The following is a 70,894-nucleotide window of genomic DNA, read 5'->3' on the forward strand; positions in this document are numbered from 1 at the left end:
TGTGTGTTTTATTTCCAAACTGACAGCCTTTATGACACTAATTTTGCAGCACCTAGTTTAAAAAATAAATCCTATTACCTTATGCTTGACTCTTCCAGGAAGGTGTGTATATTTATGGGCTGTACATCGATGGAGCAGCCTGGGACAGACGGAATGGGAAGCTCACGGAATCCACCCCCAAGGTACTCTTCGCGCAGTTACCCGTGCTCCACATCTTTGCCATTAACTCCACGGCACCCAAGGACCCCAAGCTGTATGTGTGTCCTGTTTACAAGAAACCCAGGCGAACTGATTTGACCTTCATCACTGTGGTATATTTGCGAACAGTGTTGTCCCCGGATCACTGGATCCTGAGAGGAGTGGCCCTTTTGTGTGACATCAAGTAAGTTCATTTCCATCTGCTGAGGGCACCAGAAGCCACATAGGCAGCCTGTGCTATTGAGGGACTCAGTGATGTGCGTGTCTTTTCTCCCCAATAATTACTTAATTACTCTTCCTAAATTAAAAAGTTGATGTTTTCAAATTGCTGGTGTGTGTGTGTGTTTTCCTCACATATCAATATTCAAAAAGATCACTCTAAACGAATGTTTTTTATTCTGGGAAATCATATTTCATTTTAATTACTTTTCAAAGATAAAACCCTGTCTGGATGTTAGAACACTTTGGAAGCTCTGCATTTTAAAAATTTTGAAAGTGTTGATATATCCTAAAAAGAGCCTAGTAGTTGAAAACTTTTCCCTCAAGTAGGTACCAGTTTCCCTTGAATAAAATCTAGCCATGTCTGTGTTTGTGCTAACGTGTTATCTTTTGTTCTTTTGAGTTTGGTATTCTCTCTCTGCTTCCGAAATGGAAACTGAAGAGATCCAGCCAGTACTCCTTAGTAGTACAGCTGTTCAGTATGAAGTGTTTAAGACAGAAAATCCACTGGGATGGCCATTCTTGTGATGTATTTTAATTTTATTTTATGTTGTTTTATTTTAATTTTTACTGCTTTTGAGGCCCAGAGAACTTAGACTCTCCAGCTCTCCCTCCCAACTCCAATTCTGCAGGAGATAATGAAACACATTTCTAGGCAGCAAATGGAGAAGGGAAAAACAAACCCTATCAAATGAAATTAGGTTACATGCTGAATGTCTTAAAAAGCAAAGTCTTTAAAAAGTGAAGCTATTTCTTATTCCGTAGCTAGTCTAAAACTCAGTTTGAACCTTGATTTCCTGCTAAAGGAAATTGTCAATTTAACAAAACAGATGGGGTCCTATACTGAATGCTCATGCGGCTTCAGGACAGTGAAGAAGTGTCTCTACCAGTCTTCTCATCTAGAATCCTTGTGCCTGTCCGCAGCTAAACGCACGAACTTCATTCCTTCTGTCTATTCTGAAGGAGGGAATGTTTCAAGTTGCCTTGTTTCCCTCTCATCCTTCTGCCACCTTGATCAGAGATGCTGTTGACAAACAAAGCCAGGCAACCAAGCAATAGCCCAGGTAAGCTTTACAGAAAATACCCCAGAGAAAACTCTGCCACAGTCTAGTGTACTTTCAAACAGTAGAAAACACATTATGAAATGCAAATTGAAGCAGTGGCCTCTGGTATTTTCCTGATATTGATTCAATGTCAAAACCATAGAACTGTAAAAAAAGTAAATGCAGTTTTAAAAATAAAGTAGCCAAGCCCCTGGCCCCAGTGTTTCAGCACTTTCCTTGACCAATACATACACTAAAGTAAGGATGGCATTCTCGAGAAAGAATGTCCTCCTGAACTGAGGCTAGAATTTGGAAGCACCTTTCAGTCTGGGTAGAAAGTTAAGCACCATGACATTATAGCAAACCAAGCTGCATGTTCCTAAATCAGACACACATGTTTTATTGATAGCCCTGTCCTGCTGCTAAAACAACTGAAGGCAGATGCATAGTCAAAATGCCTGAATATCATGATAGGTTTTCCAAGAATAACAGTTATGTTCAGTGTTCTCTAGTGACTTGAAAGCTCATGGAAAACTGGGAAAAGAGGTGAAGAAGATGTAAATCTGGCAAAGATCATTGATCAGACCAGTTAAAGTCACACATGTGCTATTTCCTGGGAACTCTCTGCTGTTGCTGGTTACTTTGCACTATGTCAACATAGAAGAGAGAGATGAGCATTAAGGTCCAGCAAGGATGGGCACCAGGCACCCGGGCAGAGCCTCAAAATGGTCTTCTTTCTGGTCAATGTTTCTCAGCTATCCCTAGTTCTGCCAGGGTCTAGTTCTGCTTTCTTTCTCTAGGCCCAGTAAATGGTTTCCTTGGACATTTTAATTGACATTAATTGAAATTCCATAAGCACATAACCATTTTCTCTGCAAAATTGTTGTTCTTTCACTAATTACATAATTTGCCCCACTTGAGTCAGGGAGACCTGGTGCGCATAAAAGAGCAAAGGATAGAGGACGAAATGATTAAGCCAATGAAGCTGGGAGAGAAGCAAAGTAATTGTTCTTCTTCCTTGGAATCAGTCCACATCTTCTCATTTTGCTCTTGGCAAAATGAGCAATGAGATTTATACCTTCCTTGATTCAAAATGTTCCTTTACTTTGGACTTTGCATAAAAATAAGACCAAAAGAAACGTGTAGAGAGATACATCTTCCTAAAGGGATTGGTTTTGTGGATGATGTTGCATGAACGAGCCACCATCTCTGCCACCAGAGACCTCAGATGAATAGGGGACTCACCGTAATTGGAGGCACAAGGTGACTCAGGGCCATGGGTGAAGTTCGAAGGAATGGTGAAGGAAACTCAGGGTTGAGGATGAACTTGAAGACAAGGTAGCATTTCAATTGGGTCTTCAACTTTTCATAGATATTACCAACACAGTAGATGGGTATGTTCAAAGGAAGGGAGCAGCATGAGGGAGAGAATAGTCTAAAGGTGGGAAACCTCATGGAACGTCCAGAGACAGAAGATGGAGCCTTCGATGAGTTTCCATTGCCTGGAATGTACTCTCTAAATACCCAAGCCCTCTAGGAGCTGGCCTCAAACAAAATTTCTGCTTTATCACCCATCCCATCTCTCAACCTGCTCGATTGCTTCTGCTACTCTGACTCTCTGATGTTCTTGATGTTCTCTGAAACATTTTCACCATCCTTTGATCACCTTATCAAAGAAAACCCTCTTGTGTGGAACAACTGGAAGTTTCATACATGGCTGTGGAGGCACTGTCAAATGATACAACCATTTTGGAAAACAATGGTTGGATAGTTTCTTAAGAGTAAAACATATGGTTACCATATGACCCAGACATTTCACTCTCAGGTATTACCCTAGAGAAATGAAAGTGTATGTCCATACAAAGACATACATACATTCCAGTGCTCATAGAAGCTTTATTGGAATAATCAACAATTGGAAACAATACAAATGCCCATCAACAGATAAATGAATGAAAAAAATATGGTGTATACCTGCAATTGAATACTGCTCTGCAAGAAAAAGGAACAAACTATTGATGATGCACACTAAAGCTGGATGAATCTCAATTATGCTGAGTGAAAGAAGTCAGACCAGAAAAGGAGTACACAATGTATAATTTTGTTTATGTAAAATTCTAGAAAATGCAAATTAACCAACAGTGACAGAAAGCAGATTAGAGCTTGACTGGGAAGGAAGGGAGCAGGAGAAAGAGGTTACAAAGGGGCAGAAGAAAATGTTGGAAGGTGAGGGACAGATATGTTCATTTTCTTGATAGTGGTCATAGTTTCATGAGTGTCAAAACTTATCAACTTGTACACTTTAAATGTATGCAGTTTATTGTACTTCAATTGTACATCAATGAAGCTGTAAAGGAAAGCTCGTCCCATAGCACCTGATCCTTTCTTCACCTTCCTTGAGGATTTCCACGACCCCTCGCTCCTCTCCCAGGCAAGATGCATTGTGCTTTCTGCATTTTGGTTGCAACTGTGTTTAGTAATCTGGGTTGCAATCCTAGAATTTTAATGCAAGGAGTTAATTACGTGCGTCTACCTCCCCATTCTATCGTGAACTTTTGGAAAGCAGAATCTGACTTTTGAGCACCCTAGGAAGTGTTGACCAAATGACAGAATGAATGGACAGCAAGTAACCCCAATTTGACTGGTAAATGTAGGCAAATGATGGAGAAGGAGGGAACACCAGGTGCGAGCCATGTTGGGAGGGTCTAGAGTGCCACGAAGGACAGTAGGGAGTCACTGGTGGTTCTGGACTGCTAAAGGAATGGAAGTGAGTAGGTCAGCAAGAGGGCTTCTAGACCAAAATCGAGAAAATGAGTATTGGAACTACAGAGATGACAATTAGAATGGAAGCAAAGTAAGGCATTTGAAAGATGGTATGGAGGTAAAATTTGAGGACTCAGAAACTGAGCTGAGATGAAGAATAGTCAGAAAGGGTCTAAAGATAAGGCAGTTTACAGACTGGGGAGTCTAGCTGGATGTTTCCTGTATCATTAAAATTTGGGGAAAAGAGCTATTTTGCTAGCCCTGTGCTTATAAATAGCTGCCAGGGTCTCTGAAGAGAGACTTAAATATCTGTGTGCTCACCGTTGCTTCCAGTGAGGTCCGGGAGTTAGTAATAATGTAGTGTACCTGTTTGCCAGGCATTGGTCTAGGCACTTGATGGGAATTAATTTATGTAATCCTTGCACCAACCCCATGAAATTAATACTGATATTATTATCTCCGTTTCACAGATTAGGAAACTGAGGCACAGAGAAGCTAGACAACTTGCCCAAGTTTTCACAGCTAGTGAGTGACACAGCTGGGATGAACATAGGCTTAGGGCTTCTGATGTACTTTGTAAGACAATACTGGGTTTTTAAAAAGCCACAGTCCAAAGGCATGAACCACTAAAATTCATAATTGTGTATAGAAAATAATATTATCTATGTTTCTCTGACTAGTTAATTTGAACAGCTTTCATTACCTAAATGGACAGAAAAAATGTGCCTAGAAGAGAGATTATAGGCAAATATCAGCATTCGTGTGATATGCAAATAAATATATTTAAAATTCATGGATTTTGAAGAGAATTGGTTGGTTCATTTTAACATGCTTTTTCTGGGCTTTCTTGAAGATTCTATACCAGTAGCTCCATTGCATGGTAACCAGAAGGAGCATGGCTGGAGAATTTTGCCCTGAACTCCAAGTGAGAAGACATGGGGTTTAGTCCTGAGACACAGGGCCCGTGCAGGGCTGCTACCTTGTCCACATGAAAAAGAAGAAAAAATAACTAAAATGTTAATTTCAAGAACACAATTCAGCAAGGGATAAATGGGAGCAAAAGTGTAAAAAATAATTCACTATCCTAAATGAAGAAAAAAACTTAAGGAACTATGGAGATTGTTTCCACTTAAAATGCCCAAAAAAAAAAAAAAAAAAAAAAAATTCACAGTTAAAGTAACTCAGTGACTTAATCCAGGGTATCTAATAGAATCTCCAATGCTGTCTTTTTTTAAGGTTTTAGAAAAATAATCCTACTTTAGATATAAAAAGATACCACATGACAACACTCTAGGTCTAGTTGGGATATATAGCATAAATCCAGAAATATGCACTAATATTGAATGAATGAAGATACCAAGGGTTTTCCAGGGCTGTGACAAACACTTTGGCTTATATGCCTTTTCTGTATTTGACAAAAAATTATCTATTCATTAAAAACACTAAAAGCTTTGTCCCCTCCCTCCTCCCTCTCTGTCTTAGGTGAAGTTCTCTGGAAAAAGCCTCTGAGATGGAGATCTGTGTAGAAGAGGTTTCCTGGAAACGGTTTTTAGGAACATCACTCTCGGAGGAGTGAAGGAGGCAGGACAGGGCAGAGGGAGAGGTTGGGCTGCGATGCAATCACAGCAAAGGCCTCGGCCACCCCTGGAGTTATGGAGCAGGCATGTGCCCCATGGCGTGAGGGGGCACGGGGGCCGGGCCGAGGCGGCCAGGCAGCTGTGAGCCAGCACTTCCGGCAGCTGGGGAGGACAGCCTGGGACCTGAAGGCGTCCGTGTCCTGCCTTTCTTCCTCCACACTCTTCTCATCTTCTTTCCCCACCTCCTTTAATTTAAAAACAAATCATGAACATACTTTTCCTTGCTTCCTCTTTATGCTTTCCTCAGAGGATCTTAACAACTTAAATCAAGAGTGTTTTTGACACCTGCACACAGACTCCATATCCCTGAAATGTAGAGAGCTTTCCAGAATGTCTGAAATGGTGGACAAGACACCGGAGGGACATGTGGTTTCTGTCCTGTCTGAGAGGCTGGGAAAGAGGGGGTCCCTGGCTGAGGGAGTCCCCAGGCTGAGCACAGTGACCAGATATATTTTGAAGAGACCTCCAAGTGCAAAGACAACTGAAACCTGAAAGTCTCCTTTTACTTAACCGCCGTTTTTCTCAGAGTCATGAACTTCCTCACAACTTTTGAGGGATAGAGCTGTATTTTGCCTTTGAAAAATTACTTTTGTGTCTTGAGCAGGTGGAAGAAAAGCTAGTCAACTCTGTCGTTTCTATCTTCCAGCATCTGGCTTTGATGCAGATAGGAACCAAGGTTTTGAACACTCAAGTCTTGATTTACATCCAACCTTCTAAGATGAACATAAATACTTTGGAGTAATGCTTAAGATATGAAGCTGTTCTGTCTACCCTGAATCAATACCAATTCCTTACGGAAGCTGTTGGCTTATAGAAGATTACCCTAACCCATTCCATTCTCCCCAAAAACAAACTGGACAGGAGGAGCTCACAGTTGATTCCAGTCCTCCGGGGCTTGCAAGATCACCCTTCTTGGGAATGTGGGGTGTGACAGGGTGACAGTGTTACCGTTGTTTCTTTATAAGCTGCTTTGATTGAACAGGTGTCCTCAAGGAGGGTGGAAATTCCTCTTCACACATGTGCTGTGCCAGCAGCTCCCTGTTTCTCCTGACAGAGCCGCCTCTCATTCTCACCCAGGACGAGACCGGTTCATTAAAGCACCTCCTCTCTATTTCCAGGCAAAATCCCCACCTGACCTGGTGCAGGGATTTGATGCTTGAGCCTCTAATTCCCCCGCATCTTCACAGCTGCTTCAAGATGGGGGGCTATGAATGTGAGGGCTCTGCCCCCATCTCCTAGATGACAAATCCATGGGCGTTTCTGTCACTGGAACCTCAGCCTCCTCAGACATGTGAGTGGGGATGTCAACCTGTGTCTGGGGGATAAGGACACCCATCTGTCATTTGTGGTTTCCGTGTGGTCCTTCCTGATTATGCAAACCCTTTCCTTTCCATTGTTCCTCCTCTATTGTCCCCCTAAAGGACATCCGGTGTCCCTTCACGATAAGAACCTGAACGAGACAAATAGAAAATGCTCTTCCCCCTCCTCCTCCCTCTCCCCCTCTCCCTCTGTCTCTGTGTGTCTCCTGTGTGAGTGTGTGTGTCTGTCCCTCTCTCCCCAACCCCACTCCCTTCAGAGCTGATAACTAGCTCTTTGGCTTTTAGCTAGACTACGTCAGAAGCTTTGTCTATTATGTGTCATCCCCTCTCTTGGGGAAAGCAGTCACTTTTAGTTTTTTTCCATGTTTATGGAATTTTTTAGAGTAGACTTGCCCTTTCTGCCTGGTCTGCTTTCTCTGGAAGCCCACACAGCAGTCCTTGGCCACCAGCAGCCCACTGTGGAGTTCCCTGGTGGGCCCTGGATCCTGCATTCCCCTCAGGGCCCTCCTCTGCCCATGGAACACTTGGCTGTGGGACAGCTGGCCCAGAGGTTGACTTCTCGTCAGGCCCTGTCCCGCCCCTCATGCCCACCTTTCCACTCTGCCCTAGGGCTCCTGGGACTGATGCCTGCAGGAGGGAGGAGGGAGGTTGTGCTCACGCTTCATTTGCTCACATCACTCACTCTGGGAGCCATGCCAGGCGAGAGCAGGGGGGCCCCACCAGCCCCAGAGGGCACCTCTCTCAGGGCCAATCTGTGATGTTTCTCCATTCTCTTCCTCCTGTCCTGGAGGAGGGACGTGCTCACTGGGGGAAGCAGAGGGCACACGTGGGAAAGGGCCAGGGGGCTGCCATGCCTTTTTCTCATGACATCCTTCTAACAGCCCTGGAAAGGCAAGATGGCACCAGCCTTGCATGCCATACCACAGGTCCCCCTAAATGACGTGTGTGAGCGTTGCCCTTCTTCTCGAGGAATAGTCTGGGTTCTTCTAACACTCAGAGTTGCCTTTGCTTCCAACATCTTTTTGGGAAACTCTGACTTGACTGACACATAATGGGCAGCATCTGCCACAGCCAGCCACGCGGAGCTCAGCCCACTCCTCACTCCATTCTCATCAGGGCACCATTCGGTGGCGTATATGTCTCTGGTCAATTTATGTATTAATTTGCCACTTGGTGCATAATATTCAGCACTGAGATAAAAACGAATAAGCCACTCCTATGAGGAATTGATTTTCCCTTCCACATCTGTTCATGAAGATATAAATCTAAAGTTTTGGTACTTTAAAAGCCTCCAAATGCAAATATAATCTGAAATGACTAGGCTTCGAAATTGGGCCTCTATGTCAAAAAATGTTTCTAAACCCGGTGCCCGGAGCCTGACTGTTCATCTTCTGCCTCCAGGCCCCGAAGGCCTTGGTCACCTCTCAAGGTCCTTTCCGATTCATTGCAACAAAATGGAATGGTGCTGCGTGCCTCCTGTGCACTGTCAGCTCTGTACGCACCCTTAGGAGAGATGCAAGAACCACCACGGCATGGACCCTGCCCCCAGACAGGCAAGACAGCAGAGAACATAAACTACACATGAACAGCCATCATGTAAGGCAGAAGGTGGTCATTGCCCTAAAGACGAAGTGACATGGGAACCCAGAGGAGAGAGACTTGACTTTCTTTTGAAGGATCAAGGAAGGCCTTTGGAGAAAGTAGAATTCAGGTGGAGCCATGAAGGATGGATGGGATTTGACCAAAGGAAATAATGGAGCAGAGCATTCTAGGAGAGACAGCAGGAGCTGAGGCCAGAGGTGCGCAAAGGCAGGCAGAGCTTAAACCAGGAGAAAGTGTTTGGTGTGGCTGTAGCAAAGGACACATATCACCGTGGAGGTGCATGAATATTGTGGGCATGACCCTGATTTCCTTCTATCTAGATGGCATTTTGCAATTTCCTATGTTCTTTTATGCACATTATCACATTTGATTTTCACAACAATTGTGTAAGTAGGCACTAGAAGGGATGATCATACAGATGAGAAAACTGAGACTCAGAAAGTTAAGGTGCTCTGCCTTAGGGGACAAAGGAGAATAGCAGAAGACCAGGATGAGAACTCAGGTTTTCCAACACCCTGACCAGGGCCTTTCCCCTAAACCAGGCAGTGGCAGGGAGCCTGCGAGAGAGCCTACCCCACAGTTATTTCCCTTACTGTGTGTTTGTGGGTTTTTGTTTGTTGGCTTGCTTTCAGGTTTCTTCACTGATTGTTCCCATGGTCCCATAATGGCACCATGTGGTGGCCATTCCTGGATGCTATGATGTAGGTCATTGTATTCACAATAGGGAGACTTGGGGAACAGTCTCTTTCCCGAAGTTAGCTCTGTAAGTCTTGGATGTGGCATCAAAGGCACAGAGCTGGCAGCACTGTGTCACCATGCAGAGCACTGTGTGGGGTTTGCTGATCTTGTCCCCTGGTAGTCACCCTACACCAGGCTGATGGAGAGCATGGCAGGATGATGGTCCTGCAGACACAATGAGTAACTCCTTGGGCCGCTCAACTCCCAGACTGACATTATCGTTGTCACCTTATGGTGACAATCACTTTGAACCTGATCCACCGGCCAGCCTTGGGCTGCTTTTTCACAAACATGAGCTTCAGAACCTTGTCCTTGAGGGGCACCCCCAGGAGAAAGTCAGTGACCTCAAACTCCTTGATGGGCAGAGAGAAGAGATAGACCTTCAGGGATTTGATCTTCATGTCCTTGACCTGGCAAGGTGACTTGGTGATGGAGCCCCACTCCTTGTCCTAGACTTGCATCCACAAGATCTGGAGTCTCAGTCTTGATGTTGACCATAGCCAAGACCCCAGCCACAGCTGAGCTGCCAGAGTCTCCCCATTCCAGGGCCCCAAGGTTCTCTGGCATCATCAAAAAACTGTGCATTTTTGTATCACAAAGCTGCCATGCTTGGAATTAATTCTGTGAGCCCACTTCCCTTAGGAGCCCCCCTCAGAGTGCCTGAAAGGTGGGGGATTAGACATCTGAGCTATTAGGTACTGGGTAGGCTCATCAGCTTTGTTTGCTATCCCGTTTGGCAAATGAGCCAGAAACCAGAGCATCACCGAGTGCATTGGAGGCGAGGGCTTTCAAAACAGAGAAGGAAGTAACTCAAGCTGGTTTTGCAACTGGTTCCTTAGAAAATGACACCTGCTGGGCAAAGCTGCAAGTCCACCTGAGGCCAGGTCTAGAGGTCAGACCAGAACAACAGAGGGAAATTCCGAGCTTCCCTTAACCGTAGGCCAGTTTTAAATTCTGATGTGTTGCCACATCACAAGTCCGAGGGACTGAGAGAAATGACCTGGGGCGGGAATTAAATCTTTTGGGCTGTGAGCCTATGGAGGGGTAGGAGACATCTGCAGGCTCAGTCCTAGGTGGCTGCCCCTCCAGCTGGATCCTGGGTGTGACTCGTAAGGTCCAAGGTGGCTGGAGATGACCACTGAGCCCACACTCAGAAAACAAAGGCATGGCGGTGCTGGCTGTTAAGAGGAGTTGACCCAGACACATTCAGATTTTCCATTTTCTGTTTGTTTTCTTTTATTTGGGAGAGGGGAATGAGTGGGTTATCAAATTCCCTTTGTGTGGAACCAGGGGAGGTAATTTTGTCTAGCCTGAGTGTGGTGAGTGAAAGGGAGACCCAGAAGGCTCAGAGACAAGGGTGGGCCTGTTGCCTGGGAACCTGCCTGCCCTAGAGCTCCTCCTTCCTTGCCTGGGGGACTCTGAGGCAGCTTTACAGTGATCTTTACTCAGCGCTGGTGCTAATCCTTGTCCCTGAAAGCCAGCAGCAGCTTCCCCACTCCTGGCTCCAGGGCCATTCTTTTCAGAGAAAATTCGGGTGCCTGGCTGGCCTCTTTTCCTTCCTCCCCATGAAGGTCTGAGGGGGCAATGAGGGGAACAGCTGGGACAGTTTCTGAGAAGGAGGCTGCTTGGGCCAGTCAACATGTTAGTCTGAGGAAACCTTTTATTTCAGACAAGGGTTAACATTGGTTTCATTTCTCATTTTGGTCTCAGTGGGTTTCTCAGTCGTGCCGGAGGTGCTGAAAGGCGACAGTGAGAAGGCCTCGTGTGACACTTCTTTTTCATTTGATTTCCAAATGTGTGAAATTTGGTACTTTTCCTCCTTACCCACAAGAGCTTTAATTCTGTGAAGGGGCAGTGTGGGCTCTGTCATAACACCTCCTCCCCAGCTCCCCACCTTTCCTCCAGAGAAAAAGGCAGACAAGAGGGGGAAAGCTGGGGCCAGATGGACAAGAACAAATGAATCTACTCCCCTGGCCCAGAAGCCACGGCCGCATGGACCCAGAATCCTTTTTCTGACCCTGTGATCCATTGAGTAAGGTGAAGGGAGTAGGAAAGGAAGAGATGGGCCCAGAGTGAGGAACCTCATTTACTTAATTGCCCCTACATAGAGGGAACCTTCAGCAGCCCCTCTGCCTGGACTAACTGGCCCTGCCCCCAGATAAGCTCAGGGATACATGCCACTGGGCTTGTCTGGGTGGGCTGACTGCAATGACAAACAGCCCCAAACCTTGATGGCCTAACAAACTACAATCCAACATGAGTTGGCAGGAGGCTGTGCTCCACACAGTCATTCATGGATCCAGGCCCCTTCTGTCTTGAGGTTCCATCATCCCTTGGGACTTTGGCATTCTCCACTGACTATGTGTGTCCAACATGGTAGATGGAGGAAGAGAGGGTGTGAAAGGTCTTATGGGCCCAGCCTGGAGGTGGCCTGTGTCACTTTTCTCCACATTACCTTGACCACCCTAAACATCAAGGGAACCTGGGAATGTGGTCTTGATGTCTTATAGGTTGAGTTGTCACTCACCAGCAAAAGATATCTTGAAATCCTAATTTCCAGTACCTCAGAATATGACCTTATTTGGAAATATGGTCTTTACAGAACAATCAAGTTAAAATGAGATCGTTAGATGGTCCCTAATCTGACTTGCATTTTTATACAAAAGAGAAATGTGGGCACAGAGGGATGACCATGTGAAGACAGGGAGAAGGCCACCCACAAGTCCAGGAATGTCTGAGGCTATCAGAAGCAGGGAGAGAGGCAGGCAGAATCTCCCTCATGGTTCTCAGATGGAACCAACTTTGCCAACACTTTGATTCCAGACTTCTGGCCTTCAGAACGACGAGACAACAAATTTCTGTTGCTTAAGCCACGCAGTTTGTGAAACTTTGTTATGGTTGTCCCCAGGAAACTAAAATACACTGTATGCTAAGATTTGGGGAGCATCCAGCCAGCTGTGCTGTGCAATCTCCTTGTCTGAAAAAAAGAGAGCAGGTAGCTATTAGCACAATAGCTACCATCTTCGCTGATAGGTACTTTCTGGTTCTATGACTGTTGCCAAGCTTCTCCACCCATGACTCCCTCCCTCCCCTGGGTTTTCTCTCACCTTCTCCCCACTTCTGATACTAATCCTTCCCAGAAGAGAGCAAGGGAGCCCAGTCATTTCTGTCTAGAGTTCCCATGTGGAGAAGAGAGAGGAACTTTGCCATTCTCATCTCATTTTTTTTCTCTTCTTTGGTCCAGAGTTGTACAAACCCTTCCAGCACCTTCCTAAATGACCTTGAGTAAAACCCCGACTCTTGTGAGACTCAGTTTCCCTCCCAGTAAAGTAGGTGTGATCCCACTGAGTTCTTTTGCAACAGAAAAGTCAGTTATAAAAATGATGCTGTAACGCTTCAGAAAAACAGCGTGCTGCATCCACCCACAAGAGCAGTAATCACTGTAGCTCAAGAGGTTGTAAATTCTCCACAGCTGACTGTTGGGAGCTGGACAGGACCCAGCACCTGGTGACCTTGGCTGACTTGGTAAATGGGGGGCAATGATGGTGCACCACAGAGGAAGGGACCCTTTGCCCTGGCAGACCTCCTCCCCATCTAGACTTGCGGGGGGGATCTGACTGTAGCCACCTGAGCCAGGAAGTGATGTTCTGCACCAGAGCCCCTGGGCATTAGCAGCTGTACTTGCTGCCTGGATGAGACCTGGCACAGCTGGTGCACCACAGCAAGGAAGACAGAGGGCTGTGGGGAATAACAGTGGTGTTAACACTGCCATTTACTAGGACTTATTTGTGCCAGGTTCTGGGCAAGTGTTGCTTCTGATAGTCAAACTATCCTGCAAGGTGATAAATGTGGGATGTGGAGTTAGTGTGTGGGTCTGTGGGGGTTTGCATCCAGGCTCTCCTGGGCTGTCTGAAGCCATCTCATGCTAGTTACCTAAGTGCACTGGGGATCAGCTTCCTTATTTGTAAAATTGGGGTAAAAATGATCCAGGCGCAGTGGCTCACCCCTGTAATTCCAGCACTTTGGGAGGCTGAGGTAGGCGAATCACGAGGTCAGGAGTTCGAGACCAGCCTGGCCAACATGATGAAACCCCATCTCTACTAAAAACACAAAAATTATCCGGGCGTGGGGGCAGGCGCCTATAATCCCAGCTACTCGGGAGGCTGAGGCAGGAGAATCGCCTGAACCCAGGAGGTGGAGGTTGCAGTGAGCCGAGATCATGCCCTTGCACTTCGGCCTGGGCAACAAGAGCAAAACTCCATCAAAAAAAAAAAAAAAAAATCCCACTCTACAACTCAGGGTTGCTCCCAGGGCAGAGTCTGAGAAGAGAAGCAGGAGGTGGAGGGGTGGAGCCCTTACCTAAAGAGGCATCCTCTCATGACACCCTCCTTTGCCCCCAGGACTTGCTGGCAGCCAGGTTCTCCTGGCAGAAGGTGGATTCCTGGCCCACTGCTGAGTTCTCTGCCTTCTCTCAGCAGCAGATCTTCAGACTGTCTGGCAAGGGCCAGTCTGAGGGCGATGGTGAGCATTAAATGAAATAACACATATAACGCTCCTAAAACAGTGCCTGGCTCAAGGCAAGTGCTCGGTGAATATTGGTTCTTATTATTGGACCCATTTTATACCAAGGCTTAGTGCTACTAAGAATACACAGTAAGTGACTGAGATGGATTTGACTGTTAGACTCTAAAATCTGTGTTTAGGTATGTGTGTACATGTGTGTTTATATCAGGCTGAAAAAATGCTGGCTCTTTCCTCCTCTCATCACTCAGAAGATGAATGTGGTCTTGAACTTTGGGAAGTAAATGAGTTTCTTAGGGACATGGAGCTTGGAAAGAAACCTGAACTATGTGTGCAAGAGATGCCTGTCCTGGCAGGGCTCAGTGACTCATACCTGTAATCCCAGCACTTTGGGAGGCTGAGGTGGGCGGATCACTTGAGGCCAGGAGTTTGAGATCAGCCTGGCCAACATGGTGAAACCCTGTCTCTACTAAAAAATACAAACATTAGCTGGGCATGGTGGCATAATCTTGTAATTCCAGCTTGGGAAGCTGAGGCACGAAAATCGCTTGAACCCGGGAGGCGGAGGTTGCAATGAGCTGAGATTGCGCCACTGCACTCCAGACTGGGCGACAGAGCAAGACTGTGTCTAAAAAAAAAAAAAAAGAGAGAAGAGACACCTGTCTTTTCTAGCAATTCCCTCTCCTTCCCTGTCCTTCTCTCCACTCTATGACCTCCCTCTCTCTCTTTTCCTTCTCTCCCTCCTGTCTCCTCTCAAGTGAAAGATCTGTCCTGGGCCGGGCACGGTGGCTCACGCCTGTAATCCCAGCACTTTGGGAGGCCGAGGCGGGAGGATCACAAGGTCAGGAGTTCGAGACCAGCCTGGCCAACATGGCGAAATCTCATCTCTACTAAAAATACAAGAATTAGCCAGGCGTGGTGGCAGGTGCCTGTAATCCCAGCTATTCGGGGGGCTGAGGCAGGAGAATTGCTTGAACCTGGGAGGCGGAGGTTGCAGTGAGCCAAGATTGTGCCACTGCACTCCAGCCCCAGTGACAATGCGAGACTCTGTCTCAAAAAAAAAAAAAAAAAAAAAAAGGATCTGTCCTGCCTACTGGCCTGGTCTTCCTGCTAGGGACAAGGCTTTCCTGTTGAAGACAAAAGAGGGTCGGGTGGCCTGCTCTCAGGTCTGCCTCCTTGGTGAATGGGCCTTACAGCATCTTTTCCTTGGGAGCACACATCAGTTGCTCCCATTCCTATTTCTGAACACAATCTCAACACCATGTTTTCTTAGTGGAAGCTGAGGGCACCCCACGCTAGGGTCACTGGAGAAGCTTTGGGCCTAAGGGTAAGGAGCAGGACCCAGAGCTCTGGGTTGTAGAGGGAGGTGCTCCCGGACAGGCTGGCTGAGCTGCAGCCTGCATCCTCTGTGCTGCCACAAATTCAGCTGCCTATCGGCAGCTTTGGCACCAGCTCTGGGGGCAGGTGGACCTGGGATGAATGCCCTGTTTGCTCTTATGGGCAACTCACTTTTCATCCCTGAGCCTGGGTCTCCTCATCCATAAAATGGGCACAATAACACTTGTGCATAATACTGGATGAGATCAGGGTACACCAAGCATTCAGCAGCTCCTGGCTCAGTAAGTAGTAGCTATTATCTTTGTTTTCAAGGGTTTTCGTTTGTTTGTTTGTTTGATATGGAGTCTTGCTCTGTCACCCAGGCTGGAGAGCAGTGGCATGACCTCTGCTCACTGCAGCCTCTGCCTCCTGGGTTCAAGTGATTCTTCTGTCTCAGCCTCCCGAGTAGCTGGGATTACAGGTGCTGACAGTTTAGCAAACAGTATGCCATCCATTCAAATATCTGCTCTTACGGAGCTCATCCTTTCCTCTGCTCTAAGGAGCCTGAGTGAGAGGCCCTGGTAACAGCAAGGGGAAAGAAGGAAACTATTCCCGAGTCCATACTCTGTCCTAGCATCACAGCAAACTCTGAGGTTTTTGGACCCCCAGATGTTAAGAGGAGGGACTGGCCCTAAGCTTCCCAAATACCCTCATATGCCCAGTGTCTTCAGCTGGGCTCTCCCAGAAGCAGATCCTGAGATGAGGATTTAAGGACAAATCATTTATTTATTTTTTATTTATTTTATTTTTTGAGACGGAGTTTCACTCTTGTTGCCCAGGCTGGAGTGCAATGGCGCGATCTTGGCTCACTGCAACCTTCACCTCCTAGGTTCAAGTGATTCTCCTACCTCAGCCTCCCGAGTAGCTGGGATTACAGGCATGTGCCACCACGCCTGACTAATTTTGTATTTTTAGTAGAGACGGGGTTTCTCCGTGTTGGTCAGCCTGGTCTTGAACTCCTGACCTCAGGTGATCCACCCGCCTCAGCCTCCCAAAGTGCTGAGCTTACAGGCGGTGAGCCACCGCACCCAGCCAAATTGTTTATTTTTATGTGAAGTGTGACCCCAGAAGCACTGGCACCCTACTGTGGGAAAGTGGGACAAGTGAGGAAATGAAGCCAACACAGGGTGCATTCCTGAGCAGGTAACTGCTGTGGGAAGCTGGGCTCCATCACACAGGGGACCTCTGGGAGACTGTGGTACACACCTCTGGATGGGGTATTTATCCATCCACTCCTGTCCATCCATGGTTGACAGCTGCTCCTAGGGGTACCTACCCTGCACTGGCTGAATGCAAAAATGTTCCTGCACGTCAGAGAAAGCCCCCTGGCAGAGAAAACATGGCCTTATAAGTGCTGGGGGCATTTGCTTATCATTATAGTGCTTATCACAATTATAAATGACTCCAATAATTATTTGTTTAATGTTTCCCTCCTGTATTAGAATATAATCTCTCTGAAGATAGGGACGGCATCACCAGTTGTATCCCCAGGACCTAGAATGGTGTCTGGCACGTGGTAGGTTTTCAGTAGATACTTGCTGAATCAATGTAATCTGGAGGTTGATAAATTCATGATAAAGACCCCAGTTCTGTCTGAATAGCTTCTCTATCTCTTTCTTTCTCCTCTCTCCACCCCAAACCTGACATAGTAGTGCCTAAAACTCACTTCCAGTACCTTTTTTAAAATTTGACTTCTTCTAGAGTATAAAAGCCCAATATTTAACCTTGCCCGTGGTTGCCTGGAATAAAGGGTGCTTTTTCCAGCCTCCTTTGCAGCTAGGAGTGCCTACGTGACTAAGTTCTGACCAAGGGGTGTAGAATTGATGGCTGCCACTTTCAAGACATGTCTTTATGGGTGGAGGTGCACCCATCTCCTTCCCATTCCTCCTTCCTGCTGGTTGGAATTTGGATATCATGGCTGGAGTAGCCACCTTGGATCATTAGGTGGAAACCTTGGAGCAGAGGATGGTGGAAGTTAGAAGATCCAGGCACCCTGATGATCAGGGAGCCACCACTCCAACCTTGGGCTGAACCTCTGGCCTTGCTTTACATGAGAGAGCCCTTGGTTATGCCATTGTTATTTGGGGTGGGATTTTCTGTCACTCCCAGCTGAACAACCTAATCCTAAGTGATACGTAGAAGGTCCCTGCTAGACCGACCTCTTGGGAGGGGAGGGAATAAATGAGTCTCAGGTGGTGGAACCAGAGCTTGCTGGAGAGGAGGGTCTCTCCTGCTGAATGGAAGCCAGGGGCCGCTCCCACAGGCTGTCTCCCTCCCTGGGCTCAGACAGGTCCAGCCTTCCTCAGGACTTTGAGAAGTTCAGTTCTCTCCCCAGGACTAGCTATTCTCACAAACTTCCTGTCCCTTTAGTCGACATGCCCCACGGCAGGTCCAAGGCTGGGCACCACCACAACTCACCTTTCCTAAGAGTGGCATCAAGGTTCTTTGGTGGGGGATCCTCTTTTCCCATCCCCACTTCTCAAGAGCATTAGGGAAGATACAGTCAGTGCCCTCTTAGTGTTCTCTTTCCACTTGTTGGGTATAAGAAGGGAACCTGAGGGCCCTGCAGTGTTTAGGGGTGGGAGTGGAAACAGAGGCAGGAAAAATCCAGAGTCCCCAAAAAGCGAAGCAGGGAGACAGATAAAGAAGGCAGGAACAAGCATGGGCACACGTTATCACACATACACAGGTTACAAGAGCAGGAGGCTGGAGCGGCAAGAGGTGGCAGGGAAGCTTCCAGAAAGGCAGATTCCAGCCTCATACCCTGCCCTGCAATGCTGAAGTTCCCAGGTAGAGGGGAACCTGTAGACCCTTCCGACTGTCAGGGCTCTGTGGATCCATTTGTCCCCGTCTCCCCACCCCCAACCTTGACTATCCCGGGCCTGCCTTCAGGACAGAGCCTGGGAATGAGGAGAGGACCTGGGAAGGGGTAACCCTGGGGAAAAAAAGTTCTTATTAGTCACCCCTGGCTCTGGGAATACTTTCCAGGAGTGGCCTGCCAAGCCGTGTGACCTTGGACAAGTCCCGTCCACTCTTCGGGCCTCAGTTTCCTTTGACGGACCTTGAATGGGCGGGGGTTGCTGTGGCTTTCTTCAGCTGGGAGACCAGGGAGAAGGTCCGGGGTGCCAGGGTGGGAGGCGGGCCCGGCTTGTCGCTGAAAGCCGGCCAGGCGCACTGTCGGCGCTCAGAGCTGGTGGCCGCCTCCTGCGCTTTCTGATCCCCAGCCGCGCTCGCTTGGAGCGCAGTGCCCACTATCTCCTGGCCCGGGACCGGCCAAGGGGTGCGGCGGGGCGGGCCCAGGGGTCTCTGGCGGCCGGGACGGAAGAACCAGGACCCTACCAGGCCCCTCCCGCGGACAGGGCGGCCCCTCGCCGGCTCCTCCCCCGCCGCCCGCCACCCGCCCGGAATCAGTCGCCGCACGCGGTTCCGCAGGTGGCAGCGATGGCCCAGTCCTGAACTCCCCGCCATGGCCGGCACCCCCGGCCCGCTGCGCCTCGCGCTCCTGCTGCTCGGGGTGGTGGGCAGGGCCGGCCCCCGCCCCCAGGTGAGACCCAGGGACCCCGACGACACCGGGGGAGGGGGTGGCGCTGCGGGCTGCAGGCGCAGTGTCCTGGCGGGGGGCCCCGGGACTTGAATGAAACTCCGAGACCGCTGGCGGGGGCATCCGAAAGCCTCGGGGGGAGTAGGGACTGGAGAGTTTGTGCCCTTGGGCTGGAAGGCCCAGGTGAGGGCTTGGACCACAGAGGATTCCCCCAACCCCAGCGAGACGCCCTCTTCCTGGCCGCCAGGGTCCCTCTGCCAGGGCACCCGCTGCCCCGCGGCCGCCCTGCGCTGACTTCTGCCCCGCTTCCCCTTCCTCCCCGCCACTTTCCCAACTCCTTCTAAACCGTGTCAGCGGCCCTGGCACAGCCTGGCATCCTCCTAGACTCCCTCCGCCCCACAGTCTGCCCCAGACCCCTCTCCCGCAGTGCCTCCCCAGGCAATCCACCTGCTCAAAGACCCTGAGAAGGCCCTGTGAAGGCTGAGAGCGCCAGGGTGCGGAGACCGGGCGCCTCTCCCTTTCTCGTCAGCCCCCAGCACAGTCTTTGATTCATGGCCCCTGGGACCCTGCGGTGGCAGCTTGTCCTTCCCAGTGACCTCCCAGATGGAACCTACCCCCGTCCCCTTCCAGCCTCTGTAGCAAACAGGCAGAAGGCTCAGTGCCCCCTCTGGAAGCAGCTAACCCACCCCCCCACCCCACCCACTCTGCTGACCTCCCATTCTGACCCTACACTGATAACAGGCACCAAGAGAACGCATGCTGGGACACGCAGGAACACCTGGGCTCCTTGGTGCCACCAGAGAGCAGGCCACAGGTGGACATCTGTAGCCCCTCTCTCCTGTCTTTGCTGCCTTTCCTGCCCCAGGCTCCTGGGCTGGGGGCAGTGGTCAGCTGCTTTTGAAGAGGGGAGCTGTCCAAAGATGCTGGGACATGCTTGAACAGAGAGGAGACATAGACTTGGGTGGCCTGTCCTGGGTCAGGAAACAGGTTCTTCCCATCACCTCCCACTGCTACCGCCAGACCTAAAGAACTGAGATCCGTGGGGAGTGGACCTAGACGAACCTTGAAGTTTGTCCCAGAACCATTGCCTTGGTGAGGGCAGACTCCACCCCAGCTGAAACCCCAGATGTGGACAGAGGTGCCTCTCAGCTGAGGGGCCAGCACATTTTCAGCCCCCAGATTCTTTTCCAGATGCATCCTCTCCTTGCCCCTGTTCCCCAGCCCAGCTGCTGCCCTGAGCCCCAGGAGACACCCACTCCCTTCCAAGGCACCTTCCCCACAGCGCCCCCAGCCAGGCCTTGGTTTTCCTGGTGTGGTTGGGATCTTTCAGGGGCCAGGGCTGCAGACCCAAGACGTGGTTCTTGCCCATCGTTCCCTCCTCTTATGGACTGGGTTGGGGTAGGGGTGGAGGCTCTGCTTCCTGGTCCCATCCTGCTCTAGGCCAGGTTTACAGATCTGGTTTGAATGAAGGGAAGAAAGCATAGGGAAGAGGAAAGTTTCTGTGAGCTGTCTTCCCAGAGGCCTTATTCCCAGGCTCCTGAACCCGCACTTTCCTCTGATCCAATTTTACTCCTTAGCCCCAGGCCTAGGGCAAAAGCTGGGCATCCTGGGGGCATAACACGATTGGGGTGGTAGAGAAGAATAGGAGGGGACAGGTCCTAGCTGGGACGGGAGGCTTGAGGGGGTGCTCTTGTCATGGGAAACTGAGCTGCCACGGAGATCTGAGTTACAGGGGGTGTTAAGGATAGATGCAATAATTATGACACAACATCATGCATGCTTATAGGACTAAAAAATAGTGTATTTTGCATTTTGTTTTCTGTCTATGAAGTCAGCAGGGTTAGAGTTTCTCCCCTCGTGTTGCTGATGGGGGGATGAAAGCTCAGAAAAGAGGGTCCCTGTATAAAGTAGTCCAGCAGTTCAGGAGCAGGGAGGAGAAAGGGGTGAGGGGCTGGGCTCTTGATCTAACACCTCCTACTCAGATGGGACTGAAGGGAGAACTCGGAGAGTGAGCTGCTCACTGTCGGGTCTGCTGAGGCTGGAAGCAGCATCCCTGCAGGTAGGGGGATGTCTGAGTTGACTTCTGAAAAAGGTGCCCTAGGCCACTCTTTCATTGTTGCTGGGAAACCTCACTCCCCTACCCTGTCCAAGACCCTGGAGAGGGAGTGGGCCTACTGAGGAGACAGGCAAGCCTTTGGCACTCAAAGTTAAAATCAGAACTGGATTCAAATATAGAGACTGCTATTAGCTGGTGATCTTAAGTTGCATATTTGATTATCCCCAATCTGTGTCCTCATCTGTAAATAGGGATCATAAACTCTATCACACAGGGTTGTGGAGGGGATGGACACTGGCACCCTGAAATGGCAGCTTTAGTCACTTTAGTCAAATAGGGGAACTGACCCATTTGTCCTTGGGGATCTGGAAGTGTTTTCCAGGGCTGCAGGATAGGACTGAGAGGGGCTCTTGGAGACCCTGGGTCTCTGTACTCTAGTGAATGGTGGATGGAGTCCAGGGCTGAGCGTTGGTCAGAGTGGACATTGTTCTAATCTGGGCTTCCTTCTGGACAGAACCCAGGCTGGGGGCTGGGGCAGGAGCAACCAAGAAACCACATCCTGCCCTCGAATGCCCTGCACCAAGGCAAAACAGGCTTCCTCGGCGGCAGCCTGCCCCTAGGAAAATGCCTATGTATGTGTTGGTGGTGGTGGTGGTGGGGACAGAGATAGAGACAGGTAGACTGAGACAGATCAGGGGGAGAAGGGAGTGAGCTGTATGAGCCCCCATTTCCCAGGTATATGTGAGTGACCGTGTGTGTAACAGTCTGTGTGGGAATGAGTCCCTGTGTGCAACATCTCAGCATGCAGTTGTGCATCTGACAGTGTCTATGTGTTTGTGACCCTGCATGTCATACTGTGTCTGTGGGAGGGTCTGTGTGTGTGTGTGTGTGTGTGTGTGTGTCTGTGTGTGGCATCTTGGTGTGTGAATGGGTGTCAACTAGTGTGTGTCTATATGTGCAGGGGAGATAGTGTGCTTGCGAGAGTGTCTGTGCGTTCCTCTGTGTGTGTGTGTTGGGGACAGTGTCTCAGCATGTGAGTGTGTACCTGGCAGTCTGTGAGTGATGGTGTGTGGTGGGAGAGAATCTGTGTTAGTGTCTCAGCATTGGGAATGTGCATGGGGGCGTGTGTGATGATGCGTGTGACAGTGTCCACGTGGGGGTTTTTGTGACTGTGAGAACATGTGTGTAGTATTCCTTTTCCTGTCCTTTCGTTCAGATATCTAAAGCCCTTAGGGAAAAAAACGGATTGTAAGCTCTGAGCTTTAAAAAAAAAAGAAGAAGAAAGAAAGAAAAACAAGGGGCAGTCAAAGAGACAGGAGTCTGTTGATGGAAGGGATGATTTGACTTCTGGGAGGTAACATAGAGGAAGGAGGTTGGGGTCCTGGGAGGAGATGCCAGGGAACCTGAAGGGCTGGACCTGGTTGGGGGCCTCCAGAAATTTGAATTGGAATCCCTTCTTCCTCCTTCTGAGAGGCCCTCCTGCGCATCTCCCACCTCATGGCACAGAGAGGCCAAGATCTCTGTCCTCCTTCCCGTCAACCAAAATGGTCCCCAGAGAAGGAAAGAATCTGATACACTTACCCACACTGAGAAATAGGAGGCGCCTTTCAGGTTGGCAGCCAGTGTTGGGAGAGGGAGCCCCTCCCAGGGTGTTGGAAGGCCTGCCACCCCGGGGGCTTCCGCTCCACCTGCTTCCTTCTCTGCTATCTTTCCTTCCAACGCTGCCTGCTCATACAGGGCTTGAGAAGTCACAAAGATTTTCACCTGCTTTATCTTGTTGGATCTGTACAGTCTCTGAGAAGAATGATATGCCCATTTTACAGGTGGCGGAACTGGCAACTGATGAGTAAACTGAGGTCCAAAAAGATAAAGTGTGTCCCACCGTCCTGCATTAACAGAGCTGGGATTTAGACCAAGGACTTGTAAATCGCTGACCAGAGCTCCTTCCTGTAGATCACACCACTCCCTCCTGGTGTCCTCTCTCCTGTCTCCTGCTTCCTCCCGAAACTCCTGAATCTGAGGGATGCCTCTTCCTTCTTGTAACCTCCAACCAGGCGTCATCCCCATGTGCCTTCATCCACCTCAGAGAGATCCCATGAAGCCTGTCAAGCCTTGATTCTAGAAACTGCCATCCTGCCCTTACCATGGCCCCTTAGACCCCCACTGACCCCTGCCCTGCTCTCCTCGTCAGCTCTGCTGCCTTGTGAGGGACAGGGACATCGGGATTGCATCCTCCCCGCTCCCCAGCACCCACAGCCCCACCTTGTCAGGCTTGCGGCAGGGACTTATGTTGTGGGAGGATGAAATGGAGGAGTGGGGGACCCTGCTGGGCAAGGCCTTGCCCGTCCTCACAGGGCATGGGGTCCCAAGCCTCCTCCCTGCTTCACTTTGCCATTGGCTGTGGTTACTGCTGGAAGATCTCACAAATTAAGCAGAATGATTGGTCATTGGATGTGAAAATATATTAATTTCCTCTTTCTGGGAATGTGTTGATCCTAGAAGTGAGGAAGGGGTGGGGCCCCAGTCCCCAGGAAGCCTGGTCACTCCCTCCCACTCTGCCCTTTCCTCTAAACAGCAGAAATCATGGGGATTGCTGCCATTGACTGAGCCTTCTCCATGTGCCCACCATCCTAAGCATTAACTCAGTCCTCACAGCCGTCTCATGGGGGAGGGGCTGCTGTTCCCATTTGCACAAGTTTAAGCTGAGGCTAAAACATACAACTCTTGCACTCGGTTGCAAACCTAATGTCTGGGTGAGCCAGGTCCAGGCTCAGATCTGAGCCCGAGCCCAGGGTTGTTCAGCCTCCACTATGTTACCTGGGCATCCAGGCCCCGTGGCACTGGGTGACCCTAGCCTCATTTACCCAGCCTTTCCCCAGACCAGAACCTCCCATCTGTCCCAGGGCCTGCCACCACTCTCTCCCTGCCCCCCAAAATCCTCCTGATAACAGTCCACAGCTTTCCTCTGCTCTCCAGAGCACTGATGTCCCCACCTCTGTGACTTTTCCCTGCTGTGCCCTCCTGCTGAAATGCCTACCCTCCTCCTTGCTAGCCCAGTCTACCCCCAACCCCCTTCACCCCAGCCCCACCTCACAGTCCCCAGTCCCTCAGGCCTCTTGAGTCTACACTGAGCCCTGCCCCAACCACTCCCTGAACACTTTCACCCACTGGCTTCCCTGTTATGTCACTTGTCCTGTAAAGCATTGACCCTCACCCCCAAGTAGCCTGAGGACTCTCTCAGGCGGGACTCCTGCAGTCACCTTTATACTCCCTGCATTCCCCTCCACCCACAACCACCCAGAACCTGGCACCGTCACGGTTTCTGTAAATACGAGGTGTGGGAGAGGCCAGAAGTCTGGGTAGTTCGTACTGTGTGTGTGCCTGCAGGGTTGGGATGAAGGCTCCAGGGTGTTTAGAAACCCTGAACTGGTGCAGGGAGAGGACAAGATATTCCTACTGTCAGGAATCCCTTACCTAAGGGGGAGCCACAGCCCCGTCCTCAGGGAGCCCCAGTCTGAGGAGACACAGCCCCGTCCTCAGGGAGCCCCAGTCTGAGGGAGACGCAGCCCCGTCCTCAGGGAGCCCCAGTCTGAGGGGAGACGCAGCCCCGTCCTCAGGGAGCCCCAGTCTGAGGGAGACACAGCCCGTCCTCAGGGAGCCCCAGTCTGAGGAGACACAGCCCCGTCCTCAGGGAGCCCCAGTCTGAAGATAGTTTTATGTCCACAGCTCTGCTCAGAGTAGGTGACAGCGCTGCCCTGGGGTGCCTGAGGCCAGATTGGCCTCCATGGCGTGGTCGTTAACCCCTCCCCCGCCTCTGGGGAGAACTGGCTTCCACAGCCTCTCTGCCTGCCCCAGACACACCTTCTGCCCCAGTTCCCAGCAGTGACCTTGTGCGTTGTCTGCTTTCATTCTAGAAACAGAAACCAAGGGGGATTTCTCTGTCTCTCTGCCCTCCACCCCCAGCAGCTGCTGCATTTTGGGGCCGCGTGGAAGAGCTCTTTACCGGGAGAAGAGGGAAGAAGGGAGAAGGGAAAGGGGTTAGGGCGGCAGGGTTGATCCACCAGGACTTGCTCTGATGAAAACTGTGCCACCTCCTCAGCTGTGGCTAATATCATGGACAACACCTTTGCAGCTGTTATGTTTGATTTCTTCTTCTTTTTTTCCCCAAGCAAATACAGTTGACCTTTGCCCTCAGACGAGCTCTGTCCTTCAGGGTAGCCCCTGCGGCCTGGGCACACTTATGCCAAGGACGCTGCTGGGGCTCAAAGTGAGCTGGGCCCTTCCGAGGGGCCTGCGAGGCAGCAGGGGGTGAGCAAGGCAACCCAAGTCTCTCAGGGAGGTGCGAGATAAGCCAGCTAGAATCCGAGACCAGATCCAGCGTGTGCCCAGCACGCTACAAGGCAAGGGGGCAAGCTTCTATAAAGAAGCTATTTTAATTTCAGCACACGTGGACATTTTTGTGATTTCAAAAAATAAAATGTTGTTTTAAATTATGTATAGGTCCTACATTTGATACATGGGGCTCTTGGGTCATTTCAGCATCTGCAGCCTCTAAAGGACGAATATTTATAATTTTTAAGGCTGTGCAGGAAAAAAATTAACAGAACCACAATCCCAAGACATAGCCGAAGGAAGTGCACAAAAACGCTGAGAAGGAACGGTGGATTCTCAGTGGGATGGGTCTGTTTGGGTCTGTGTGCTAAAAAGCCATTTCGGTGACCTTACTGGAAGTGGAGGCTCAGCTCTCCCTACGCACAGGTGAGGGGGATCCCTCCCATTGCAGGCGTGACTTCAGTGGTCTGCAACCTCCCTGACCCCTTCACCTCATGTCCTCAGGACTCTTCCTTTGGGTGGATAGAAGCTGGGTTGAATATTAGATTTGGTGGTTGTGTCAGAGGGGAGCACGGGGGGGCTGTGTTGAGTGCATTTGTAAGTGAGTGCATTTTGGAGGAGGAATGCTAATGGCAGACATCCGGGTTCTCTGTAGCCCTGAACGCCGCCCCGCTTGCCCCCGGACACCTTCCAATATTCCACCATGGTCACTGATCTGAAGGACTCCAGATTCTAGCCTTAACTCTGCTTCCTGGGGGGGCCTGTGCACCCTTGATTCAGTTCCTCTCCCACTCTGGCCTGTGTGTCTCCTTCTAGAATGGTTGAAAGTGAAAGAAGCCCTCAGGCAGGCTGACTAGGCACCAGAAGGAGCTTAGAGTCCTGGGCCCTCAGAAAGTCTCTCTCCTAAGTGAGATCAGAGACCAGGAATGAGGCACACACTCTCCTTTCCTCCTTCATCCACCCACCTCCCCAAAAGCATCAATTTAGCAGACATTTGCTGGGTACTTGTGACACATCAAGCTGTGCACCAGTCCCCTGGGAGGAATGAAGATGTCAAACCATCCACCTGGAGCCCCTGGGTGGCAGTGACTTATTCCCACTCTCTTTCAGAGGTGGCTGATGCCTGGCAGAGTTTGGGGCTTTGAGGTTTCATGGAGATCGAGAAACCAAGTGTGTTGGGGGTGAGGGGGCAGGAGAGGGGTGGGCTGAACCCACAGGCCTCCCATGTATGCCCTCCCCTCAGGGTGCCACTGTGTCCCTCTGGGAGACAGTGCAGAAATGGCGAGAATACCGACGCCAGTGCCAGCGCTCCCTGACTGAGGACCCACCTCCCGCCACAGGTGAGTCCAGGTGAGCTCCCCACCTTTAGTGCTCCCCACCCAATGAACTCCTGGAGGAATTTGATGAACCCAATGTCTGTGACTGGGACTCATTTGCCACTGTAGGATGCCACCACCCCTGCCCTCTGCCTTCATCTCATTGTCCAAGCTACTCCTTTACCTGGATACCTTCCTTTCTATTGACCAAAATCTTCCTGTTCTTCAAAGTCCGCGGAAGCACTGCCTCCTTCAGAAAATCTTCCCCAGGACTTCTGCCATCATTTGGCTCTTACTTGTTTGCTGTAGTCTGCTTTGAGGTTGCTGTCTTACTTCTGTCTTAGCTGTCTTATCTGTGTGGCCTCCCTCACGCCCCCGGCCAGCCCCCCAGCTAGAGCCTCTCAGAGCAGGCACCTGGCCTTTCCTTTTTTGTCCTCAGCACCCCCCAGCCTGTGCATGGGCTGAGGGCTCCACAAACGTATTTACAGGAAGAAATGTTTCAGGGAGTTCACCAGGTGGTTTAAAGAGCACAGGATTGGAGCCCGCTGGGCCTAGGTTGAAATCCTGACTGTAATTATAACACATGACCTAAAGAAGGTTATCTTAGGTGAGATCAGAGGGAAGGTGAGCTAACATTTCCCTCTGATCTGTGAAGCGCAATTTAAGAATAGGCCTGTAGTGATTGTTCGTTGAGCACGTACTATGTTTCATTATCTATGTAGCATACAGTCTCGATCCCACAAAGCCCTATGGGGCTGGAAATACTCCTGTTTTACAGATCAGGAAACAGACATTCAGTTACTTGCTCAAGATCCTGCCACTGATAAGTGGCAAGTGCCCCTGCTTGGCTCTTGCTGGGTGGGGAAAGTGCTTGGCATACAGTTAAGTGTTCAGCAGAGGTTAGTGGCATGCAGCCTCTGAGGAGGGGAGGGGTCTTGGGGAAGGGAAGGAAAGTACCATGGCCAGTCACAAGCAGGGACTCAGAGACTGTTCTCTCTGCTCCCAGACTTGTTCTGCAACCGGACCTTCGATGAATATGCCTGCTGGCCAGATGGGGAGCCAGGCTCCTTCGTGAATGTCAGCTGCCCCTGGTACCTGCCCTGGGCCAGCAGTGGTGAGCCCCCTCCCCCACCTGGTACCTGCCCTGGGCCAGCAGTGGTGAGCCCCCTCCCCCACCTGGTACCTGCCCTGGGCCAGCAGTGGTGAGCCCCCTCCCCCACCTGGTACCTGCCCTGGGCCAGCAGTGGTGAGCCCCCTCCCCCACCTGGTACCTGCCCTGGGCCAGCAGTGGTGAGCCCCCTCCCCCACCTGGTACCTGCCCTGGGCCAGCAGTGGTGAGCCCCCTCCCCCACCTTCCCCTGTATCCAGGAGGCTGGGGTCAAGGCACTGCTTCCTTTCCTCTGAGACACAGCCCTCCCCACCCAGAATGTCTTTAGGCCTCCTAGTGAGTGGTCTGCCTGCCTTTCCTGGGGTGAGGGAAGTGGCCAGCAGTAATAAGTTTCACGATGGCCTGAGATGCCACCTGAGTCTGGGTGCGAGGCCAGTGCTGGCAGGTGTGTGGGGAAGGGAAAGTAAGTGTCTGAAGAAAAACACGACCCCCTCCAATCCAGTAGTCAGGAAAGGAGCTAGGTGGGGACAGACCCCTGCGGGGAGGGAAGCTATCCAGGGTGTCTGCTGTGTGTATACATGTATGTATGATATGTGTCTGCAGGTGGCCCATAGCTGTTAGTGACATTTAGCTATCTCTTCACTCTCTAGGGGTTCACTGGGAGGAGTGATCAGGGCATTGGTGGGGTAACCAACTCCATCAGACTCAGCCCTCCTCAGCTCACTCCTGCCTGCGAGGGGGACCCTGTACTGGGAAAGGTGTGACTGGGTAGGTGGGAAGGTCATTAGGGGTACAGAGATTTGCAGAGGCTGCAAGAGGATCCTTGACCGGAGGGTTAGTTAATGTGTCCCCCTATCTATCCCAGCCTCCCTTACTGAGCCCAGTTTCATCCAGGCACCATGGGAGATAACAGGAGACAAGCACCCTGTGGCAAGGAGCTCCCAGTCTCCAAAAGGGGAGAAAAGATATTTCCCTGTCATCATCATCATCATCATCATCATCATCATCATCGCCAATATTTATTGAGTACATACTGTGTGCCAAATCCTGCCCTAAAAGCAGGACTTTATAACTACCCTGTGGTTATGCCTGCTGTACAGATGAAACTGAAGCACAAAAAGTTTAAGTCACTTGTTCCAAATGACATGGTCAATGGTAGAGCCAGGATTTGAATCCAATTCATGCCCTTATCATCACACCTTGAAGGGGCCGGAGCCCAAGCAGCAACAGAAGCAAGTGCGGGCATGAGGTTATGCTGTGGGGAAGCCAGGAGTCTTCCTGGAGGAGGTGGCCTGGTGGGGCCCAGTGTAAACTTCACCTTGGCACGTAGGACTGAAGTCAGATGAGGCCCAGGCAGGTCTCCTAAAAGTGCTGTCTCCTTGTCCACCCTCACCTCTCCCCAAGGGGCAGGGAGAGCCTGGGCCTAGAAGGAGGCGGGAGCCTGGGCCCATCAGTGGCCTGCCTTCTCCAATACTGCCTGTTGGAAGCACTTTCCATGCTACACTCTTTCCATCCTCACAACCCTCTGAGGCAAGTACTCTGATTACCCTCCCATTTTCAGATGAGGAAACTAAGGCACAGAGGTGCTCAGTGACTTTTGCAAGCTCACACAGCCATTAGTGGGTGACCCAGAAGCTTGGTTTAGAGTCAGTGTGGCTAACTGCTGCACCAAAGGCTTCCTTGGTGGAGGGTTGGGGGGTGTCCTTGCATGTGGCTCTGGCCTGGAGACAGGTGAGTGGTCTGGATGCCCTCTGCTGTCTGGGCACACCTCTAGGGACAGGGATGAGCTGCCTGCCCTCTCCTATGAACTCTGCAATCTGGTGGTTCTGCTGACTAGCTGTGTGAGCAGGAGCAAGTTGCCAGACCTCTCTGTGCCTTGCTTGACTTATCTGGGAGATGGGATAGAGCCAAGTGACATGGGTGTGGGGAGGACCACAGGGCCTTGAGAAATGGTAGCTGTTAATTTTTCCCACCTCCCTACATACCTCCCTGACTTCCTGCAATACACACGCTTTCTCTGCCTCCCATAGATTTGAGACTGGCAGCTTGGCCAGCGTCTGCCGGGCTTCTAGACCCCAGGGAGCCAGGCGTAGGACAGGGCCCATCACTCAGCACTAAGCCGCCCCCAGCTCTGCCTGCCGCTTGCAGCTCCATCCATCACCTTTAATTTTATTTGAGCAGGAAATAGGTCCTGGTGGTGCCCATTTATGAGTGTACATGGTTTTATTGCTTTCTCCATGAAGATAACGGCCACGGCACAGGCCCCCTGCCAGCCTTTCCCCCACCCCCTCCCCCCACCACTCGCCAGGCTAATTTACTCCCTTTTTTGACACTCAGAATCACCGACTCTGCCTCCCTCTCCCCACTCCCTGAGTTAGGGATGCACAGAGACACCTGCCACAGGCTCACGCTGCATAATTGCTGTCTGTGGCCTCTCCTGGAGCTTTCCTTGGCAAAGGTTGGCAGCGGGGGCTTCCCTGACCCCTACCCAGGTGTGTGGGAGCAGTTCTGAAGAAGGGGACAGTTCTGGAGCTTTCTTGGGCTGATCAAGGGAGTAGCCTGTGGAGAAACGTCACAGTGTGCCCTGGTGTCAGGGAGAAGGAAGGGGGTCCTGGCAGAAAACATGCTCAGTTGGCAATTTGGAGAGAATTTAATGTGGGACAGGGTCCTTTTCAGAGGCTGGGCAAGGTAAAGGGACCAATAAGGCATATAAAGCACCAGGGACTACAACAATGGAAAGCTTGAGCACCCCTAGACCTGAGAAGTAAGGGACAAGAATGGGGCTGGGGGTCCCCATGACAGCTGGGCTACAATGGAGAAGCCACCAGCAGGGCTGTGGCCACAGAGGGGCAAAGTCACTGGCAGACCTCAAATCAAGGCAGGGAGGGAGCAGGGGAGAACACCCAGCATCTCTCTCCCTCTGCCCTTCCATCTTCTGCCAATGCCTCCCACCGGCCCAACCCAGCAGAGGCCAGGGAAGCCGAGGGGTGCTGTCCCATGGCTCAGGCTTCTAGAGTTCAGAATGGAGCAGAGGAGTGGGTGATCTGAGAAGAAGCAAAAGTCAAAACAATCACCAGATCCTTGAGCTGGGTCATGTTAGGAGCTAGGGATGCCACTGAGACCTCAGAGGTGTGTGAGTGTGTGCGCTGGGGAGAAGGGGTAACCCCCCTCCGTGGAGCTGAAGGTCGGCTCAGCAGCCCAAGCAGTGGTACTGAGGGAGGCCAGAGCCACCCCTTCTGCCAAGAGTGTGGCGGCATTAGGAAGTCTTCCAGGGACAGGTGGGACTGGGGCCAGACCTGAATGAACAGGCAGATGCGGAAGGGAAAAGGAAGCTCGTCCAAGGAGCAAGGGTTCCAGGCAGCACCTTGGACATGGGGCCAGGCTACTGGCCTCGGAACTACACGGTGTCCTGGAGAAGCCAGCCAAGCCCTTGAATTCTGACCCCTCTAATTGAGAACTTGGGACTCAGGATCGTGCAGAGAGAGCAGGAGCAGATGAGTCAAAGACAGAAGATGTTCAAAGGAAATGACTGGCGCAAACGAGACCTGGAGGAGAAGGCTGAAGTGGCTTCAGAGAGCCTGTTGGCCGCCCGAGGACCCTTCAGCAGCCTCGCTTGCCCATAAATAGCTGATCTGCTGGTTACAAATCATTCCGGCCTCATTAGCTACACCCCCTCCTGATCCCTACCTGTTTGTTAGCTTAGTTCTAATTATATGAGAGTCATAAAATGCTTTAAAAATAACCTGTAACTCACAGTTCTTGGAAACTCTGGCAGGTGCCTCCCCTGAGTAATGTCGAGCCTGGGGGCTTTTACAACAGCCTGGGGTTGCCAAGCGGAGACTGGGCCCAAGCTTGTCCCCAGAGGAGTTCTGGCTGAAGTGGTGTCACAAGCTCCATCTCCAGTCTTAGTGAAGAAGTGCCCCCTTCAAGAAACCGGCGTCGGGGAGGATGTTTCAAAGGTCTACTATGTACTGGGCACTTCACATGTTTTATCTTCTGGGAAGTCATAATGCTTCCCATTTTACAGATAAAGAAACTGAGGCCTGAGGCTGTGAAGGGACATGCCCAACGTCCCACAGCTGGTTGAAGGCAGAACCAGGATTTGAACTTAGGTCTGTGTTGTTCAGAACCTGAGCTCCTTCTCCTAAGCCCTGATGCTCTACAGTACCCTTCACCCTGGCCCCGAGCTGATGCCTTCATTTCGAGCCTGGCCTTTGACCCTCATCTCACTCCCTTGGGGAGGTCCTGTGCCTGGCCTCTCTGAGTCTCAGCTTCTGCATCTGTAAAATGGGGCCCAGTAGTCCTTGCTGGCCACGTTGTTGCCAGGGTGCAGGAGCTAATGGATTCATGAGCAGCTCTCCATGGCCCTGAGTGCCAGCACCCACGTGGAAGGGCGGCTGTTAGCTTGATTACAGGCGCTGCATCAGCTTCCGGGAGGAGAAGTGTTTAATTGGGGGTTTTATTTCCAGCAGCAGGGTCTGGCTTAATGAAATATCCCTGGGCCTCCTGGCATGTGGCTGCCGGGCTGCCTCCCTGTGTTGACAAGCCTTGAGCCAAATCCCTGACTGTGTTTTACCAGCTCCTCCCAAGCCAGATAAAGCCGGGCTGATAAGTAGGGCTATGCCCTGACCCACCCCACCTCCAGCCAAGATGGGCGTCTGGGGATCATGGGCCCAGCCAGGAACCAGCCTGGCTTTTAATATTTGATGCTAATGAAGGGTAATTGACAGATGCACTTGCACAGGCTTGCTGAGCGAGGGACACAGCGATCCTTTGACTCTGTGCCGGTAATGCACACATCTGTGCACACACCACCTCCCCACCCTCCCACCTGGCTCTGAACAGAGGGCACAGGAATGGTGCAGCTGCCGGGGGTCTGCACTGGCAAGAGGGCCTGCTGGCAGGAGACTGAATGTTGAGAAATCTGAGCCCAGAGGAAGGGCAGAGGAGAATGGCACATGCCACGTTCTTTCCTATTAACAGCAAGTTTGGCCGCTAACTTTAGGCCTCTGGAGGCAAAGAGCTGGGGGGTTTTAGTCTTGACTCTGCTACTTTCTAGTTGATGATCTTAGGAAAGTCACATGGCTACTCAGAGGCTCGGTTTCTTCATCTGTAAAATGGGACTAACCATTCCTACCTTGAAAGGTGGTTATAATGTCCAAAGGTGTCAGGTGTACAGTAGGTGTTCAAAAACTGGTTCTGTGAAGGCACAGCCTACGGAAAGAGCGTATAAGGAGCATGTTGTGAGGGAACCTGCAACAAGGCAGTGCCTACTGTATGCCAGGTCCTGTGCCAGCTGTGGGAAGTGGTTCTTACTATCATCACATGGTTGCAGACTGAGTCCTGGGTATGTGGGTCTTTACATGTTTTGTGTGCCAGCGGTTCCATGGCTGTGTCTTCTTTTCCCTGGCCCCTCAGCCTTCTTGCTTTCTCCCTATTTCCTCCCATCAAAGCAGGGTGCTAGAGCAGGCTCTGACACCATCTCATTCTGCATGGAGTCAGCTCAGGTTCCCATCACTGCTTTTGGGGGTATTTACAGGAGAACACTGATTTTTCCTCATGTCAGAAGACTTGGCCCCAGTGAAGAATCTCAGGCATCCATGCAGCAGATAAGAGAGGCATCTAGGGGCTTGAGAGGGGCCCTTCACATTGCTAAAATCAGACCATGTGCCTCCCCTTCTCTGCCGTTGGGGATACACCTGATTTTGTTCATAAATGCTTTTGAAGGGTATTGGAACACCATCGTTCCCCTGCTGTCAGTTTCACCATTAGATTTTCAGGTTTTTGTTTTTCTCCCAGGTGAAGTGTCTTTTAAAATGCAGGTTCTTCCAGAAGGAGTCATGCCGCAAGCTGACTCGCCCCACTGGGTTACCAGATAATGTCTGTGTCTTGAAGAGGGACCTGGTTCAGGGTTTGTCTGGGAAAGGAGCTGGGAAGGAGGAGAAGAAAGAGCAGGGAGGCTGTCCTGGTGTCTGGGATCAGGGTTAGGGAAGGGCAAGGTCCATTGGCAGGCCTTGCTGACAGTGCTGTAAGAGGGCTGTCATCGGACTCTGCAGTAAAGTTGTCCCTGCCACATTTTTTGCTGGGGCGAAAAATAGAACCCCCAGACTAGATGGTTGCCCCTGTCCTGCACCCCTGAGGGTCAGGCCCTGGGGCTGCCACAGTCCCTATCTCTCACACACACACACACACACACACCCCCCCACACACACCCACTCTTTAATAAAGCCTCTTCTCAGGAGACCCAGTTCTTTTTTTTTTTTTTTTTTTTGAGACAGAGTCTCACTCTGTTGCCCAGGCTGGAGTGCAGTGGCTCGATCTTAACTCACTACAACCCTACAACCTCCGCCTCCCAAGTTCAAGTGATTTTTGTGCCTCGGCTTCCTGAGTATCTGGGACTACAGGAGTGCACCACCATACCCAGCTAATTTTTAGTATTTTTAGTAGAGATGGGGTTTCGCCGTGTTGCCCAGGCTGGTCTCGAACTCTAGAGCTCAGGCAATCCACCTGCCTCAGCCTCCCAAAGTGCTAGGATTACAGGCATGAGCCACCACGCCCAGCCAAGACCCAGTTTTGACTGCTGTCTCTCCACATGAACACTGACCAGTCACTACCCTCAGTGGGCCTCTGGTGTCTTCTCCCTTCTCTGTCCCTCATTCCCTCCTTCCTCCCACAGCTGGGAAAGCTGGTCTTTAAAAAATCTTCTAGAGTTTTAGAATGTTGAACTCTTTTAAAGTTCGTCCCACCTGCAGCTTCCCTTCTTGGTCCCCCTGTGCTCCCTACAGGTCAATGTCCCCCACACCCTCTCACTGTGCCCTTTGTCCCAAGTTCATTGGCCCTGGTGTCAAACTTAAGTTCCCCTGCAGGGAGGCTAGGAATGAGGCATTTCCTCCTGGATGCAAATAAGCAGTGGCCTCTATCAGCCTCACATCAAACCTGAGGCCACAGGTCAGCCATCTCCCTGGTAGGCGGACATGGGGCATGGCGGGGGACAGCCTCTGCTGCGATGTGAATGGGCACAGGCCATGCCCCACCTCGCCTCTGCAGGGCCTGTGTTTGATCTCTGTTAGTTTCCATCTATGCTGTTCCTTTCTGAGGTCTTTTTTGTTTTTTGTGTGTGTGAGTCTTGATTCTCTGAAGCCAGGGACGGTGCCACCATCCTCAGACAGGGGAGTTGCCTGAGGACAGGGGCTGGATCCTTCCCTCTCTCCAAGGGCTATCTCCATTTCCAACATATAATTAGAGTCTACATGAAGGTAGGAGCTGGGTCTTCCCCTTTTCTATGGGGGATCTCCAAAGGCCAAGGCTGCATATATCCATGAGGCTGTGTACTCCTTTTAGACCTGGAGGTCCTTGCAGGTAGGTCTGTGTCTCCTCCATCAGATTAGGACTTCTTATGGGCAGGGCTGTGTCTCTCTCTCTCTCTCAGATTGGTGCTTTGCCTCCTTTCCCTTCTCTTGGGAACTCAGTGTTAACCTTGTTCCCAGGGTCTGCTCTCCCCAAGGAGTGTGGGAGGGAGGTGGGTGCTGAGTCCTGAAAATCAGAAATAGCGAGTGACTGCTGCTGGTTGGTGCCAGACCTTGTCAGTAGTGTGATTTGAGGCTGAAGGCAGGGACATGGATGTGAGCTAAACTCGTCTCATCTCAAAGGCATGAATTCATTAAACTGTGTCCTAGGGTGGCTGAGAGGCAGGGCTGAGGGTGGAGCTGAGGAGCCCCTACCGTCGTGACCCCATCTTGTCCCTGGACCAACAGGGTATATGACAGGAGAGGAAGGTCCAGGTCTCTGTGTGTGTGTGTGTGTGTGTGTGTGTGTGTCTGTGTGTAAAGAAGGGAAAAGGATGTCACTAACTCAGAGTGGTCCATTCTGGGGGAGCAGGGATAGCCCTCAGGTTTGGGGAGGAAGGGGGGCATCTAGCACTGGGCAGGCTGCCCTATTCTGGGCTGAGGCTCAGGGCCAGGTCCCCCCACCCCAGTGCCGCAGGGCCACGTGTACCGGTTCTGCACAGCTGAAGGCCTCTGGCTGCAGAAGGACAACTCCAGCCTGCCCTGGAGGGACCTGTCGGAGTGTGAGGAGTCCAAGCGAGGGGAGAGAGTGAGTTGAGGCGGGGTTCTGAGCCAGGGGGCGGGGAGCCGTGTCTTGGCTTCACTGGAGCAAAACCCCTTGGCTTTGGTGGGGGCATCTGCAGTCATTTCATCTATCCCCTTGCCTCTGGGGGCTTTGTACACCATGCTTTCTGGACAAAGGTGGTGTGTATTCACCTCTCTGGCCTTGGAACGGGGCCCGAGATATCCAAGAACCATCGCCATAGGTTACGGTTATTCTCTTTCTTGGTCCCGGTATCCCTGGTGAGTCCTGACTTGGGCTCCAACTCTGCCTCTGTCCCATGGGAAGGAAGGTTGTGGGAAGAGGGCCATGGGCTGCCCATGTACACTTATGTCCCCTGTGTGCCACAGAGCCCCCCGGAGGAGCAGCTCCTGTCCCTCTACATCATCTACACGGTGGGCTACGCACTCTCCTTCTCTGCTCTGGTTATCGCCTCTGCGATCCTCCTTGGCTTCAGGTAAGGTAGCCCGGACCCCAGGAGGGGGCCGCTTCATCCTAACTCCCCCAGATAGAGGAATGAAGCAGCCCAACACCAAATCAAAGCAACAGCGCAGCACATTCTTCCTTCCTGTAAGAGCTCTCTAGAGAGCCCTGACCTTAGAATATGAGGTTGAAAACACAGGCTATGATACTGTGTTCTTAGTCTAGTCTCCACTATGTAAATGTGTGCATATGTACTGCAAAAAAGAACAAAAATACCACATATGCACCACCAACCTCAAAACCTTAACCGTTGGTGATGGGATTACAGAAAATCCCAGGAGATCTTCTCCAATGAACATATGGAACTTTAATAATCCAGAAGTCAGTATGATTTTAGAAAAGATCTTGGGGACTAGAGATCCTCCTCCCTTTGGGGCTTTTCAGCCCCAGTGGAAAAGTTCCTCCTTAGGTCTAACCTAGATGAGACGTTCCTTCCAAACTAGGAACTGGGAACAGAGTATCAGGTTCTTCCCACTCCTCTGTACTTGGTGGAGGTGGGCCTGGGGGACTGGGTTCAAAGAAGGGAGGGATTCTGAGAGAATGAGACCTCAGGACACCAGGCAGCAAGAGCAGGAGAGGTGGCATTCCCCCTCCCACCTTCAAGGCACCTGGCACAGTCCTGGGCACATGGTGCTCAATAAATGCATTCACTCAATGAATATTCTCCTCTTTTATTACTAATTATTCCAGCGATTCAAAAATGCAATGACTGACTGATATTATGATCACTCATGCATACACCATCCAGCCTAAGAAATAACACGTCTCGTAGTTACACTTCTCTGGGCAACCCTCTCTGATCACATCCCTCTCCCTGCCCTACGCCCCTCAGAGGTAATCCCTGAATGTGCCTCTTTGAATTCCCAAACATTTCCTTGTACTTTTACCACATTTGTGAGTAGCTGTAGAAATACATAGCAAGGTTCTGTGTATTTTTAATAGTGTGTTGAGCATATTTGTCTTAGTCTTTTCCTGCTGCTATAGCAAAATACCTTAGACTGGGTAATTTCTAAATAACAGAAATATATTCCTCACGGTTCTGAAGGCTGTGAAGTCCAAGATCAAGGCACCAGCAGATTCCATGTCTAGTAAGTGCTTATCCTGTCTTTCCAAGATGACACCTTCTCACTGTGTCCTCACATGGCAGAAGGGCAAATGGGTGAAAAACTCTCATAAACACTCTCAAGTCTCTTTGATAAGGTACTAATCCCATTCGTGAGGGCAGAGCCTTCATCAACCGAATCACCTAAAGGCCGCACCTTTTCATACTATTGCCTTGGGGACTAAGTTTCAACATGAATTTTGGAGTGACACAACATTCAAACCATAGCATTCTGCCCCTGGCCCCCCAATTCCTGTCCTTCTCACATACAAAATGCATTCATTTAATCCCAATGGCCCCAAAGTCTTAATTCATCCCAGCATTAACTGTAAAGTCTAAGTCCAAAGTCTCATCTAAATATCATTTAAACCAGGTATGGGTGAGACTCAAGGGATGATTCCTCCTGAAGGAAATTTCTCTCTAGCTGTGAACTTATGAAATCACCGAAGTTATGTGCTTCCAAAATGAAATGGTGGGGCAGGCATTCTCATTTCATAGGATGGACATTCTCATTTCAAAAGGGAGCAATAAGGGTTGGGTGTGGTGGCTCATGCCTGTAATCCTAGCTAATTGAGAGGCTAAGGTGGGAAGCCTGCTTGAGGCTAGAGATTGGAGACCAGCCTGAGCAACGTAAGAGACCATTAAATAAATGCAATTGTTTATTTTTTTATCTGAAACAAAATAAAGAATTAAAATTAAAATCAAAAAAGGGAGAAATAGGAAGAAAGGGGTAACTGGTCCCAAGTAAATCCAGACTTAACAGGACAAACAAGATCAAATCTTAAAGCTTGAGAATAATCTTCTTTGATTCAGTGTCCTGCCTTCCTGATATAGAGGTGGGAGTTGGGTCCCCAAGTCTCCCCGAAGCCCCACTCCCACAGCTTTGCTGGATTCAGCTCATGTGGCAGCTCTTTCAGGCTGGAGTTGTGTGCTGGTGGCTCTACCAGTCTGGGGTCTTGGGAGAGAATCTTGTCCCCCATGACTCTGCTAATCATTGCCCTAGTCAGGACTCTCTGTAGCAGCCCCGCCCCTGTGCCTTAACTACTATAGATTTATTAGAAACCTCCACTCTGCCCAGGCCCTGAGGCTCTCCAGGATATCCTTTGAAATCTAGGTCTTCCTGGATTTCAAAGAAGCAGCTGTGTTCCCTATAGCTCTTGCACTCTGTGTGTGTAGAGTTAGCACCACATGGGCACTGCCAAGGTTTACTGCTATGTCCTCCAGAGGGATGGCCTGAGTTATACCTGGGCCCACTTGAGCCACAGCTAGGGTGGCCAAGGAGCACTGCACCCCAGTGTAGGGAGCAGAGACAGGAGGTGGCCCTGGGCAGTGAGTTCCAATGTCTCACATTGTCCTGGGCTTCTCCCCCAAAACTGTTCTGCTCTCAAGACCCTGACATCTGGGCCTAAAGATCTCTGAAATGCATTCAGGGTCATTCTTCCACTTTCTAGATGAATGGCACCTGCCTTTCCTCTATCCATACTAAGCTTATTAAATGTTCACTTGGCCACACCCTTGGCATTGTCTCCTGAACATGCTTTTGCATTCTTTACAATATGGCCAGACTGAGAATTTTCCAAATCGTTAAGTTCTTCTTCTCTTTTGATTATAAATTTCATCTTTCATTTCTCTCCTCCCACATTTTGCTATAAGCAGTCAAGAGAAGCCATGCTGTACCCTCAACACTTTGCTTAGAGATTTCTTCCACCAAATATTCTCTTTCATTGCTCGAAAGTCTTTTCTCCCACAAAACACTTGGATATAGACACAATTCAGCCAAATTATTTACCACTTTATAACAAAGATGGCCTTTCCTCCAGTTTCTAATGCAATGCTCCTCATTTCTATCTCAGACCTCGTCAGAATGGCCTTTACTGTTCATATTTCTACCATTATTATGTTCACAACCAGTTAGATAATCTCTACAAAGATTGAAATTTTCTACATAGCTCTCATCTTCTTCTGAGTTCTCACCAGAATCACCTTGTATGGCCCATTTGTGGAAACATAGACTTTTTTCTAGCCCACCACCCAATTCCACAGCTACTTCTACGTTTTTAGGTATTTGTTTCACGGCTCCCCACTCTCGGTACCAATTTCTGTCTTAGTCTGTGTCTGCTGTTATAACAAAATACCTTAGACTTGGTAATTTTTGAATAATAGAAATTTATCTCTCGCAATTTAGAGGGTGGGAAGCCCAAGATCAAGGCACCAGCAGTTTGATGTTTAGTAAGGGCCTGCTCTCTGCTTCTGAGATGGTGTCTTCTCACTGTGTCCTCACATGGTGGGGAAGGAGTGAACACTATGCCCTCACATCACAGAAGGCAAAGGGCTCACAAACTCACATAGGCCTCTTTTACAAGGGCACTAATCCCATTCTTGAGAGCAGAGCCCTCATGATCTAATCATCTTCTGGAGGCTTCACCTCTTAATACTGTTATTGCATTAAGGATTAAGTTTTATCATGAATTTTGGAGGAACACAACATTCAAATCATAGAAATATTTTTCTGTAATTTTTTGGTCCAACATTATGTTTGTATGAGATTCATTCACATTGACACAAGTAGTCCTGTTTTGTGGATTTTTAACCACCATTCCATATTCCATTGTATAATAGAGGACAGTTTATCTGTTAACCTTTTAATGGACATTTGAGTTGTTCTCTTTTTGTCTTTCTGAATTACAAATGTTGGTGCAATGTGCATTCTTACTTGTGTATTTCTCTGGGGCATATACCTAGGAGTAGAATTGCCAGGTCTGACTACCACCTGCTTTTACAATTTTACTAGATATTGTTAAGTTGCTCTTCACAGTGGTCACACCAGTTTACCCTCTCACCAGTAATAAAAGAGAGCTTCCTTTGTCTGGCCTTATCACCAATGTTTAGTGTTTTCAGACTTAATTGTTGCTAACCTGAAGTATCTGAAACTGCCTTATGATTTTAATTTGCATATTCCAGATTCCCAGAGAGATCAAGCATTTTTTTCATGATTTATTCTGTGAATTGCTTTTTCAGATCCTTTGCTTACTTTTCCATTGGTTTATTTGGATTTTTCTTTTCTATTTTACATATTCATTATATATTCTGGATACTAATCCAGAATTTACCCTCTAATAAGTCTGTGGCTTATTTTTTCACTCATTTTATGGTGTTTTCCGCACAGTAGTTCTTCATTTAATGGAATAAAGTTTATCAGTTAGTATTGATAAATAAAATTTATCAATAAAGATTTACCAATTGATAACAGTTAATTTTATTGATTGGTTTAAAATTATTCATTTTTTTCCGAAGAACAAATTGTGGACAGTCTTATTAAGAAGTCTTTCCTTGGCCGGGCACGGTGGTTCATGCCTGTAATCCCAGCACTTTGGGAGGCCAAGGCCGGCGGATCACGAGGTCAGGAGATCGAGACCATCCTGGCTAACATGGTGAAACCCCGTCTCCATTAAAAATACAAAAAAATTAGCTGGGCATGGCGGCTGAGGCAGGAGAATGGCTTGAAACCGGGAGGTGGAGCTTGCAGTGAGCCAAGATCGCGTCACTGCACTCCAGCCTGGGCAACAGAGTGAGACTCTGTCTCAAAAAAAAAAAAGAAAGAAAGAAAAAAAAAGAAATATTTCCTTACCCTAGTGTCATAAAAATGGCCACCTCTATGTTCTGTAAGTTTCAGAGTTTTGCTCTTCCTTATGGTTCTTTGATCTGCTTGGAATTCATATTTGTGTACGATATAAATAAAGGATTTCATTTTTTTTTCTATATGTGGAATTAGCTGCCTGAGTATCATTTATTGATAGCCTTTCCTTCCCTGTTGATTTGCAATGACTGCCCTTCCATGTAGCAAGGCTCCATATACGAGTGGGTTGATTTCAGTCACCTACAGTTTTTTTCTGTTAGGCTGTTTATCTTTCCCTATCCTGATACCACGGTGCCTTAACTACTGTAAATAAATTTACTAGAAATCATATAGCAAAATCTCCTCCTCTGTGATTCTTTAGGAGTGTCTGGAATATTCTTAGCCCTGGCTCTTCTTTATAAGTTGTTAAAGTTCTACTTTAAAAATAAGTTAGAATTTTTATTAGTATGGAGAGACTTGACTCCTTTAAGATAGCGAGTCTTTCTATCTGTGAATGTGATGTGTCTGTCTCCCACTAATTTAAGTCTTCGCTAATGATTTTAAGCAAGGTTCATAAAATTCTCCATCGAGATCTTACCCATCTTCTGTTAGACTCATTTCAAGGCAGTTAATTTAAAATATTGCGAATAAATTATTTTCAAACATTTACTTTAAATTTTTTTAACACAGGCATATACAAACATGCTTATCAGCAACCTTGCTAAACTGTCTTATTAGTTCTAATAATTTGTAGATTTCTTCAATTTTCTATGAAGATAATCTATCATCTACAAATAATAACCATTTTGTTTACTTCCAATTCTTGTACATTATTCCCTTGCCTTATTATCGTGGGCAGGATCTGTAGTTACAATGTTGACTAAAGCAATGATAACAGACATCCTTATTTTGTTCCTGATTTCAAAGGAAATGCTCCCACAATTTCTCAGTTAGGATTGATATTTGCTCCTGGTTAAGTAAATAGCCTTTATCAGGTTAATAAATGCCCCTGTACTTTCATTTTGCTACACATTTTCACATGAAAGGATGTTAAAACTATCCAATAGTTTCTGAATTCCTACCAAGTGCCTAGTCCTGGTCTGCCTCTGTGAGGCATTTAAGATGTAGGCCCTGTCATGAAGAAGCAATGTTCCCGTTGGGGAAACTGATTCTCATGCATAAATCTCTTCAGTTATGCATGACTTTGTGTAAGAGAAGATGCTGCAGAGAGAAGGATAGAATGTGGATGGGAGGAGGGGGCAGTGACCACACAGCAGAAGCCTTCATGGAGAGGCAGGATTTGAGTTGGACAGAGGATTTTCACGATGATGGGGAATAAGGGTATTCACAGGAGAGGACACACGCACAGTCCCAGGGCCGGAAACATGCCTGATGTGTGTGTTAGCTTGAGAACCTGGGGTTGTAGAGCAGAACTGTTGGCTGCCTTGCCAGGGAAGGGCCCTGATTTCTCCTTCAGACACCTGCACTGCACCCGGAACTACATCCACCTGAACCTGTTTGCATCCTTCATCCTGCGAGCATTGTCCGTCTTCATCAAGGACGCAGCCCTCAAGTGGATGTACAGCACGGCCGCCCAGCAGCACCAGTGGGATGGGCTCCTCTCCTACCAGGTGTGTGGTGCATCCAGGATCACCTTGGGAGCGATGGGTGGTTGGAGGATGCCTGCCTCTGCCACCCTAGCCAGACCTGGGACAGGGGAAGGCAAGAGCTGACCAGTTCTGGCCCTTTGGGAGCCCCTAGTCTGATGGGAGAGGCAATTCACCTTGGGACCCTCCAGTCTGCTGAGAGAGGCAGTCTACCTTGGGGAGCCCCCAGTTTAAGGGAGGAGACACTGCCCTAGGGAATTCTCAGTCTGACACAAATGAGTAGTCTTTGGAGACACACTTGGGTTTGAATCCCAGCTCTGTCACTTACTATCTGTACACTTTTAGGCAAGTCACTTACTTCTCTGAGGCTGAGAAATAAGTGAGAAGCCACTTACTTCTCTCACCTGCGGAGGAGGGGGATAATATCACTTTCTTCCAATCAGGATAATGAGGATTCGATGAGCTAAAGCAGATAAAGTCCCTAGCACTATCCCTAGCCGGAGATGTGAGCTGTCTCCTCCTGCATTAACCATGGCAGGATAGTGGCTGGAGCAGGATGGGGAATGGTATCAAGAGAGGCAGAGGGCAGAGCTGCTGTCCCCACAACACCCTTCCTCTACCCCCAGGACTCTCTGGGCTGCCGTGTGGTGTTTCTGCTCATGCAATACTGTGTGGCGGCCAATTACTACTGGCTCTTGGTGGAGGGCGTGTACCTGTACACACTGCTGGCCTTCTCGGTCTTCTCTGAGCAACGAATCTTCAGGCTGTATGTGAGCATAGGCTGGGGTAAGGCCCACCGTCACCCACCCCGAACCTGTGGTATGGGGGTGGGAGACTTTGGCACCTCTTCTAACATGGTATTTGGAACGCACTGCTGAGCAAGGGGCAGGGCCCACTGGGTAGCCCCCTTCCTGGGCACAGGACCTGCTGCCCGTGGGCTGTTAAGATGCTGTAGGGGGTTATGGTCCTCCCCTCCTCTGCATAACTATCCTCCCTTAATGGAAGCCTCCACCCCATGTGGCCAAACACCACCCTCTACCACTATCATGCATACCATTGGAGGTATGCACTGTCCTCTTAAGACCACATGGGGCAATAAGTTCACACCCAGTCCTGGGCAGCCCGAGGACCTGAGGGAAATGGTGAGTCCTGGGCCTCAAGGTGGGGAGGGGATCAAGAGGTCAGGGCGATGGCTCGGGGGAGCCTGCTGGTGCTCTGTCATGATGGTGGAGAGGAGGGCTCACAGGAGAGCCAGGTACGGTGGGGCAGGGGGACCAGAGGCCAGCCAAGGAGAGGGGGGACGGCGGATGTGCCTGGAGCCCAGCTGGAAATGTTCTAGCCAAAAAAGTTTGCCAAGAACCATTGTGTCTTTTTTTTTGCTGGAACATTTCTGGTTGTGCTTCTGCCTCTCACCACGTGGGATTGTAATGAGGGGCAGTGTTGGGGTTGGGCAGGGGGCTGGGATCCCCTTCACCCCTGGGAAAACATGCAACAGGCCTTTCTGGAGGGGGCCACGGTGCCCAGAGGATAGGCCCTGCCCTGTGCCCTCCCTAATCTGTCATTGAATCCATGGTAGTTTTCCTGTTCCACACCATCCCCCACCCTGCTTGCCACTCCTTCATTCACTCCTCCTTCCTCATGCGCCCACCTCATGCTGCTCTGACCATGGCTGCCACTGTCACTGACCTCCAGGGACTTTCCAGCTGAGACACATCCAGACTCCTCTTCCCTGACTGGTCCTGCCCCCGGGCCTTTGCAAGGCTGTTCTCCATGCAGGAATGTTCAGGGAGCAGCCTTCCCACACCAGGGGGTCCGCTGCCTCTTCAGGAAGGTCCCTCAGGCCACTGGCCCTCGCGGTTCTGTGCTCTCCACCCTCTCAAGCTCTCCATCCCCTGTCCTTGCACTTCATTTGTTGTTACTGGTGTTCCTCAGCCACTCTGCTCTATGCAGCCCCCCACCGGGAGAAGAGTAGCCTGAGATTTTAATGTGACCAGTGTCTTGAGGGCACCAAGGCCCAGAGCTGGCAGGGCCTTACAGGCAGAGCAGGCCCTGGAACCCAGGCCTCCTGACTCCCAGGTTCTGGGCCTGTGGCCATCATGCCCTGTTCTCTTGCCTGGACTGTGTCCCTTCAGTTCCCTGCAGCACCCCTGAGAAGGCTCGGGCCTCTGCACAGGTGGGCAGGTAGGCCTGGCTCCTGCTCACAGATCCCTGCTCTCACCTTCCTCCTCCTCCCCCAGGACTCAGTCCCTTCCTTGGCCTTTTCTCCCCAAGGCTTCTTCCTCCTGCTAGAGCAGGTGGAGAGCCCTGCAGCTCACTAGGGGTTGGGGAGGAGGGAGGCCATTGAGGTCAGCTCAGGGAAGGCTGTCTTCAGGGTGGGGGACGGTGTCTGTCCATTCTAGGAAATAGCATCAGCGCTGTTAGTGCCTGTCACCATGGCGACCCGAGGGCAGGAACAATCAAGGGACGTGTGTGTTGTGTGCAGAGGAGCGGGGGTGGCTGATTGGAGTTTGGTGGGGACACACTGCCCTAGAGGTCTCTGAGTGGGAGATAGGGGAGGGAGTGCCAAGTCCTTTTCCTAGCACCTCACACCCCAGCTCAGGGCTCGGGATCTGTGGGAGCACAAGGGCAAGACCCAGAGGATACTCTGCTCCAATCAGAATACCTTTTTCTTGAGGAATTGTGGTGGGGGGAGACGGAGAGAGATTCACAGGTTGCTAGGAGCTTGGATCTGATGCCAGGAGGCCTTGCCCAAGCTGGGATACTTGGGAAACAACTTTTAGCTTCGTGTGCAAGTAGAAGAATTGAAATTAGGACTCTGACACAGTTGGAGAGGTCCCCCAAAGGGCATGGCAGCTTCTGCTACAGTCCCCAGGCAGTTGGGGGCCTGTAGAAATCCACACGGAGGCTGTGCAGGAGGGAGGCCGGTGATGGATGAGGGAATCATTACTTCCCGCAGCCAGTTCTGTGTGTCTTAATTTGAGCTTTTTTCTCCAACCTGTCTTGCTCGTTTTCTAAATGGGAGAAAGATGAAGCCAGCAGGGAGTGCGTAATGTTTGCTTGCAGCAGGGCTTTCGTGGCTGTGTTTTTTGAAAAGGCCTTGTTAAGGAAATGCTGACGATGAGTGAAACTTGCCAGGTCTGGCTGATGACATGGGTGAGTGCCCTGATCCTGGAAGGAGGGAGGTCTCAGAGAGAAGGGACAGCAGGGGGCGGGGGATGCCCAGAAGGAAGCTTCTGCATGTGTACGTGGTTCAGGAAATCGGCATGCTCTTGCCTAGAGAAGTTTCCTTCCCTCATTGGTGTATTGACTCACCCATCATTCATTCCATTCTCACTGCTCATCTTCTATGTGGCAGTCCCGTGCCATGTGCTGGGGCCTTTGGAGATCATCCCGTTCCTTGTCCAGTCTCATAAAGGCCTGTTACTAAAGCACCTTGGATGCTGAGAGGTCTGATTTGTGTAGAAATAAATGGGCCAGGAGAGAGAGAGCTGACGAAGAATGCTGGTCAGCTTGGGGCTCCTTTGCTTCCTCCATCTCTCCCTGCATCATCAAGCACAGTAGATCTGGGCACACAAACTGCTTAGTAGCTGCTGTTGAGTGGACACTGATGTGCTAAAGATATAGACAATCGTGACAGGAAAGGCTCTGAAGTGGTTCTGTCCTGGAAATGTGCTCCTGGCAGAGATTCCCCAAAGCCACACGTGCACACTCATGGTCCACCCACCACACCCTCACACACACGTGTCTACATGCCTTAATATGTACACGCTTACCTATCTCAGACACATCAACACTGAGGGAGCCACTAGTGGAGACAAGCATGGAGGGAGCCAGTGCAGAAGGCCACTGAGGGCGGTGGGAGTGGACATGGGATTGCAGCCCTGCATTCGAGCCCCACCTGTGCCCTTCTGAGCCCCTGATCCATCTCCTCATCTGTCATGTGAGGAAGGACAATCCAATTTTAAATCAACCAACACAGATTGAGCTCTCAGGGTGAGCTGGGCATTGAGGCTCTGAAGGTGAGTGAGGCCTGGGCTCTACCCTCAAGGAACTGGGAACCAGTTGTATTAGTTTTCTGTTGCTACAGAACGATTAACCCTGAAACTTAGCTGCTTAAAACAACTAACCATTGTTATGTCACAGTTCCTGTGGCCTAGAATCTCGATTCAGTTTAGCTGGGTACCTTGTGGCTCAGGATCTCAGAGAGAAAACTCTCTAGGCAAGAGCATGTGGATTTCCTGAGCCACATACACATACAGTAGCTTCCTTCTGGCCATCCCCCACCACCTGCTGTCCCTTCTCTCTGAGACCTTCTTCCAGGATCAGAGCACTCACAGAGAAGCAGCCAGCTGTCACCAGGGTTGCTGTCATCTCAAAGCTTAACTGGGGATGGAGAATCTACTTCCAAGCTCACTCACGAGGCGGTTGGCCGGAAGACCCAGTTCCTTGCTGGCCGAGGCTGGAGGTCTCCATTTCTTGCTGCAGAGACCTCTATCTAGGCCTTCTGAGTTCTCTCAGCACATGGCACCTGGTTTCCCCCAGAGCAAGTGATCAGAGAAAGAGAGAGAGCTTGCAAAACAACCCACAGTGTCTTTTATAACAATCAGAAGTGACATGCCATCACTTCTGCCAGATGTCATGGGTCACATGAAACAATACTGATACAATGTGGATTAACTGCACAAGAGTAAGAGCACAGGAGGTGGGGATCCCTAGGGGTCATCTTAGAGGCCGTCTACCACACAAATCAAGTCTCAGCTGAGTGGAGAGTAGTATTGTTGTAGCTGTTGTTATCGTAGGCCACTGCGGACAGTTAGTTGGTCAGTTGGCATCAAGGACTGGGCTCCTGTCTCCATTCCAGGATTCTGCTGAGCCCTCTTGCAGGTGTACAGGGGTAGGGAACAGATGACTGAAAGGACATCCAGTGCCTGAAGGAGATGACTAAGATCGGCAATGTGGGCTGAAGCAAGAGAGAAAAAGGACATCAGAGGGTTCACCTGCGCCTCGCCTCATCCAGCGTGCTGTCTCCACCGCACAGCCCAGTCCCATTGCTACTTGGGTGTCTGTGACCTGGTGACTCAGGCGGTACTCTCAGGGCAAGTCCCGACAGTGTGCCTGGCACTTAGGAGGTGGGGGACTGACGACTGATGAGGACCTATCTGTAAGGAAGAGTCTGGGAGTCTGCATGGGGCTCCTGCTGCCTCTGTTCTCCCAAGTGCCCAGACAAAACTAGAAAGCATAGTTTGAGGCCAGGCAAAGAGAGAGGCTGGAAGTGTGAGGGGCCTGGGGCAGGGAGAGGCCTCGGCATGTGGACTGTGGCTCTGGCCTGCCAGCCCCTCTCCCCTTCTGTCTTTCCCTCTCTCTTAGGTGTTCCCCTGCTGTTTGTTGTCCCCTGGGGCATTGTCAAGTACCTCTATGAGGACGAGGGGTGAGTGTCCTGCTCCAAGGGGGTGGATGTGTTCAGGTCCCCATCCTCAAGGTCCATGGGATTCCTTGGTACCTGGGGCACCCATCTGTTGGGAGGATAAAGGTGGGGACCAGGAGATTAGAATGTGGATTTTGTTCTCTAATCCCTCCCTGCCCCTGCCTGGTCCTAGGATTGTTTGATGACTAATGGTACTGGGTCTATGGGGTACATGGTGCCCTCCTGCAGGTTCTTCTGTAATATCCGTTTATGTGAAACAGTGAAATGTTTGTGTCATTTTGTATATGATTCTGCGAACACACATGACTGTGTTGGTAGGTCCTTGAAAGCTTGTTTGGGGGCTGTGTACATCTCCGTGTATGACTGTGTATTTGGACTGTACGTGTGTATTGTGGGGCTGTGCACTGGCAGGGCTCTGTGAGTCCATGGGACTGGTTGTTGGGTGGCTCCTGGGAGCTGTGTGTGTGGCACTCGACATGGCCATGTGCATCGGTGGCCCCTGTGCCCGCACTTGAGCTGGGGATCCTGTGAGTCCTGCTGGATGCATGCACGCATCTCTCTCCCTCCCCAGCTGCTGGACCAGGAACTCCAACATGAACTACTGGCTCATTATCCGGCTGCCCATTCTCTTTGCCATTGGGGTGAGTGATGGTGTCAGGGATGGGAGTGGCAGCTATGATAGGATTGGGCTGGTGCCCCCTGCCAATCCCGGCCCCACCCCGCAGGTGAACTTCCTCATCTTTGTTCGGGTCATCTGCATCGTGGTATCCAAACTGAAGGCCAATCTCATGTGCAAGACAGACATCAAATGCAGGTGATGTAACTGAGCTGAATTTACTGAGGACCCTCAGCAGGTGCCCCTTTCCTTCTAGCAGAGAGAAAGAGAGATCCTGGGATGCTTAGCTTAGAGCCCTACACTACCCTCTTCTTCCACCCAGGCCTGGCCTGGGACCCCAAACCCTTGCTTTTGCCCTGTCTCTTGGCAGCCCCTGGTCTTCTTGGGGTCTTGACCTCTATTCTTTCCCTCCAGGCAGACTGTTTTCCCAGGGTATTTGGGGTGGGAGAACATCCATGACCCAGATGTCAGGACATCTGGTAGGAAGTGGAGAGGGTAGAGAAAGGGGAAAAGAGTCCATGGGAGAGGTCCAGAATGACTCGAGATCTCCGCCTTGCCCCTCAGACTTGCCAAGTCCACGCTGACACTCATCCCCCTGCTGGGGACTCATGAGGTCATCTTTGCCTTTGTGATGGACGAGCATGCCCGGGGCACCCTGCGCTTCATCAAGCTGTTCACGGAGCTCTCCTTTACCTCCTTCCAGGTGACTTCATGGTTGGGGACACTTGCTTGTAAAGTCCTAGAGTGGGGGTGGGACAGACACCAGCCTGCATCATGCAGATGGAAAAGGTGGGAAGACTGAGACCCGGAGAAGTGATCCCTACCCAAAGTCACCTAGTTGGAGCAGAGCCAGAACTAGTATCCCCAGGTGTCCCAATACCCCGGCCAGTCTTCTCTGTAAGCACATGGGACAAGAAACCTTCTTGGATGTAGCTCTGGGTACCCAGCCTGGCATTGCAGCTGCCATCTACTGGGTGGCAAGCACCCTGCCAGGTGCTTTACATGCATTTTTGCATGTAAAATGTAAAGGAGTGAATTGCGCCCTATAAGGAGTGAATTGCACATTCACTCTTCACAGAACCCAGGAGATGTGCAGGGTTAGCCTCGCTTTGCAGAGGAGCCTCAGAGGTGTTAAAACCAGAGTTACGGTGTCACAGTTTCAAAGAGAAGAACTGATCCTCTCCACTAGCATTAGATGACGCTAAGGGGGTGTAAAAATACAAAAAACTGGTCCCTGCCCCTCACGAATGTCACGAGATGCCTGCACACATGTGGGCTCATGTGTGTGTATTTACATACATGTGCAGACATACAGAACACAATTCTGGAGCCCTGGGTCTCCTGCGTGAACAGATGGGGCTGGGGTGGGGAATGTTCTCCACGATCAGAGTCATTGTACTTCACTGGATCAGACCTCCTCAAGGAGAGGTTGGATGTAGGATCTCTACAGCTTCTGGGCAGCTTCTGAGCAGGGTCTCCTGGACCCCATGGCATATGCCTGGGAGATCCATGGGGATAGGCTAGCTGGGGCCTGTAGCCAGGCCTAGTCAGAGAGGTGCAACTCTGGTGTTCCTTCAGAAAGGAAATAAGAGGGAAGCCACTGCCCCATTCCTGGATCTGCCTGGGCTACTGGATTTGGGGAGGGGGATATTGAGGATGGAGTCCCAAGGTGCTTCTGACCAGGGGCTAGTCTTCAGGTCACCTCCCTCTTGCTTCCTCCCTCCTGATGTGACTCTTGTCTCCAGGGGCTGATGGTGGCCATCTTGTACTGCTTTGTCAACAATGAGGTAAGCTCTGAGGAGGGATGGTGGGGACCCTGGTGGGTGGGTACCATCGGCCAGTCTGGAGTTGTACAATGGGGACTCCCATCAATCTTGTCAGCTGAAACCCCCTACTCACCCCACTGAGGCACTAGGGTTGAGAAGGCATCTTGTTCACAGATTTGGTTTTCTGTGCATGGATCTCTCTCACACATGAACACACACACACACACACGCACACACGTAAATGTACAGGCATACCCTAATGGCATGTGACCCTAGGGAAGACCCAGCCTCAGGTTAAGGGAATCCTGAATGACCCTCTTTGCTTGGTGGTGGTGACTGTCACTTACAAAGTGATTCAACACACACATACCCAAGCCACATGGTTGGGGCTTTAATAATCACTATCTCATTTAATTAGGACCCCCACACCCTACTAAAATTCTTATTTCATATTCCCATTTTTTTTATATATACATGAGAACACTGAAGATTAGAGAGAGTCAGAAACGTGACCTAGGTTTGGAAATAGTGGCACACATCGCTTCTTAGCTTTTTGGCTAAGATGAAGTATGGGAATAGTGGCATGGCAGAGCCAGGATTCAAATTAATTCTGCATTAAAGCAGAAAGCACCCCATTCTTCATACACACAGGCAAGAGCCCTGGCTCACTGTGGGGGAGGGGGTGGCTTTCTGGTGCTAGGATGGGAGAAGGGGGTTCTTGCTGGCCCCACACCCTCTCCTGCAAATGGCTGCAGGACACCAGGCCTCCCTCCCATCCCTGAGATGGTCAGCTCCTGGGAGGAGGACATGGCTGTGTTGTGAGCACCTGAAAAAGGCCCCTTCCTCCAAGGTACTCAGCTATGGAATCCCAGAGCTCAGGGATCTTGGAGTCTGCGCATTAATAGACTTGTCTTTTTCTATGGGTGAAGGGGATGCAGAAAGGACAGTGGGTGGGGACCTGGGTGTTTCAGGGAGCTATGAGATGGCTAGAAGAAGCAATGTGATGTAGCAGAAAAGATGCAAGGATGCAGGCTTTGGCATCTTACTTGGTCTGATCTAGGCCCCATCACTTAATGAGCTGTGTGACTTTGCCTAAGTTACTTGCCCACTCTGAAACTTAGTTTGCTCATTTACAAAGTGGGGGTAATAATGCCTACCTTTGAGATTCCTGTGAGGATTAAGAAAGTCTGAAAAAGGAGGGAAAGGGGAACAGAGAACAGATCTGCTTGGCACGAAGAAACACACACCATTATCTCCAGATGCTCAGTAAGCAATCGCTATTAGATATCAGTATTCAGTGATTCCCAGAGACAGGGGCCCAGGGAATTTCAGAGGATGCCATGCAGAGAAAATGAGGCTGGGTGAAAAGGAACGGAGAGGAATGTTCCCCTGTCCCTGAGCCTCTCCCTGCCTCTGCTGAACTGGCTACCCATGGGAAGCATGGCCCTCAGACCTCCAAATGGGAGGGAAACCAAGGTTTCTTAAGTGCTTACTGCATATAAGCTGCTCAGAGTGTCTCATTACATCCAATGCTGTGCAGCAGATGGTATCCCCAATTCACAGCTAAGAACGTTAAGGCTCAGCAAAATGAAATGAGTAGCCCTAATTCAATAGCTAGAAGGCGTTAGAGCTAGTGGGCTGTGGTGGGGGCGAGATTCCACTGGGCTGTGGTGGGGGTGAGATCCCGCTTAATGCCTCAGGGCAGCAGGTGCTGGGGAGGTGAAGGCAGCGCCTGGCAAACAGTGGCCCATAAATGGGATTCTGGCTGCTCCTGGGGCAGGTCTCAGAGGATCCAGCAGGCTCAGTTTGGAGGGTAGGGCAGGGAAGGAGGGAAGGGCCTCACCCAACAGGCTCTTGACCCACAGGAGGCAGCAAGACACCGCAGCCCTGGTCCTCCTCCACTGCCATATCCTCAAAATGAATTTCTTTAAAACTGATGCAAAGGAGGAAGTGCAAAACCTAAACTCTGTGGATGGCCTTCCCTCCAGGAATGCTCTCAGCCAGCTGGGTGATGTGCTACCCAGCCCTGAGCTCTGCTGCTTTCCATTCCAGCCCAGTGGTGATGGGGACAAGACAGGGTGGCAGGAATCCCTGTGTGGGGATGAGGAGCAGAGGCCCGTGGGGAGAGACTGAGGCTTCCTGCTGCCACCTTGTCATCTCAGCCCCCCACGTGCCTGTTTCCCACTTCTCTCTCCTCTGACACACTCACCGCAGCCCCACCAGCAGACATGTGTGCTTGGTTTCCCTGCCACCATTGCCAAGAGTCTCCCCTGACCCCTGACTCAGCTGCTTCTCCAGATTCCATCCTTCCAAGCCCAGTCATCTCATCACTTCCCTCCTCATGCACCACCTATGACTGGCCCACCTTTGTAAGGGGATAGTACTTCTTTGCCCTTGGAAAAGAACTTGACCCTGAATCACCAGAGTTGCACCTCTCTGACCAGGCCTGGCTACAGACCCCATGGATCTTCCAGGCTTGTGTCATGGGGTCCAGGAGACCCTGCTCAGAGAACAGGAGAACCTGTCTCCTTTCAGAGCACCGCCCAGTTCCTTTAAACCCACCCTGAGACTCCTCATGCCCTGGCTGCTCCAGGCACAAGGACAGATACATCATTGTCACTGGGCCACAAAAGACACATGTGGCTCTGGGGCTGAGGCCTCTGTCCACAAGAGCCGTTCTGCAGACCCAGGGTTGCCATGGCAGTGCCAGATACTTGTGACCTGAGGAGAAAAGATGGCTTGAATATTGGTTCTGTGTGACTGCCAAGGCCTGCACCAGCTGCTAGTGAGCGGGAGTGGGGACAGGGCGGGGGAGGCCTGAAGGTGCTTTTGCTGTAGCTTGTGCCTGAGAGCCACAGTGAGGTGACTCAGAGCCCTGAGTGCTGGTCCCAGCCCTGCCACTGCTGAGCTGTGTGACCTGGGGCAAGTCGTTTTGCCTCCCTTGCCTCTGTCTCCCCAGCTCTAAGTGAAGGTGAATGCGCTTCCCAATTCACTCCAAATCCTGAGGCTGGCGTGGTACCTGCTGGAAAGGGAGGTCAGGAGGGGTGTGCTGCACTACAGAGGTCGAGGGCAGGGATGAGGTAAATCCGATGGTGGAGGAGGAAGTGTGGTGGCCTAAGTGCCAGCCCAGGTGCTCGGGATCAGTGGTGGTGTCTTCGTGTGTTCATTTTCATAGCTGACGAACAGAAGCAACCTGATGTGAAATGCTCATCTACTTACGTGTTCATTCATTTGACTCATTTAAAACACATGTATTGAGCACCTGCTGTATGCTGGGCACTGTGCTAGGTTCACAGACACTGAGATGAGGAAGATGTGGCCCCAGCCCTCGAGGTGCTCCCAGGTGAGGAGGGAGGAGATGGACCAGGGACAAGCAGGACCGCAAAAGCCATGCAGTGGGAGGTCGGAGGTTAGGAGCCAGGCATTGGAATCAGGCCAGATCTAGGTTCAAATCCTGGCTAAGCGACCTGGGGAAATAAACACTCTGCACCTCGGTTTCCTCATCTTTAAATGTAGAGCTGCTTTGCAGGGTCGACGTGAAAGTTAACTGAGATAATCAATGGAAAATGCCGTGCATACAGTAAGTGCCCAATAAATATGGTGATTTTCAAGGACAATTGTGATTACAGGGGTCACAGCAGAGGTTCAGGAAAAGTGCTCAGGGAGATGGGGGCAGAAGGAGACACCGTATGTCAGCACCTTGAGAAGTCCCACAGGTGTCCCTGAAACCTCTTTAGTCTCTGAGGTGGTTTCCCGGGGGTGTGCCTCAGTTTACCATCTTTCCCCCCTTCTCCAGTGGAAAGGCTATGAAACAAGCCTGACTTCCTGGCAACTGCACAAGTGGGGTCCACCACTGGACTCAGGGCCCCCATCCCAGCTGTCAGCATATGCTCCCTTCACAAAGGCTCAGCCGGGCAGGGAGCTGGAATACAACAGGGTGGCTGTAGGTGGTGTCTGCTCAGCCTCCTTCCCTCCCCCACTCAGGCTTGGGTTCCTGACGCTGCATGGGACACTGGCGTCATCCTGGCAGGCAGCCTCTGGGCCATCTCAACTCTACTCAGTGCAGAAAATGTTCTTTTAAGGGATGGCATGCAGCCATACCAGGCGTCTTGCTGGGCGTAGCTGGATGGATGACAAAGGAGGAGGAGAGGAGGGTTGTTTGCACAGGGGCTGGTGGGGCGATTGGCCCCTTATCCACAGCCGCTGGCAGCAGGCCATCTTGGTGACTTGGCCTAAAGGGAAGGGCCCAGACCCCAGACACTCCGGTGTGGGAAGGCTGGGGACTTCAAAGAAGCTCTGGAAAGCAAATTTATGGGAACATCACCCAGAAGAGCAGTCTAGACCTCCCAGGACTAGCTTTTCAGGTTCCAGCTAGGCCTCTCCAGGGACCAGAATCACTGGCCACCACAGGGAGCCAAGGCATTGTCACAAACCCTCAAGGGATGGGGGCTCCACAGCGTTACTTGGATTTGTCTCTTTCTGCCCCAACAATCTGGTCCCCAAGCATCTGCCCTCCTGAGAGGCTTTTCCTGATGGGGAGGCCAGAGCCCAGCACAACAGGGATCCTGGCTGACTGACCTCCCTGGGCTGCACCCAGGTCACTGCAGAGTCTCTCTGGATGGCATCAGTTGAGAAGCCCTCATTGGCTGCCCCTTCCTCTCTGCTGTTGCTCGTCTCAGCCGCATTCCTTCCTTCCCTCCCTCCTCCCCTGTGAGGTGCTGGGGCCTGGAGAGAAGCCCTCAGGGAGTTTAGAAGGGTCTGCTGTAGACACCAGGAAGGCTGGGGGTTGCTGTCCCCCTTCCCAATCATCCAAGCTGAAATTGGGATGTGTACTGTAAAGACAGAGTCTCTCTTCTCTCTCCCATCTCCTGTCTCCCTGCGTTTCACCCTCCCTCTCATTCTCTTCCGTTAAATAATACTGTGATGGATTGTAAAAGGTACTTAGCTGAATCACAGAGTTTAGAGATGGAAAAGACCAATTAGGTCATCAAGCCGATCTCTCTCCCGAGGAGATGCAGAAAATAGGAGGCAACAATAAACAATTTTATTGGGATATTAATTTAGGCGCCCGAAGGCCTTGACTTGTGTCTCTTAATATAATGCAGTGGATTTCTTCCCTTCCCCGCTAATGTAATAGTGGGGCCATTTTGTGAGCAGTTGGTTTGCAGGATGGTTTTTGTTTCCCTCCTTTTCTCATGGAAGGTCCAGCTGGAGTTTCGGAAGAGCTGGGAGCGCTGGCGGCTTGAGCACTTGCACATCCAGAGGGACAGCAGCATGAAGCCCCTCAAGTGTCCCACCAGCAGCCTGAGCAGTGGGGCCACGGCAGGCAGCAGCATGTACACAGCCACTTGCCAGGCCTCCTGCAGCTGAGACTCCAGCGCCTGCTCTCCCTGGGGTCCTTGCTGCAGGCCGGGTGGCCAGTCCAGGTGGGAGAGACACTCCCAGGGACAGGGGAAGGAAGGGACACACACACACACACATCCTGCTTTCCCTCCCCAAACCCATCAGACAGGTAAATGGGCAGTGCCTCCTGGGGCCATGGACACATTTTCTCCTAGGAGAAGCAGCCTCCTAATTTGATCACAGTGGCGAGAGGAGAGGAAAAATGATCGCTGTGAAAATGAGGAGGATTTCTTCTCATGAAGCCACAGGCCCTTGGGGTTCCCCCAGACAGAGCCGCAAATCAACCCCAGACTCAAACTCAAGGTCAATGGCTTATTAGTGAAACTGGGGCTTGCAAGAGGAGGTGGTTCTGAAAGTGGCTCTTCTGACCTCAGCCAAACACAGAGCAGGAGTGACGGGAGCCTCCTCTGCTTGCACCACTTGGGGTCACCACCCTCCCCTGTCTTCTCTCAAAGGGAAGCTGTTTGTATGTCTGGGTTGCTTATTTCCCTCATCTTGCCCCCTCATCTTACTGCCCAGTTTCTTTTTGAGGGGCTGTGTTTGGGCCACTGCCAGCAGCCGTTTCTGGAAACGGCTGTAGGTGGTGTTGAGAATGAGCATTGAGAAGGTGCCCACTTCTCCTCCAGGTATTTGTTTTGGTGCCTGCCTCTGCCATGCCCAGAGAATCAGGGCAGCCTTGCCACCAGGGAGCCCAGCCCTGGGGTATGAGCTCCCAAGTCTGTTTTAAAGACTCTCAAGAATCCTCTGGGTTTCATCTAGGGACACGTTAGGAATGTCCAGACTGTGGGTGCAGATTACCTGCCACTTCCAGGAGCCCAGAGGGCCAAGAGAGACATTGCCTCCACCTCTCCTTGGAAATACATTATCTGTGACCACACTCTGTCTCTTGAGTGGGAATTTGGATACACTCTCTAGCTTTAGGGGATGTGACCATGAAGAGACTCTCTTAGAGAAACCAATAGTCCCCATGATCACCATGGAGGCAGGCTCCCCCTGTCTTTGAAATTCCCCCACTTGGGAGCTTGTATATACTTCATTCACTTTTCTTCATTGCTGTGAACAGTCTGTGTGCATAAATGGACAATTCCGATTCCTCCCATCTAGTGGAAATGAGCGGAATCATGGTGGTTGTGGTGGTGTTTGGGAGAATGCAGTAGTAATTGATTTGACCCACTCACACTTGAAGCTAATTAAAGTTTGCCCTGCCTGCAGCCTCCCCCACAAATAATGAACAGCAGAAAGGCTGGGTGGGGAAACCACCAATTCTGTCCCCAGCCACGGTGAGGAAGCCCCAAGCCATGGTGACACACAGCAGCACTGCAGATACCCAGACAGCCAGCCATCCTAGAGAGGCTGGCAAGGAGTTCGTGGCTGCAAAGGAAGCTTTTAGAGCAAGAGAGAGCTCGCTCTTGGGCGTCAGGACCTCCGGGGAGAGCAGAGGGTTCTGACGGATTCCTTTATGAGTCGGTCTCTCCCTCCCTTTTAAATGGTGGGAACCCTCCCCCAAACCTTACCCCAGACACATTCTCCTGTGCCCCTCAGAGAGGCATGTGATGTGCAAGGAAAATACTAGGATATAAAACACATCAAGCAGAAAATTTCTTATACTTCAGCTTCAGTGAAGTGTTGTCTATGTTCATAGGGAAGTTGAACCTCGGGCTAAAGAAAGGAATTGTGTGGATGGCTGCCTTGACTGAGACAATATGGGCAGGGGGGCATTCCTGCTTCCCCAGAACAAGGGCAGGCTTCCCAGTGGCACCCCTTATTTGCTGTCTCTTCATGAGGGTGGGCACCAGTGGGTTGATGTGGGGCACAGCTCTGGTGCAAGTGTTTAAGTTTGGATAAACTGAGGATTTTGAGAATGATTATTACATTACATAGCAACAAAGAAACAGATTGATATAATCTGTGTGAAATAAATTGCTGAGAAGAGGGATTGTAGGGAAGAAATTGCTTAGTTAGGCACCTGGGAAGCTCAAACCATTTAGTTTAAACTGTAAGTAGAGTTGTCTTCCCAACTGGAACTGGTGGTTCCTGATTTCAGAAGGCTCGTCAGACCCCCACACCCAAGCCTTTTAACATGGAGGAAGTTTGTCCTTCATGAATACATACAAGATATCGAACTGAAGAAATCTTTTCTTTGCTCTAACCCCCGCTCCCCACGCCCCCCGAAGCTATTAATAGTCATTCAAATGGCACTGCACTCTTTCCAAGCTCTCCTAAGCTAAATATGGCTCCAACAGGTCTGGGAACTATCGAATGCAATGTACTCTGAAATTCCACCAGCTGTTTACATGCCTGATGCCTAATGCCATACGCCTGGAGCTTGCTGAGAACTCTCTCGGCTGCCTCTGTCCCGGGGTACTATTGCTGACCAACAGGGTGTAGGTGCTGCTTTTGTTTGAGCTTTGCAGCCACAAGGTCTGATGGCTGTTGTGAACAGCTGTTGACTTCAGCACTCTGGCCAGCTTCCTCAAACTTGTTTGGGGCTTGCATTTTGTCAACTTTTCTTTGCCATTTCAGTCTTTCAAGCAGCCGAATCACAGAACTGAAACAAACCACTTACATTGCAAAGTTCCTTCCCTTTAAAATGAGTTTCTGGATTGCAGGGATGATTTCTGATGGTCTCAGTATGCCTCATGCTGTAGACCACATCGTTGAAGCTCTGGGAGACTCTGAGCAGAGAAAGACCTTGGTGATCTCCCCTGGCCCGATCTATAGGATTGAGGAATGAGGCTTGCAGAGGTGGCTTGCCCAAGGTCACGACACCAGAGGGTGGTTGAGCTGGGCCAAGACCCAGACAAGCCCTTGTCTCTCAGTCTAGTGAGGTCTCTGGGAAGGATAGGTGAAAACTATAAATAGCTGTTCAAGATACTCTAAGTAAAAGTCAGTGGTGTTATCCGGAATTTCTGCTGAAGAGGAAACATAGCAGCAAAGGTAGACTCATCAGATGGTGAAAGTGTCATCTCCTTTGTAATTTATACCGGTGAGAGGAGGGGAAGGATGTGCTTTCCTGTTTTTACTCTGGTACTTCATTCATCCTTGTCTTAAACTTTAGAAATGAAATGCATCAGGGCACACATACACATAGAAACAGCACGTAAGTCATGTTGGACAGCAATTCCAGCACTCTTTTAATGGATTGGCTTAATTTTTTTTTTCTGATGCCTCTGTATGTGTTTGAAAAGTTGTATTGATAGCCACACAGAGTGTACTAAAATAGCCTAAAAGGTCTAGAACCTCCCCCTTTACCTCTTTAGCACTCTCTGAATTTGGAGACAGCTAGCAAATGGCAACTATAGTCTAGCAAAGATGGCACAGCAGCACAAAGGGCAAATAGAGTCAACTCCCATCCATGCTCTGAAGGTCTTGGCCACTCTCATCAGGGTTGGCTGTGTTCTATCCAGCAGCTCACAGTCAGGAGACCTCCGCTCCTCAGTCCCTCCCATTTCTTTCTTCTGCAAGGAAAGAACATTGTGTGTGGGTGTGTGTGGGTGTATGTGTGTGCATGTGTGTGTGCATGCTTCTTCTGTGCATAACAGCATAAAGTTAGGAGATGATGACTCCAGAATCATCACACCTGCTGTGCAGGTCACAGGACCGCACACCCGAGGGTAGGAGTCTAAGTGGTAGATGCTTCCTCTCCATGCGCAGACAGGGCTCCCATTATTTGCTAATGCCTGCGACGTGCTCAGGGAAGGCAAAATCTATTCCAAAGGTTTATTTTCCCTCTGTTGAACTGATTCTAATCTACAGTGCTGATCCTACTTTTGGCTCCTATGAGGCAAACTATAAAAATTCTCAAGTAAAATACAGAGGCTTAGTCTGCTAAGACACCTGTGTGAATGACGTGCTAAACATTCAGCAGAAACCAATTAGGATCAACTCTAACATTTTCCCCTCTTTTGTGGCTGGAGTGAGTTTCCCTGGGAAAGAAAATAGCCCAAGTGAGAAATTTATGGCAACCACATTACCATGCCCCTACACTGTTACCTGCTGGCCCAAATCAGCTCTCTGGGTCTGCAGAGGGCCGAGACAGGAAGCGTTATTAAGCAGTATAATTTTAAACACTTTATTTAGTGCCACAGTGTGTCTGCAATATCTATAACTACTTCTGCTCTGTCAATGAATACAGACTGGCAGGAAGCAGATAAGCATAATTGTTTTCCAATAACTCCCCAAGCCTCTTGGATGCGCTCTCTCTCTCTCTCTCTCTCTATATATATATATATGTGTGTGTGTGTGTGTGTGTGTGTGCGCGCGCGCGTGTGTGTGTGTATATCTGAATCCCTCAGAGGAGAGAGTTTTCTCTCTTCTTTGGCCATTTTAGTCTGTTTTCCAGGACCTTGTCTAGCAGTGGCTCCATTTTTCCCCTGATGCATCCAGCTTCCCTCCCTGCACTCCTCCTCCCCGACTGCTGCCTCAGGAAGAGGCGACCCTGCTGGCCATACTGTGAATGCTGTTCTTTCAGCTGTGACCAATTTGGGGGTGCAACTGAGAGTGAGGGGCTGTCAGGGTTGAAAAGGATGCACCTCATTCTACATTTGGATGCAATGAGGAGTGGGGCAGCCACCGGCTTGGATCCTAACTTACATCGGGTGATGCAACCTTTCCGATGGGGCCTGCCAAGCTCTCAGTAATTAGCCAGCCTCGACAATGTAGCATGACTAATTATTGCTGTGTCAAAGCAATTCAGGACAAGAAAAACATATCTAAATGAGAATGTTTAGATGTAGTAAGAAAAGACCTCTCAGTACAGTTTGGAACGTATAAAAAGTTGAGTTCTTTGCAGGGGAGCCAATGGGAGCATTGAGGGAAGGGCAGAATTCACCCCAGCCAGCCAGTGCTTGATCTTGCCAAACAGTTCACACTTTACCTCCAAACCTGCAGTTCTAAGCTCCTCCCACTAAAATAATCATCACATCCTCAAAGCAGACAAACTCCAGCATCCCATCAGTTCTGGAGGGATTTGATGCAGACCTTTAAATGCACCAACAGAGAGGTAAGCCAGGCTCTCAGGAGGGACAAAGCTAGATTTCTATCTTCAGTGCTCTTTAGGGATGTTTGTTCTTCATGAATGTTTAAACAAGATCATTTCCATGTGATTTCCTAATGTATAAATTCCTGCAAAATATGACCAGCTTCTATAGGTAGCGAATGTGTAGGTCATATAATTCCTTGTACAGATGTGAATGGATGCAGGCTCTTTCCTAATTTGCCTTGTAAGTCAAATAAAAGTCTGTCCCTACTGTCTCTCTTGCTCTTCCTTTGTGAGAGGAGGCTTTCTGCAATGTCAATCCAGGTGACTCACGGTGCAGTGGGAAAACACAAAAGATGCCGTTTCCAGCCCAAGGAAAAAAAAAACCCTGCTCATTACTCATACTGTGATTTTCATCTTCAAAGCACTCACCAAGTACTAATTTATCCATCGCAGCCTTTATGCAGGGACTGCAATGTCATTTAATTAGAAAAGTTGGGTGGTCGAGTGGCTTAAACAATGACTGACGGCCAAATGGATGTGTATTTTAATTCCGCTCATTCATTCGATCTCTCCTGTCTAAATGAACTCAGTCCATTAAATCCATTTTTTAAAAAGTCATAAAAGCATAAGCTTTGTTTGCAAAGCAGCCACAGAATTTGAATGGAACTGCTGTTTAGAAATTCATCTTCAGAAAAATGAACTTTTCTCCAATTTAAATAATTACTCACTCTCCAGATTTGCAACTCACTCTTACAGAAAGGCAGAAACATTGCAGATTCCCCTAATTCCCCCATCATTTCAGTTACACCTATTTGAAGGTCAGTGTACTTACCTGAAAGTATCTTTAAACATCCGCTTTTTAGACAAGCTGTGGTAATTGTCCCTTTCAAACATAAGAATAATTCTTACTCTAAGAGCAAGTTACACCTATAACCAACTCCTGATAGTGGCAGGTGGAACGTCTGCGTTTGTTTCTCTGCACCCATCCTGCTTTTGACTTAATTCCCACCCCTATTGATATTCTCGCATTTCTGTGCTCTTCCCCTTCCACTTAGCAGGACCAAAATAGAGGTTTTTATCCCCTCCCCACCTTCCAGGAAAACATCCACCCAAACCAATTAATAACCACCACATTTCTAGGTAGCTATTACGAACAATATAAATCAGGTAGAAGTGCACCTTCTTTCTCTGAGGTTGCACTGTGGCTTAATAAGGGCTTGACCTCAGCCTAAAGAAAGGGGGTTGGGGAGCTGTTCTGAGGCCTAGCCACTGGGGAGACAAATCAGAATTCTTGGCCTCCAGACTCATTCATGTTCACATGCGATATAAAGCCATATTCTAGTGACTGCTGCCCCCAGATAGGGAGGACTGAGTTCCACATAGAGTTTGTGAAGGATCTCACTCACATGCCATTGCACATCAGCATTTTCAAGGTTTGAGAACTCCTGTCCCCTTCCCTCATTATCCTCTCAAAACCCTGTGCCATGAACATATGGCAGTTCAGTCTCTTTTAATCTCTGTCTCTGTCTCTTCCTCCGTCTTTCCTTTCTTCCTTTCTCCCTCCTTCCCTACCCATCCTCCCAACACATACACACAAAGAGAAAGACTGAAAACAGTGAGGTTTTCCCCATCAGAAGTAGAGAAATAGTTGGTGGGGCAGAGAGGGAGGGCTGGAAACCAGCAACACAAAGCTGGACTAGATGACAAATGTAGCCAGATGGTTGGAGAAGATGGGAACAGAGATCCAATATTGTGTGACTACAAGGAAGGAGTCAAACTGAGTATCCCCAAGGTGGGAAGGGTAGGTGAGGAAGAGGAGATGAAGGGGCCAGAACATAAGTAGATAAAGAAAAAAGAAAAATAGTAGGCTGTTTAAATGTGAAAAAGAGCTGTAGTGAAAGAGGGGAGGAAATTGCAGAGGAGGAAAAAAGAATGAGAATTACAAGTGGCAAGTGACAAGGAACTAGGTTAGGAACCCTATCTCCAGTCAGCGTTATTAACTCCATCTTCCATAAATCTGAGCTCCTTCCCTGTAGCGTTCTCTAATCCTAAGCAGTGGTAGAGTATTTTCTTTTGTACAAAAGCTCATTTTAACTAACACAATGATTTTGGAAAGAGAAAAAGACCCGTGGCCTAGAGTGAATCCAAGAAGACTTTTATTTTTTTCGCACTGACACTGGGCACCAATGTGAGAATGAATTACTATGGCTCCCCCTCATGTAGAACGAATAGACCTTAGAATTTATTTGTGGTACAACCTCCAACTACAAACAAAATCAATAGCTGAGAATTACAAACACTGGGTAGTCCCATGCCGAGAGATGGATGGCCTTAGAGCTAATGCAGGCTGGTAACACCCAGACGCGATTAGCAGGTTTTTGTTTTGTTTTGTTTTGTTTTAACTTTCCAAATCCTTAGGGTGACAGAGCAAGGACTCGAGGCAGTAAATGATATTTACACAAAACTTTTTTTAATGCCGATGACCTAAGGTGGCATTAGAAACACACTTGGCAACTACACAAACTAAATAGTGACAACAAAAAGGCCATGGTTACTTTACTCTTTAGCTCCAATCTTTGACCATCTGTAACCGTTATGTACATTTCTGGCTGGAAAAAAAAAGGTGTTTTACCACCATATTTTTGCCCTCCAGAACCCTTCTGAACCTTCAAAATTCCTAGGAAATTGAATTTACAGCTTTAATAAACCCCACTGCTACCCATCAATTAGATGCTACTTGACAATAAAATCATCCTCAAGCGCTTTCATCTTTCAAATCCTGGTGTTAAAAGTAAAGACTAGAGAACCCAAACCAGAGACACACACCAAAGCAAAGACATTTCCCCCTAGTTAAGTTAAATCAATGTCTTCCAATGGCATCCTTTGGAAAGGTACAGTTAAAAACACAGGCAAAGGCTGGACACAGTGGCTCATTCCTGTAATCCCAGCACTTTGGAAGGCTGAGGCAGGTGGATCATGAGGTCAAGAGATCAAGACCATCCTGGCGAACATAGCGAAAACCCGTCTCTGCTAAAAATACAAAAATTAGCTGGGCATAGTGGCGCCTGCCTGTAGTTCCAGCTACTCAGGAGGCTGAGGCAGGAGAATTACTTGAACCCGGAGGCAGAGGTTGCAGAGAGCTGAGATTGTGCTACTGCACTCCAGTCTGAAGACAGAGCAAGACTCTGTCTCAAAAAAAAAAAAAAAAAAAAGATGAAAAGATTTCTCGTGTACACTCATCATATGAAAGAACCATGTTACATTAAGAATTATACTGTGTTGAAATATTCTCAGCTATCAAGAAAAACATCTATAACACCCCAGCTACATGAAGTATTTACAAAAACACCTAGAAATTGGTAAAGATTGTGAAGCCTGCCAAACAAGGTGTGGTGGTGCCACAAGTCCAAAAAGAATGCCACCCATGGGGTCTCAGAATCAGCTGTAATGGCAATGCTCTCACTCACTCTCCTAGCCTTGAACAACACCTGCTTCTCAAACACAGACCTTCCTTCTGGCAGGAAGGGGCCCTTACCTCTCAGGCTCCATGACTGAGTTAGTCTTGCTGTCACTTCTTATATGAGAGGTGCAATAGCTCTTGAGACATTCTGTATCCACAGTGCAGATCTCCTGAGAGCATGCCAAGCTACCCAAACCCCAGTAATACCCCCAAGTTACAGTCATCTCCATAATGAAGTGTGGGGCTCATGCACCTTCTGCATTGGCCGCCCACATGAAGAACAGCTTTCTTCAGCTGCATTAAGAATGATGCATAGATGTAGATTTCCAAAGGCTATAGCAGCAAGATCACAGAAACCTTACATGAACTTCAGAATCTGACTTCTCTCTCTTCCCTGGGGCTGGATCCTCCGAAGTGATCAGATCCTAACATGAATTTCCAAAATGATCATGTTTCTTCAGGAAATGTCTCTTCCAGGGCCCTTACTTGCCCTGCATTGCCCAGCCTTTCATTAGGCCATGAGGATTCTGGGAAAAATGCAAATTGCCTAGGAAATGCTCCTTTTTACAGAAATAGATTTTTTAAAATTATATATGGGGCAGAACCTGATATAATCTATGAGAAGAGCCAGAATAGCCAAAGACATTATTTTTTTTATTGATGAGGATCTAGAACAAGGCAATTGTTTCATACCAACCGGGTGCCATTTCACAATATGTTTGGCACTGCCAAACTCTGTCTAAATCTCAGAGGAAAAGTCATTAGAAGAAAAATGTTTAAAACAAGCTCTACAAAACAAAGCTATTTCTGTCCCTAGAGATGGTCCACTGTAAATGAACTGCCATGTATATAAAGAATACTCTGCCTGTCAACACATATGCTTTTCTCTAACAGTTATTAAAATAAGATCAATATTATTAGTGAAGCAATAAATGAAATATTTACCAAGAGAGAAAGGGAGTAAAGGACACGGAGATATGGGGGTAGGGTGCTATTTTAGGCTGGATGGTCAGGGAAGGCCTCTCTGATGAAGTGACATCTGAGAGACCCCAGTGGAATAAGGGAGCAGGACCTAGGATCATCTAGGGGAGTGAGTTCCCAGAAAAGGCAACAGTCAAATCCCTAAAGCAGAAAGAAGCATATTTAGTTTCATAGATCAGTAAACTATGGTTTACCACCTGATTTTATAAATAAAGTTTTATTGGCACATTCATTTACTTATATATTGTCTATGGATGCTTTTGCTCTACAATGGCAAAGTTGAGTACTTGCAACAGAGACAGTTTGGTCAACAAAGCCTATTTACCAACTGGCCCTTTACAGAAAGTCTGCCAAACCACAATGTAAGATGAACACCAAGGAGGTGAATGTAACCTGGAAAGAGAGGCAGGGGCCAGATCACTTTGGGCCTCGTAGGATAAAACCACCTAAACAACCACCTACCTACTAAACAACAAACACATCCCCAAGAGATTAAGAGTGCAGATATTATTTACAAATTTGGATTCAAAGGTTTCTTTTCACTGCCTCATTCTAGGGTACCCATCTGACCTCTGCTTTATTTCTGGTCCCCAGGGTTCTCAGCCTTTTTTTCCATGCGACAGGGACGTACACATCTGAGAGGGTTCCAGGGACATATCCACAATAAGCCCAAACAAATGAGATTTAAGAAAATTGTCAAATGATCATTCACAAATAATAATTACATGCTACAAGTTATTTTGATACAAATGTGATATTTTAAACTATATCATAAGACACAATGAAACTACTGCTACAGGCTATATTTTCCAGCATTTTTTTTATTCAAGTAGAATTCCCCAGAAATGAAATGTATTCAAAGACCTTGCTAAGCAAAGTGTGGTCCAAAGACCAGTGGCATCAGCACCTAAAAGGTGGTTAGAAATGCAGAATCTCAGGCCTTGACCCAGACCGATTTAATCAGAATCCACAGTTTCATGAGATCCCCAGGGGATTTGGTGATTAAAGGTTGAGATCCGGTTTTAATAGGGATTGGCTTCTAATTACTCTTTTCTAAGAGATGGAAATATAAAATTTTAAATTTCAAAGAGGTGAGCCTGGTTTGTACTATTCATGCTAGTGACAACCGAATACAACTGAAGTGTTTAATAATATGGGATTGGCTAAATAAAGGCTGGTACATTTATCCATACAGAAATATTACGCAGCTGTCTGTATAATGTAGGAGAATAACATGAGAATATATTCAGAGTTAATCATTAAGTGAAAAAAATCAATTGTAGATAGGACTAAGACTAAAAAAATGTAAAGATAGGACTAAAGAACAGAATATAAATGTTATAAACCTTAATGATATGATATAACTAATAAAATGAGAGAAGGAAGAGAGGAGGCATAAAAGGCAGTGTTGGCATGTGGATTTCATTATCAGGTCAAAATATATCAGTTAAGGCTGATAAGTAGTAGGTTGTAATTATATTTAAAGATATAAGTCAATCAATTAGTCAATAAATCAGTAGAACTGGGGTTTGAAAGATGGAGAAAAGTAGGAAGAAGATGGAAATATAAATTTATTACACTTATTTTTATAGGATATTAATAAACACTGCCTAAAAATATCAATTTTTAAGTAATCAATATAAAGTTAAAAATATAAACTTGAAATAGAAATTTAAACTTTCTAGATTATTGAAAGAAACACACATACACACAAACAAAACAAGCAAACGAAAAACCCAGAGACCATATAGTAAAAGAAGCTACCTAAACAGAATAATATAAAATGTGATGAGATAAGCAAGACTTTCATAAACATAAATAAGTTAAACTCACCTATTAAAAGAAAATATTCTCATAATAGATTATAAAAGAAAACACAACTAGTCTTTATATACAAGCAGCATACCTAATAAAAATAATTCAAGCTGAAAACAAAACTATGGGCAGAGGCACATGAGGCAAATGCAAACAAAAAGTAAGCAGGGCTTCCAGCCTTAATATCAGACAAAAATAAATTCAGGGAAAAATGCAATAAAGAAAACAAAGAGGGCTTTGCATAATGATAAAGGGGACAATCTATAATGAAGACCTAAAAATATGCTTTTTATACATTTCAAAATCTAAAAGTGTTAAAAAATAATATAATCTCATGAAAATCACCTATAAAAACCATAAATAAAACTATTAACAAACAGAATCTATCAGCACATTAAAAAATAGTACATCACAATCAAGGGTGGATTCCAGGAATAAAAGGATGGTTCAATAAATACATCTGTAATATTAATTGATTATATTAATTGATCAAAAAGAAAAACCATAAGATTAATGTTCACTACATTGAAAGGAGATTTTGTGAAATTCTACATCCATTCTTAAGAAAAACCTTTTAATAACATAAGTACAGAGAAGTAATTTCTTTTTTGTTTGTTTTTTGTTTTTTTGAGACAGAGTCTCGTTCTGTTGCTCAGGCTGGAGTGCAGTGGTGTAATCTTGGCTCACTGCAACCTCCACCTCCCAGGTTCAAATGATTCCCATGCCTCAGCCTCTCAATAGCTGGGATTACAGGGACCTGCCACCACACCTAGCTAATTTTTGTATTTTTAGTAGAGACGGGTTTTCTCCATGTTGGCCAGGCTAGTCTCGAACTACTGGACTTAAGTGATCTGCCTGCCTTGGCCTCCCAAAGTGCTGAGATTACAGGTGTGAGCCATTGCACCCAGCCCAGATGAGTACTTTCTTAAGATTTCTGTTTGTCTATCTATCTATTCACCTACCCCAAAGCCAGGATCATGCTTAGTGGGAAATACTGGCACATGCTTATTAAAGTCAAGAGCAAAACAAAGATATCATTGATTACTATTCTGATTTAACATTTTTCCAGGTGCTTTAGCCAATGTAATGAACAAAGAGAAAAAAATAAGAGGCATAAAAATTGGGAAAAGAGGCTGGGCACAGTGACTCACGCCTGTAATTCCAGCATTTTGGGAGGCCAAGATGGGAGGATCACTTGAGGCCACAAGTTCAAGATTAGCCTGGCCAACAAGGCAAAGCCCCGTCTTTACTAAAAATACAAAAAATTAGCCAGGCATGGCGGCGCACACTTGTAGTCCCAGCTACTCGGGAGGCTGAGGTGAGAGAGCTGCTTGAACCCAGGAGGCAGAAGTTGCAGTGAGCCAAGATTGCTCCACCGTACTCCAGCCTGGGTGACAAGAGTAACACCCTGTCTAAAAAAAAAACACAAAAAACAAAAACAGGAAAAATAGGAACTAAATTTTACATTATTTGAAAAGGAAATAATTACCTACATGGCAAATCCAGGCAGATCAACTGAAAAACCATTATAATTAGTAAAAGAATTTGGTAAAGGACTGGTACAAAATTAATATACCAAAATCAATAGTTCTCATGCACACACACACACAACGACGACAAGTTGGAGGAAATAATAGAAGAAAAGATCTACTGACCTTAATAGCAAAAGATAAAATAACCAGGCGTAAACAGGGAATAGGAAGATCAATATAAAGCAAACTTGAAAGTACAACTGAGGGGCAGTAAAAGAGGCTTAAACAAATGGTAGCATACTGTATTCTTGAATAGTAAAACAGTAACTTACAGATGTGTCTTCTCCTTAAGTTATCTGTATAATGTGAGACCAATAAAAATATCAAGAGAAATTTTGGGGACCTGGTCAAGTTAATTCTAAAGAACACAGGGAGAAAATAAACATGTTAAGTATAAGTTTTAAAGAAGAAAGCAAAAATAAGAGTAATAAAGAGGTGTCTAGCCCATTCAGATATTAAAACACACCAAAGAGCTTCAATAATAAAAAGTGAAGTACTAGAATATGGAAAAGCTCTCAGATCAAAATAACAGATCAGAAAGCCCAAAATAGATACAAATACACAAGAAATGTGGTATATGATACAGATGGGTTTAAAATTAGCCTGAAAGAGTTGGGTTATTTAATAAATGAACCTGAGGGAACTAGTTAGATACCTGAACAAATAGATGCCTGAATAAATAAAGTTGGATCCTTATCTGTAACCCCACTCCAAAATAAATACTAGGTAGATAAAGAACTTAAATATAGAAAACGAAAGCAGTGGGTAAACATGGAAATTTTTTTGCCATATGACAAAAACCCAGGTCATAAAATAAAATACATAAATTTGACAACAAAAAATTTCTACACAGAAACAAAAACAGCAACAAGTTTGAACAAATTGAGCAAAAATATTTGAAATGCATAATTCAAAGAGCCAATTTTCTTCATTTACGAAGAGTTCCTAAATGAAATTTTAAAATTCCCAATAACTCAACAGAAATCATGCAAAGGCTAAAACAGTTCACAGGTAAATACAAATGACTCATAAATTTATAGAAAGATGTTTACCCATAAGAAGAAATTTAAATTAAAACTATGAGGTGCCATTTCACCTCTCAGATATTGGCAAAGTACAGAAGACAGTTGGAAAACACCCTGTGTTGGTGAGGATATGAGGAAATTGGCATTTTCATACATTGCTGGTAGGAATGTAAATGAGAATCACTTCTATGCAGGGCAACATCTATCAAACATTTTCAGTCAAATATCCTTTTGCCAGCAAATCTAATTCTAACAAATTATCCCAGAGAAGTATTCCCATATGTTGAAATGACATATGTACAAGGATATTCGTTGTACATTGTTTGCAACAACAAAAGATTAGAAACGACCTAAATATACATTAATGGAAACTTGTTGAGTTACAATCTATCTATACAATGGTATACTCTGTAGCTGTGAAAAAGGAGGAAGCAGCTCTATTTGTGCTGATGTAATTACTAAGAAATATTGTTTGCTCAAAAAGCAAGAGGCACCCAATATTCCTTTCTGGAATTGCCTCTCATCAATTCCTTTTATTCGTTCCTTAACATCCAAGTCCTCAGAATGCATCCAAGCTTGTTATTCTCCTTCATGATTATCACCTTTCTCCCAGGTGGTTTTCTCTGACCAAAATGCTTTTTGCCCCCACCTTCTCTTTTGGGGGAGTACCTAGTCCTCCCTTAAACTCAGCACAGCGCCACTGCCTCCAGGAAGCCCTTCCTGACCCGTGATTTAAGATCCTCTTTTGAGGCTGGGGTCCTCGTTCAGATGACATACTCTCAGTGTGGCTTACCACACTGCACTGTAACTGTCTGGTTACTGGCTACCTCCCCCATTTGACTGTGAGGTCCTTGAGAAAAGGAACCTTGTCTCCCTTATATCTGTATGAGCCAAGTCCAGCACCAGGACTGGCAAAGTTTAGATGCTCTGTAAATGGATAGATGGATGGATGAATGAATGACATAGAGAATCTACTCCCCACCGTAGCATGGATGATCTTTTAGAAATGAAAATTGGGGGCCGGCTGCAGTGGCTTACACCTGTAAACCCAGCACTTTGAAAAACCAGGGCGGACAGATTACCTGAAGTCAGGAGTTTGAGACCAGGCAGGCCAGCATACAGTGAAACCCCTTCTCTACTAAAAGTAGAAAATTTAGCTGGGTTTGGTGGCACATGCCTGTAGTCCCAGCTACTTGGGAAGTTGAG

The 70,894-nt window shown here is 48.7% G+C and overlaps 2 protein-coding genes across 2 annotated transcripts in view; both read left to right on the forward strand.

The window, feature by feature from the left end:
• DNAH8 (dynein, axonemal, heavy chain 8) overlaps positions 1-790 on the forward strand; it is a 349,054-nt gene extending 348,264 nt beyond the window's left edge. The window contains exon 95 of the mRNA XM_011986894.1: positions 99-790. Within this exon, the coding sequence (XP_011842284.1) occupies positions 99-386 (288 nt within the window). The 3' untranslated portion in view covers positions 387-790. The remainder of the gene's footprint in view (positions 1-98) is intronic.
• An 18,039-nt stretch (positions 791-18,829) lies between these two features.
• On the forward strand, positions 18,830-57,505 carry GLP1R (glucagon-like peptide 1 receptor). Its single transcript, XM_011986635.1, has 13 exons — positions 18,830-18,961; positions 26,590-26,686; positions 27,669-27,776; positions 35,746-35,864; positions 36,227-36,333; positions 42,555-42,708; positions 43,311-43,470; positions 48,052-48,112; positions 48,681-48,750; positions 48,835-48,923; positions 49,290-49,428; positions 50,471-50,512; positions 55,694-57,505. The coding sequence occupies exons 1-13, from the start codon at positions 18,884-18,886 to the stop codon at positions 55,859-55,861; spliced, it is 1,392 nt and encodes a 463-aa protein (XP_011842025.1). The 5' UTR covers positions 18,830-18,883; the 3' UTR covers positions 55,862-57,505.
• Positions 57,506-70,894: the final 13,389 nt, after the last annotated feature.

This window comes from Mandrillus leucophaeus, unplaced genomic scaffold (assembly GCF_000951045.1).
Source record: "Mandrillus leucophaeus isolate KB7577 unplaced genomic scaffold, Mleu.le_1.0 Scaffold3, whole genome shotgun sequence".
Taxonomy (NCBI): Eukaryota; Metazoa; Chordata; class Mammalia; order Primates; family Cercopithecidae; genus Mandrillus; species Mandrillus leucophaeus.

What these genes read in the sequence shown, in the direction of transcription:
- GLP1R (XM_011986635.1), top strand. Translation starts at nt 18,884, where the DNA reads ATGGCCGGCACCCCCGGCCCGCTGCGCCTCGCGCTCCTGCTGCTCGGG. An exon ending in TCTCCTTTACCTCCTTCCAG is followed by an intron (nt 49,429 to 50,470) that starts GTGACTTCATGG and finishes TCTTGTCTCCAG; the next exon opens with GGGCTGATGGTGGCCATCTT. An exon ending in ACTGCTTTGTCAACAATGAG is followed by an intron (nt 50,513 to 55,693) that starts GTAAGCTCTGAG and finishes TTCTCATGGAAG; the next exon opens with GTCCAGCTGGAGTTTCGGAA.